The sequence below is a fragment of the Arachis hypogaea genome, chromosome 17 (genome assembly GCF_003086295.3).
Source record: "Arachis hypogaea cultivar Tifrunner chromosome 17, arahy.Tifrunner.gnm2.J5K5, whole genome shotgun sequence".
NCBI classification, from domain to species: domain Eukaryota; kingdom Viridiplantae; phylum Streptophyta; class Magnoliopsida; order Fabales; family Fabaceae; genus Arachis; species Arachis hypogaea.
Genome location: NC_092052.1, coordinates 127,049,770 through 127,120,937, shown reverse-complemented (window position 1 = coordinate 127,120,937; position 71,168 = coordinate 127,049,770). Strand labels below are relative to the sequence as shown.

General features: G+C 32.4%; 8 protein-coding genes across 12 annotated transcripts; 7 read left to right on the top strand and 1 right to left on the bottom strand.

The window, feature by feature from the left end:
- Positions 1-3,628: 3,628 nt before the first annotated feature.
- LOC112764751 (transmembrane emp24 domain-containing protein p24delta3) lies at positions 3,629-5,698 on the top strand. Its single transcript, XM_025810520.3, has 4 exons — positions 3,629-4,158; positions 4,237-4,446; positions 4,631-4,707; positions 5,226-5,698. The coding sequence occupies exons 1-4, from the start codon at positions 3,964-3,966 to the stop codon at positions 5,368-5,370; spliced, it is 627 nt and encodes a 208-aa protein (XP_025666305.1). The 5' UTR covers positions 3,629-3,963; the 3' UTR covers positions 5,371-5,698.
- A 147-nt stretch (positions 5,699-5,845) lies between these two features.
- Positions 5,846-8,338, top strand: LOC112764752 (uncharacterized). Its single transcript, XM_025810521.3, has 3 exons — positions 5,846-6,449; positions 6,537-6,626; positions 8,136-8,338. The coding sequence occupies exons 1-3, from the start codon at positions 6,186-6,188 to the stop codon at positions 8,211-8,213; spliced, it is 432 nt and encodes a 143-aa protein (XP_025666306.1). The 5' UTR covers positions 5,846-6,185; the 3' UTR covers positions 8,214-8,338.
- Positions 8,339-20,637: 12,299 nt separating this feature from the next.
- Positions 20,638-22,236, top strand: LOC112763911 (uncharacterized). The gene has a single exon (XM_025809455.1). The coding sequence runs from the start codon at positions 20,638-20,640 to the stop codon at positions 22,234-22,236; it is 1,599 nt and encodes a 532-aa protein (XP_025665240.1).
- A 15,990-nt stretch (positions 22,237-38,226) lies between these two features.
- Positions 38,227-42,257, top strand: LOC112767267 (WAT1-related protein At4g08290). Its single transcript, XM_025813145.3, has 7 exons — positions 38,227-38,515; positions 38,962-39,024; positions 39,268-39,384; positions 40,824-41,070; positions 41,263-41,421; positions 41,643-41,794; positions 41,892-42,257. Exons 1-7 carry the CDS (start codon positions 38,328-38,330, stop codon positions 42,064-42,066), a joined length of 1,101 nt encoding a protein of 366 aa, XP_025668930.1. The 5' UTR covers positions 38,227-38,327; the 3' UTR covers positions 42,067-42,257.
- LOC112767266 (WAT1-related protein At4g08290) lies at positions 41,778-46,475 on the top strand. The gene is made up of 7 exons (XM_029294345.2): positions 41,778-41,794; positions 43,709-43,826; positions 43,979-44,041; positions 44,771-44,887; positions 44,985-45,393; positions 45,581-45,732; positions 45,931-46,475. The coding sequence occupies exons 2-7, from the start codon at positions 43,747-43,749 to the stop codon at positions 46,097-46,099; spliced, it is 990 nt and encodes a 329-aa protein (XP_029150178.2). The 5' UTR covers positions 41,778-41,794; positions 43,709-43,746; the 3' UTR covers positions 46,100-46,475.
- A 437-nt stretch (positions 46,476-46,912) lies between these two features.
- LOC140181064 (kinesin-like protein KIN-14R) lies at positions 46,913-48,473 on the bottom strand. 4 transcript variants are annotated; one of them, XR_011875670.1, is made up of 6 exons: positions 48,389-48,473; positions 48,123-48,266; positions 47,872-48,036; positions 47,540-47,754; positions 47,197-47,390; positions 46,913-47,103 (listed from the first exon to the last, which is right to left on the bottom strand). XR_011875670.1 is itself a non-coding variant. In XM_072223567.1 (6 exons), the coding sequence occupies exons 4-6, from the start codon at positions 47,739-47,741 to the stop codon at positions 47,099-47,101; spliced, it is 363 nt and encodes a 120-aa protein (XP_072079668.1). In that variant the 5' UTR covers positions 47,742-47,754; positions 47,872-48,036; positions 48,123-48,266; positions 48,389-48,473; the 3' UTR covers positions 46,913-47,098. The 4 variants fall into 4 exon arrangements, 2 of the variants coding, with proteins under 2 accessions (XP_072079668.1, XP_072079669.1); XR_011875669.1 differs by having other exon boundaries at positions 47,197-47,356; XM_072223567.1 differs by having other exon boundaries at positions 47,197-47,356; positions 47,544-47,754.
- A 190-nt stretch (positions 48,474-48,663) lies between these two features.
- LOC140180868 (putative serine carboxypeptidase-like 52) lies at positions 48,664-53,266 on the top strand. Of its 2 annotated transcripts, XR_011874927.1 has the most exons (9): positions 48,664-48,984; positions 49,082-49,166; positions 49,264-49,323; positions 49,479-49,587; positions 49,685-50,158; positions 50,261-50,306; positions 50,387-50,436; positions 50,549-50,860; positions 52,775-53,266. XR_011874927.1 is itself a non-coding variant. In XM_072222325.1 (8 exons), the coding sequence occupies exons 5-8, from the start codon at positions 50,058-50,060 to the stop codon at positions 50,706-50,708; spliced, it is 357 nt and encodes a 118-aa protein (XP_072078426.1). In that variant the 5' UTR covers positions 48,664-48,984; positions 49,082-49,166; positions 49,264-49,323; positions 49,479-49,587; positions 49,685-50,057; the 3' UTR covers positions 50,709-51,124. The 2 variants fall into 2 exon arrangements, 1 of the variants encoding a protein (XP_072078426.1); XM_072222325.1 differs by lacking the exon at positions 52,775-53,266 and having other exon boundaries at positions 50,549-51,124.
- Positions 48,845-49,798, top strand: LOC140180753 (serine carboxypeptidase-like 9). Its single transcript, XM_072222045.1, has 5 exons — positions 48,845-48,988; positions 49,082-49,166; positions 49,264-49,298; positions 49,479-49,553; positions 49,685-49,798. Exons 1-5 carry the CDS (start codon positions 48,845-48,847, stop codon positions 49,796-49,798), a joined length of 453 nt encoding a protein of 150 aa, XP_072078146.1.
- Positions 53,267-71,168: the final 17,902 nt, after the last annotated feature.

Sequence of the window (71,168 nt, the reverse complement as noted above, 5' to 3'; positions counted from 1 at the left end):
TTATTGATTTTGATGATATATTCTCAGAAGTGAGGATCCTGTGTAATAACTTTCAAAGTTGCATTGAATAAATGGAAGAAAAAAAGTTCTCCTTTTTTGTGAATCACATATTATAAGTGGTGTATCATCAACCATTGACATAAGAGAAAAATGTAAACCTGTGAGAATTAAGTTCAAAACAAGCAATTCATAACCAAGCTAACTTATACAATATCCAACAACATCTTGTAAAATCAGAAGTCTTTGCTTCATTATAATCACAAAATAGACAGAGTAGTTACCATAATCATTCAGTTTTCATACAAGCCAGAAATACCTAATTAACAAGCAAAGTCACAATGTATATAACATAACATATCACATACTACTAGATTACAAAAAAGGTCCCAAGATTTATGCTGATAAACAAAATAGCCTTCCCCACTAAAAACAAAACATGCACATCAGTCTTCAATAAAGGTTTTATGTCTCTGTTGCAGACCCTTGCATGGTCCCACCTTCACTTGGGCCAACTTGATTAGTTGCTGCAGCTGGGCCATTGATTCTTCCAGGAACTTTTCTTGGAACTAGCTTTGATGGTCTTGGGCCCGGATTTGGTTGGTGCCTCAGAGTTGAAGTTGGCATAAACTGTTCAAACTTCTGTCTCATTGCTGGGCTTGTAGCATTCATGGTTTCAATGGAGACCATAGGTTTAGACTTGGGTCTTGGAGCAGTAGCAGCATCATTAGGGTTCTATTGTTGGGGTGTTGGTGGCTGTGCAGGGTTATTAGTAGCAGCAGCAGCTTCCTCTGCCTCCATAGCTGCAACCTCATCATTCATATCAGCATGCTTTTTTCACAACCCCTACTATTGTGGCCACTCTACAACATATAAACATGAGAAAGTGTAAATATAACAATATGGGTGATCTCTACAAATAACACATAAAACCTAGTATTCATACATCTCCACAGTATTTGCAAATGATTGTTCTATATCTCCTTTTAAGCTTATGTGGGTTGGAATTTGGCCTTGCCTCATTTTTCTCCTTTCGTCTCTTTTTTGTTGGTCTTCCAATGGGTGTCTTATAATGAGGGGACAGTGGAGGATAGCCTTCAGCTTTATCCCAAAATTCTTTGCTTAGAACAGGGTTGATGTTATGTTGATATGTTGAGTTATATGCAGCCATTCCCAGCCAGTTATGGATATGGTCTTTTGGCCTACGACCCCTCAGAGCAAGTGCTGCACAAGCGTGTCTGCAAGGCAAGCCTGTGAGCTGCCAAAATTGAAAGGTGCACTTCTGATTTTCCAAGTCAACAGTAACCTTAGTAGGATGCTTCTCAACCTCATATATTTCTCCATTGTCATTCCCTCTCCATGTGGGAGTCCATTTATTACTTTCTTCCTTCTCTCTCAAGCCTACTAAGTTGTCTTGGTGCAACAGAACCAACATAGCCACTTAGAGACTTTTTGTTCCTCGCCATAACCCTCATGATATGAACTCTGACTTCCTCTAACATTGTTATGATTGGCTTACCTCTGTATTTGAGAATCTTACCATTGAAAGTCTCACAGTTGTTGTTAGTGACATTGTCCACCTTAGGCCACTCACTGAAATGTGCCTTTGTCCAAGTTTTTGGGTCAAGTCGATCTAAGTATTCCCAGGCAGCATTGTTGATTCCCTTTAACCTCATCATTGCAGCATCAAATTCAGTAACAGTGGTGGCTATACAACATTCCCACACTACTCCTTTCAACTGTTTATCCTTCCATCTTTTAGTGAAGTTGGCCCAAATGTGCATTGCACAAAACCAATGATGCACTCCGGGCATAACCTGCTCTATGGCTGGTATCAGGCCCTGCGTTCACACAGACAACAACAATTAACAAGCTGAGAGATACAAATCAACCAGGAGACAACATTTAACAATTACCTTCTGCATCTACGTCAACCACCTCAACTTCAGTTGGAATGTCTACCGTATGCTCCCAATACACATGTACTACCCTATCATCATTTGTAATTGCATCCTCATACATATTCACCACATCCCTATCAAGCCTAAGTAGCTTAAGAGCAACACCACCTCTGGCATCAGACTTTTCCCAGGCAAAATCCTTCCACTAAATATAACCCAAATCCTTGAACAACCCCTCCATGAAAAATAGGTTCAACGTATCCACATTGACTCTAGGTATTAAGGACACTTGACCACCATTGTATATTGTAACCCCTTTTGAATTTCTCTCCAACCTCCCCCCATGGTGATACACAAGTATGATATGAGTTGACATCTACGAAGAAAAACAAAACCCTCATAACCACAACTAAACCCAGAAAACCCTAATTTTTTTCAGACAACTACAAACTAGTTATTAAACAAAGATCAAATAGCATGTTCGATCATAATAGGTACAATGGGAAGTTCAAAAGATGTTACCTTTAGATCGTCCCCGCCTCCAGTGCGTGATCGTCGCTGTGGTGGTGTGGGTTGCCTTCTTCGAGTACTCCTCCAACGATGAACTGCGTCACCACTTCAGAGCAATGCCATTGCCTCTCTGCTAGGGCTCTCTAACTCTCTCAACGTGTAAACTGTGTTACACCAACAAAACCTTGAAGTTCATAATTCGATAAAAGAGAACAAAGCGTTTCAAGGTTATTTTTGCCTAATTAATCATTAAAATAAAACATTTTTTCTTACTTGGCACTAAATGGCCAGCTCACTGACTCTGAACGTGCCAGCAAGGATAAAATAGGGCCACCTATCCACTCAAACTAACCACGCCACACGTTGATGGCCGGAATGGTCATTCTATCCGCCGGAGTGTATAATTACTGTGCACGCGTGACTCATTAAACGATTCAAGTGTATTACTGTCCAGCGTATGAACTTTCAGGTGTAATTTTGTCCCTTCTTCCTTTTTTTAATCAAGACTCAATTCTAAATATATATTAGATTTATTTTTTAGACCCTAACCTAGCCTTAGACTTGATAAAACCTAAACAATTTTGGGCCACAATTATACTGGTCTAAATCGGGTAAAAACTGAGCCTTTCAAGCTTTAACAATAATTTATAAAGAAACTTGTTATCGAGAAGTTGATATCCATATTTGAACTTGAATTTGTCCATAAATTTTAATTTAATGCTTCTTTGATCTATTTTCTAATTCAATAAGTGTGATTAAAAAAAACAATAAGTTTATAATTAATATAACATAATATTGGAATTAATTTAAAACATATATACTTTTTTTAGTTTCCTTAGGATACACATGAATTGAGTGAGATCAGATTTGTCTTGACCCGAATCCGACCCTAAATAATAATTGGGTCTATTTTTATGACTCGAACTCGACTCTAAACCTTATAAAATCACACCAAATTAATTCTTAAAATGTTCGAGTTTGGACCGGACCAGACCAGAACATATACACGCCTAAGGAACATCATGGAAGTGTAGATGCAGATCACTCTTTCAAAATTTTTTGTCAGAGATTATTGGAATTTTTGGACAAAATAACAGGCCTCTGAATATAGTAGAAGCCCAAATACATTATAGGCTTGTCCATAAAAAAAGTAAAATATCCAAGGAACATAAGAATAAAAAACCCCTTAAATGGTACAAAAAAACCACTAAATGTGTGATGTTTAAAATTAAGAGTTATCCAATCATTTAACAAAAAAAAAAAAAAAGAAGAAAACAAATAAAGTTGGATTGGTATCAGGAGTTTAAATCACACTTTGACTCCTTAATCAACAATAAATTTTTAAATAGAGTTATGATCCGTTGGATTAGTATTTTAACTTGCCAAATTGGAGATACCGTGGGAGAAAAAAAAAAAAAAAAAAACCAAAAACCATTAACGAATGGAAGAAAGAAGAAAGTAGAGGAGGCCATGTCCCAGAGAGGCGAATTAGTCAGCTTAGTTTCTAATTGACAAACACATAGATCTGAAGGAACAGTGAAAGTTAATTAATCAGATGAAGCTAAGATCTCCAATTACTCTCCTCTTCCTCTTCTTCATCGCTGAATCTCATGCCATCTGGCTAACCATCCCTACTTCCGGAACCAAGTGTGTCTCCGAAGATATCCAGTCCAACGTCGTCGTTTTAGCCGATTACTATGTTGTCGCTGATGAAGTTGACCATCACCAGATCCACACCGTCTCTCTCAAGGTACCTCTTCTCTTCTTTGACTTCAATTATGCCTCGCTCTTTCAATTTGTAACGAATCTTGCTTTTTGTTTTGTTTAGGTAACATCTCCTTATGGAAACAACCTTCACCAGAAAGAAAATGTTACCCATGGCCAGTTTGCATTTACAAGCGCCGAGAGTGGGACCTACTTGGCCTGCTTCTGGCTGCAAAACAACCATCAACAACCAACTGTAACTGTTAGCCTTGACTGGAGAACTGGCATTTCTGCCAAGGACTGGGAAACCGTTGCCAAAAAAGAAAAGATTCAGGTAATCCATACATTCATTTTTTTATTTTTTTTTATCAAAGATAGGAGACTGAACCCGCAACCTCTTAATTGAATATGGGGAGACTATGCCATTTGAGCTATAACTCATTCACTAATCCATACATTCCTTTATTCCTTTCAATATGAAATGTTTAATGTTCCTTTTTGACATTGCCATATACAAGGGTGTTGAACTTGAGCTAAGGAAACTTGAAGCAGCTGTGGAAGCCATCCGCGAAAATCTGATTTATTTGAAGAACAGGTAAATCTCGTGTTCGTTTCGGTATTTGGTTGATGGTGACTACTTCAATGATGATGTCTTCGTGTGAAGATGATATTGTGTACAGTTAGATGGTTTGATATGTTTGACTAAATATGTTTGACTGAACCATCTAACAGTTTACAACATCATCTTCATGTGAAGACGTCCTTGATGATGCTAATATCTGTTGTCAGGGTCTTATGGAGAAGTTAGTTAGGTTGTTTAATTTTAACTAATGGTGATGAGCAAAAAGGGAAATTAATCACGATTCATTCATTGGGATCAAGATCCTCTAAAGGGAGGAAGTTGGTAAGATAGTGAAGTGAGGAGTTAATCGCTCTTAAATTAAGATATTGAGGTACACATTTTTCATGGAAGTTATAAAGTCAATGCTGATTAACTCTTCACTTTATCACTTTAGAGGATCCAAATTCCATTCATTGAGCTTGGTTAATGGTTAGTTAATTCATTGCCATTTTGATTGGAACATCTTTTGTCTTGGACATTGCTCGTTGCAGGGAAGCTGATATGAGGGAGGTTAGCGAATCGACGAATGCTAAAGTGGCTTGGTTCAGTATCATGTCTCTTGGTCTCTGCATTATTGTTGCAGCCTTGCAGCTGTGGTATCTGAAGCGATATTTTAGGAAGAAGAAGCTCATATAAACATTTCTACCTTTAACACACTTGTGACACTTCACAACACCAGATTGTATAGTTTTTCCTCTTGTGGATCCTTTTCATGTACTATAATTGAAGGTTAAGTGGGTTGGTTACCCTTGAAGGGAGTTTTTGGTGGTCTTTATGCAGAAATTGAAGAGTTGTGCTTACATTGTTGGAGCTAAAAAAAAAAGGAATAATGGTGTTTGGTTTTGATAGTTGTCTAGTTGAGCAACTTTTGTATTTGTTGGATTCCTTCTTTTGTTTACTTGACTGAGAAATTTGGTTCATTCATAATTCAAAATGTTTGTGGGCAATTTCCCATGACTGGAAATTAACATGTATTATCTTAAAAAAAAAGGATAGACTAGAATTTAGGATGATGTCTTATGGTAAGAAAATAACAAGAAAGTGACAAACTACAACATTGACTTATGGATTGGATGTGCATCTTTGAAAAACTAAAAAGAAAAAAAAGGGAGGAAAGAAAGATTTATTTGTATAAGATCTTGTAACTTCTATACCGATTTTTAAAATTAAAACGGCTTTTATTTTTATGTGCTAGTTTAAATTAGTGCACTATATTATAAATAGATTTCAAAGCAATTTCAGTTGTATTAATCACTCCTACTCTACTCATCCTGAGTTGTATTAATCAGAATTTTATTGTAAATTTTTAAGAAAAATATAATTTTATATTTTAGAAATAATAAAATGACACATTTAAATTAAGTCCTAATTTATAAGTTATAACCGTGCGGTTGATTAATTAATAAAAGCACAATCCGTAGGCTAACGTTTTTATTTGTTGGCTCGGAAAAATGGCGGTTGCGAGTGTGGCGGCGGCATTCGCAGCGGTGAGACCCTCCCCAGCTTTGCTCCGAAGTGGACAAAGGCCCAGCGGGCTTTCGTTGAGGTGGGCTTTAGTATCTCGGTGCTCGTCATCATCTTCATCGGAACCTTGTGGAAGAAAATTGGTTCTATACTCAAAGCCCGGATGCTGTTTGTGTGAAGGTCTGAAAGAGAAGCTGCAAGCTGCGTTCTTGCTCTCTGGCCCTGATTCCCTTCACGATGTTCAGCTCCAGGTACCTCCTCCTCCTTCTTCTTCTTCTTCTTGTTATGATTATCTTTGTCTCATTCTGATTGTGTGTGTTTTGGGTTTTGTGAATTAGATAAGGGATATAACTACCAATCCCCAATGGGAAAGAGCTTATCAATACGAGATACCTGTCTTGGCTAAAGTACTCTCTGATGGCACCGAGGTATACTTCAATGCTCAATTCAACTATGGAGGCTCTATAATTATGTCATAATCAAAATGTTTAGGATTAGTTGGTGAAGGGTTACAACTTGGGCAATGCTTAAATTCTTTGTATTATGAATGTAGTAGAGAGAAAGGTAGCACCAAGGTGTGTAATGTAGCAAGTCTAACTTCTCCACACTTGGCAGCTTTTTTTCTTTTTGATGAAATTGGCACTGCCCTGTGTTTTTCTTGCCCTTTTCCTAGTCTAGGACCAGGAATTTTGCTGGTGATTAAGATAGCATCTGCCGATGGACGATCATCAAGGACTTGTGTTTCTGCACACAAGTGTATGACCATCTTTTCCTTATTCCATAGTTTTTGTGACCATCTTCAACAATTTTAGTTTGATGCTTGCAAAATATTAGTTTGATATTACTAGGAGACCTGGTATATGATGCTTACAAATTTTGTCATGACCTCATTCTTTTATGGGATCTGCATATGATTTGAGGCTTCTAGGCAAACCAGTAATTAGTAGTATGGGGTCAAGCCATTACACATTAGGATCACACAATTTTCACTGTTCTGCAGTATGAGTTGTACAAAATTCAACTGGGATGCTTGGTGTTGTATTTTAAGAAGAATGGTTCTACCCTTTTAATTTCTAGCCTTTCAGGGCATAGTCTCCCATAATCCTTAGGTGCTTATCATAAGATTTCTTAGGTTTCAGTTTTTTCAGTTGCATGCTACTTTGACATTTCAGCTAAATTTTGTTCCGTAGTTAAATTTGTCGTTCACTGCATATGGGGCTCTATTTCTCACAAGGACTCTTGGTAACAATTATCCGTTGTACAGGGAGATACTAGACTGTGGGCATATTGTATTAGAAAAACAATTCACAGTCAAAACAATCAAGAATAATGTTGTTGTTAATTGGACATAATACAGAACTCAATGTATGGAGTGCAAAACGTGACATTGAAATACTTAAATCCTCAATTCTCTATAAAGCTTTGATGATGTTCATTGACTTGTACTTAAGTTTCTCCTTGTAGTTAGAAAACATGTCTCCAAAACTTTACATGGCAACATCCTGGTGCAAAATACACAATATGAGTTGTCTGAGCAAGCCAGGAGTGTCATGTAGCTATGGAGTCTTCTGTTTCATTCTAGAACTTAGGCTTATGTAGCTATAGATTCAATTGTGCGAAATCACAGTTACCTTATGAAGTGAAAGAAAAAAAAAAGAGAGTAATTCCTGCTTTGTAGGTACTCCACATGTATTCATGGAAAGAAACCAGTTCTTGCGAAGTATCTCTACCTATTAGTTTGTCATAGTTTTAGGATCCAAGTTTGATTTGCTTGATTTTTTTCTTTTGAAGATACTTCCATCTTGTTTTAGCATTCCTCTCGTTATCTTGATAATCACTAGATATGATAAATGAAAATAAAATAAAAGAGACTCTAAAATTCAAATATAAAAGAGGAAAAAGGGGCTTATATCTTATAGTATTGCCATGTTTTGCAGGAAACGCTCCCGCGATTGTCTCCGCGTCTAGGAGTGGAACTTGTCCAGAAGAAGATAGCCGCTGCTATGAGAGAATGAGAGATTACCCTTGAGGTTGAGGTGTTCTCAATTAATATTAGTTTATTTATGACTTGCACTAATCTCTCAGTTAACACCAACTTATTTTTCTAAAATGACAAAAGAAATATATTTTCAGAGCTCAACTAATATTTGTGAAGTATTATACATCGATCCGAGTAAATCACATGAAAACCAACCACTTTTGATGATATGAAAAAGAATATCACACAATTATGGAAACCTTTTTTGGCGTGAGTTTGGAATGTAGGGTGAATAAAAGTCCTTATTATTGTGAAGGAAATTAAAACTAAGACAGTTTTGTGTTATTTTTTAAATTAGAAAAAAGAATTATGTAATCTTGACAAATCTAAGACAAAGTATGCTGAATTGCTGATATGTATCTTGCATGTAGCTTTTTATCCGTTATTTTCTTTGTATTTATTTTATTTATGGAATAATATCTGCATGCTTAAGTACTCGCATGCAACACGTTGGATTTTAATTTTGATTATGATTTCCATTTTCTTTTTCTTGTCAAATTTTGAGATCTAAAGAGAATAGAAGCTAGTCCACGCAAAATCCTATAATTTTATATAAAGTGTGACCTAATTTTGCTAGGACCAATGATAAAAGTTGAGCTGAAATAGCCATCACTTTCTTATTACACCATGGATTATTAGCCTTTACTTTAATATTTTGCCCGTGTTAAAATTATGAACTGATGAGTAAAATATACAAATAAAATAAAGGATGATTGTATATATGGTGAAGTTCTACACTTAAAAGTTTGTGACATAGTTCGACTAGATTTTCTGGCAAATTCAAACACTCAACTCCTCCCTATATTTATCTATCAACTTTGATCGTGCTTTTTCGCCCTACACTATGGCTCAAATGTTAAACGTGCTTCTCTCTATATCTAAATATTAATTAATTTAGTTTAATTAGTGTTCTTAAAATTGGAGCGGAATGGGGAGACATTAAGACAAAAGTGTTCTTTTGCTTGTCTTGATTAATATTTTGGCATCTTTGTAGTTTAAATTTACTTTGACACTTTACAGAACCAAAGCAATAATATTACCGTAAGAATAAGAGGAGGGATCCATTTAGCATTATTCTGTCTAGCGACGGATTTAAAAAATTTTGATAATAGGAGTAAAATATATATAACATAATAATAATTTTTATAATAAAAATATTATGTGTACATAAAAATTAACTATCAAATTATTTATTAATTTTTATATATTTGTGTGTAAATATATGTGTTATTTAATTTATTTTAATGTATATTTTATATTTTAATATGTATTTTATACAAGTGGTTATTTTTTATGTACATATAATATGATTATTGTTATAATTATATTTTGTTATTGTAAAATATGAATATATGATTAGTCTTCAAAATAACTAATTTACAAATTAAAACACTAAAATAGTAATTTAAATAATAACATATAATTTAGAATTCTATTAGGTTTTATATTTTGAAAAAATTGAATATTTTTTTAAATAATAAAATTGAAATATCTCTCTTTCTATATGTATCACTAAACAATTATTTATAAATTTACTTCTCATACAATTAGAAGCCAACTCTTACTAATATCCATAGTTGAAAAAGTTCTTTTAATTAATACAGTTACTATGGAAAAAACTAAAGCTAATTGATAATACTCTTTTGAGTCGATTTCTAAGAAAGAACACCAATCTCATTTAAATTGAGAATTAATAATTCTAGTAGACATCTAATATAAAATTCTTAAATTGACTATAAAATATCAAAAATTAAGTAAAAAATTATTGTGGGATTAAATTTAATAATTTAATAGGACACATAAATATTATTATCATATACTATTAAAAAAAAACTATCAAATTGTACCCCCACAACAATGTACATAGATCTGTCTCTGACTCTATGTAACACTAAAGTTTAATCCATTTTCCCTTTTATTTTATATTTGATAGTTTAGTTCGTTGCAAGTGATTTTCCCTGATTTATTTGTATAATATTTAAGTGTAATTTCATATCTTTTTGATGTAAATAATGTTTAGAATTTATTTTGATGTATTATTAATATGAGAAATTCTAAGCAACTAACATTTTTTCTTTATTTTTATTTTACATTTAAACTAATACTAGCAAACTCTCTTCTTTACACTAAAAGTATTGGTCTTCTAGCATTACCCTGTTCATATAAACATTTTCACCCTACCAAGTAAGTGTATAGTACCTTTTACAATGTGGTTACTGTGAGTGTAGTTGATAATTATATGTAGCACAACTCTTTTATGTTTGTATCAATAATACAGTAAAATTGATTTATATTATTTGTTGTGGTTATTATTTAATAATTTTTATCACACAAAAGTAACAAATTTGCAAATGAAATTGTTTGCTCTGTTTCTTTTTATATATCCTTGTTACATTCTGGTATGACTTTGGATTATGACATTATGTAGGTAGAATTTTAGATACAATAATCAGACAATTTGATTAAAGCATACATTAAAATAATTTAATTATTACTATGTATTGATAGTGTAAACAAATTTCACACCTTCATCTAATCAAATTTTTTGTTTGTATAATTATTCAAGATTTCGATCAAAACAAGTATAATAACTAATTTGGCGGAGTTTGATTGGACAAGAATGTTCTAAAAAAGTAAAAATGTTATATGCACATTAAAAATTAGTCACCGTGTATTTATATATAAATGTATATTTAGTTAAATTTATTTTTATTGTGTATTTTATACTTCAATGTATATTTTATATAATGTTTAATTTTAATGTACACTTAACATGGTTATTAAAAAATATTATTATATCAATACATTAAAAAAATCAAAGAATAAAATAAGAAAATAATCATTTTACTCCTATTTTGATAATGTTATTCTTTTTTTCTACAAATATTTTAAAATATAATACCAAAAATTAAATGAAAATTAAAAAAAAATAATATTATAAAAAATAAGAGGGACATTATGGTTAGTTATATATAGGGTGAATCACATAAACAATATAAATGTTACTCAATATTACACTAAAATTCTAACACTCAAAAAGTTACATGCATATTCTTTTTTAGAATCAGATCTATATAAATGGTAGCGGAAAAACTTGATCAATAAGTGTACAATACAAATCGAATTAGGTAAGATCGAATTACCCAATAAGCAAGTAAATCGAATGAGATAGACTCGATTTACTAAGACTATTAGTAAATCGAAATCACTTGGTCGATTTATAAGGAGTAGGGATGAATAAGTAATTCGAATCACCTTATTTCAATTTACTGTTTGAAATAACCAAAGTAAATCGAGTCAACTTAATTCGAATTACTATGATACTCAACAAGTGATATAAATCGAATTCGGCTAATTCAATTTACAAAGGATTGGTTCCTATATAACCATAATCAGAACGTTACGTATTCATTAGAGTTGAAGTCACAATGACTAGTGATGATAGTTTTTTAGTTCTGGTGCAGTATAGAGAGTCGATTGAGAAAAAAACACGTTCTGGAATTAAAATTACTGATAAGGATCCGTTTAGTATTTTTCTGAAACCTTCAACGAGTTTCTCGAGTTTTAGAATACTATAATCCAAAAATTGGGAATACAAGGCGTGAAACGGGTGGAGAAGTTATTCTATACAATTCCAATTTCCGTGTTGCAAGATGATATGAAGTACGATTCATTCGTCATAGGCAGTGACGAAGATTTGCAAGTTCTGTTCCATTGTCGTCGGCAGTTTCCCGAGGCGAGGACCCCTGAGCTGTTGGCCAAGCTTGTAGATGTGGTCTGCAGTACAGGAGGTTCGAACCGGAATCCTCAACCTTCAGCAATAGCTTCCTGCTCTAGTTCAACGTTTGTTGGTGCCTCTTCATCTGTGCTCGTGATTGTACCTGAGGCAGTTTTGGTTGCCCCCGTCCTTTGCAGCTGATCTAAACCGTAATCGTGACAAAGAAAGAGGTGACACTTGACCCTTCGATGTGCTTTCGATTGCGATGGCTGGTACTCCTGATGTGGTACCAGTTTTTGGACAGGGTGGAGCATCGAATGGTGTGGAAGATATACTGATGGATGATGACGATGATGATGATGTGGAGCCCGCCATAATTGCTGAAGATAGTGATGATGACATAGCGAGGAGTAATCCAGTTGGGGTTAGTGGAACGACTAGTTCAGGAACTCAGCAATACCCCTCACACTTTTCAACTTTGGATTTGGATGCCATGAGATAGTAGGGGATAGCTGGCGTACCTATTGGATTTGGGGCCATAGATATATAAGATACATGAGGACTAGCTGAGTTCCAAGTCGGTCAGTAGTTTCAAGATAAAGAGGAGGCCGTTTTAAGCGTGACGACTTATAGCATCCATCGTGGAGTTGAGTGCAAAGTGTTGGAATTCGATTATCACAAGTACTATGGGAAGTGTAAGGAATTTGGCTACATATGCACATGGTTGATTCGTATCAGTCTCCACCAGCGCAGAGGTATTTGGGAGGTAAAACGGTATAATGGACCTCATACTTGTCTGACCACGTCAATATCGAGTGATCACAGGATGCTTGATGACCATGTGATCTGGGCCTTCATCCTGCCTATAATTAAAGTTGATACTGTCGTATCAATCAAGGTACTGCTGAATGTGATAAAGGCACATTTCGGTTTTAGACTGACTTAAAGGAGGGTTTGGTTGGCTAAGCAGAAGGCCATGTCTCAGATTTATAGAAATTGGGAAGAGTCATATAATGAGTTGTCGCGATGGGTACTAGGTGTGCAGATGGTGATGCCGGGTAGTGTTGAGGATGAGTCTTGTGCGAGTGATTGGGAAAGTCGATGAGTCGCATGCTTATTTCCACCTTCAGACATTATAAGCTGTTGGTTAGTGTCGATGGGACTTACTTGTACGACAAATACAGGGGTACACTGCTTGTTGCGATTGCTCAGGATAGCAATTCCAATATCATCCTTGTCGCATTTGCACTTGTGGAGGGTGAGAATGCAGAGTCGTGGTCATTCTTCCTATCCCACCTTCGGCAGCATATAACGCCTCAACCGGGTATTCTAGTCATATCAGATAGGCACAATGGTATCAAGGCTGCGTTAGAGGCTCTTGATGGGGGTTGATGTCCACATATTGTATACCGGGTATTTTGTATCCGACACATGACACCGAATTTTGCCCTGAGTTTTAAGGGCAAGGATTCTAGGAGGTTTCTAGTGAATGTTGCTTATGCAAAGACTGAGGTCGAGTTTGGCTATTGGTTTGACATCCTCTGCTCTGAAGACCCTGCAATGTGTAACTGGACTAATCAAATTGACTATGCGCAGTGGACTCAGCATCGAGATGAAGGTCGGAGGTTCGGGCATATGACTACGAACATCTCCAAGTGTGTAAACTCGATACTGAAGGGTGTAAAGAATCTTCCAGTTTGTTCGTTGGCAAAGTCCACCTATGAAAGATTGGCAGAACTGTTTGTTCGCAAAGAAAGAGAGGCAGAGGTACAGTTAGGAACAGGGCAGCAGTTTAGTCAGCATCTGATATAGGCAATCGAGGCTAATCTGAAGGCCTCAAGGTGTTTCACTATGACTTTGTATAATAGGGATAATTCTAAGTTCACTACAGCGGAGACCACGCCAACAAAGAGCTTCTTACTTGGATCTTACAGAGTGTCCCTCAGGGACCACACCTGTGATTGCGGGTGTTTCCAGGAACTTCATTATTCATGTTGCTATGCCTTAGCGTGTTGTGCATACTCACATCTTGATTGGACAATTTATGTCCATCAGGTGTATCGCCTTAGCTCGGTGTTCAATGCCTATCGGATGGGGTTCACCCCTCCAATCCTAGAGGAGTTTTGGCCACTATATGACGGTCCAAAAGTCATCCCTAATCCCGCCAATAGACGTGCGTCTGAAGGGCGGCCCAGGACTACTAGCACAATGGATGAGGCTGACACGAACAGACCCAAGAAGTGCGGCCTTTGCGGACAGCCTGGCCACACACGTATGAGGTGTCCATAGGGAGGAGTTAGTTTTGGTTCTGCTTCCGCCAGTAATGTCTAGGGCTGGCAATTCATACCCTACCCGCGGGTACCCAATTCGGTCCAACCCGCTCGGGTAGGGTAGGCTACCCGATCCGCTGCGGGTAGGGTAGGGTACAGTCCGGGTATGCCTGCGGGTAGGGTAGGGTACGGGTTTAGGGTGTACCCTACCCTACCCTACTCGCACCTCATATATAACACATATTTTATTAAAAAATAGGTATATAGTAAAGGAAGTGAGAGTTGAACCCACAACCTCCCTTATATAATGACTTACAATAAGTGATCAACCACTAAATTAGTTAGTTAATTTAGTAATTTAGAGCATTAATTTTTTATTTTTTATGTTATTAATATGTATAAAATTTGATATTTCTGCGAGTAAGGTAGGGTAAGGTAGGGTTTAGAACTTTAGGGTGCGGATAGGGTTAGGGTTGAGAGATTCTCAACCCACGGGTAGGGTAGGGTTAGGGTAGAGTCCAAACCCTAACCTACCCTACCCATTGCCAGCCCTATGTCTAGGGTTGGGCTTATTTAGTTTAATGTTAGTAACCATGAAATGTCTTATTGTTGTTTAGTCGTCTTGTTCAGTGTAATGTAACTGTCTTGTTGATGCTAGTATTGTTGTTGTTTAGCCTTGATGTTTAGCCTTGATGTTTAGTGTAATGTTTAGTCGTTGTTGCTTTATGTCTTATTATTGTTGCGTGTTATTGACTCGTGTTATGATACCATGTTATTATAATTCATTATGTAAATATCATACAACATACATGTGCTTTGTAAACATACTGACATACATGTGCTTCTCAATATTCTTATTTGCGCACCCAAGAAATGTAAATAACATGTAACACAAGTAACTCTAATTGAAACATGAACACACATGTAATACTAACAATTTGAAAACTATATATACTAAACAATAAAATCTAATAACATGTTCCAAGACGAATGACCTAACATGAAGCAGTCAACAGAGATGCGATCATATGAAGCAACGGCGGGGGCGCCTGATTTGCCGTAGACTCTGCGCTAGAGGTACCTCATCCTCGCCTCTGTCGCCGTCATGCTCCATCTCATCTGGTATGCACTCATGTGACGTTGACACACCGAGATGCCTTGGTGTATGTGTAGCGAATGCAGAGGGCGGGGTCCCACCCAACGAAAATGTGTCATCGATAGGCCCAGTAGGAGGTTCATTGAGATCCACATCTAGAGGTGTCTGGGATCCACCTATCTGAGGTTTGCGTCGTGCCAAATCATCCTCCTGCATGATGACACTAATCTCCTCAAAGAAGCGTGACCCTCAGAACTCCGCGTCAAGGTCTTCACTACCAAGCAAGTCGGATAGCATCTCACTTGGGATAATGTACGTCTTACTATCATGCATTGCCGTGTTATTGCTAGGACACCCAACAAAATAATCACCAAACCCTCCACCGGGATCTCTGCCACCTCCATCACCACATAATCTACCACCACTGTAACTATCATATCCACCGCAACCATAACCACCATCACCAACTCCACCACCGCCACCCAACTACCATCACGTCCACCACTACCATTTCCCACTCTACTACCACCACCCATACCACCATCGTGTCCACCACCATGGCCTCCGTACCCTCCTCCATGTTCACTCCCATCACCTTTGTCATAACCTCTACCACCACCTCTATCACCTCCACCATCACCACCGTTTAACTACGACAGAGCGGCGGATCTCCAGCTATAACTATCCATGTCCTCCAACTATAACTATCGAAGAGCTGCGTCAATAATAGCATCATGATGTACGCTCTCGTGTACCTCCTAACTATCTCCTCGTTTGTATCCTCAGGAAGATAACTGAATGTCTCCTGCATCTTAGTGCACTTCACAGTAAACTCGTCGATGCAGTCCGCCCGCGGCAACACACCCAATAGCTCATCGAACCATGCTAATGCTGGATGACCGCCGTCGATGTACCGCTCGAAGTCCGTCAAACATCCACTAACGTACTGTCCATAGATCTGGAGCCCTAGCTGATACGTTACATCCTGTAATATAATCGTGCACTCCCCCGGACGGCAGGTGGAATGTATGCATCTCCGGACACTATCTCTCAACAAATGCACTCACTGATGGCTCATCCAACATAAACCAGTGGTTGTTGAGCCTCGCGAGATGAGTCAGGCCAGCTATCTGCAGGTACGGCATGATCCTATCGTCTAAGGGCATAGCATGTTACCTCCTCATGCTCGTGATACAACAGTGGGTTGCATGACAATGCAATAATTCTCTTAGAACCATAACACTTTACAAAAAAAAAAAATCACCTAAACTGGATAATTCTAATAAAAAAATAATTTAACCAAAATTGAATTAAATTCTATCGGAACATAATTAATCTAGTATTTATGACGGAAAACTAAACCCTTTAGTTTTTAACAAAAGTTGTAGTGCCTCGTTAATCTAACATTTGATAATTCAATTTTTTAAATAAATTAAATCATTCTAAATTCTTGCTAATATTCTACTGCCTGGTTAATCTAATACTTGATAACCAAATTAATTTAAATTAAATTTTAACAAAATTTCTAACCTCGTTAAACTTCTAACGATAAAAATTCACAAACCCTAACCGTACCTGTTAAATCTACTCGTCAACATACTTAGAAACCCCTTATCCAACATGCATTTCTAACTACTATTTGAAGTTTAAAGATCTTAATAATTCTAATAATCAAGTTCCAAGCGATTTTATATCACTAACAATTTTTTATTTCTTAAAGAAAATAAAAAAATTTAAATTTTATTTACTAACCTCTTTGTGCACGCTACCAGTAATATGAGTGATTTCATCCAACCAATAGATTCAATTTGGGTTGTCTTCCATTTTTGCAGTGTCACTCTTCTACTATAGATTGCCTTAGTTCCTCTGGATTTTTCGTTGTGAAGGGGTGGTGTAATGTAATTTGAAACAAGTAAATTCAAATTCTATATATAGAGGTTTGCACGTAAATCCAATTAAAGTGTGTAGATTTACATTGAAAGGACATATATATATAAATCGAATTAGAGTGTGTTGATTTACTATGTGCCAAAACTATGGACTAAATCAATAAAGGTTATATCGATTTACAATGGGTTATCTCAAAACAATGTGCGTCCCATAATAAATCGAAGCTACTACTCTACTAAGTCGATATATGCTAATTCAATTTACTACTATAATTTATAATTCGACTTTAGCTAATTCGATTTATATAATAATATGTATAAAGACATTTACGTAATATTTTCTGTTGAGTGATTTATGTAATATTAAGTTGTCTTTGGTTTCACTACAGCAGAGGTGGAGCCTAGCGGCGGAGAAACAGCGGCCCTAGCCAAAAATGCTGCTAGTTGAGAAGATCCCGGCAGAGGTCAGCGGCGGTCTGGCAGGTACCGCAAAACGCCCCTAGATAGTGGCCGTGCAGTCCGAACCACTGCGAATTTGGTGTATATATCTTCAACCCTCCTTATTTTACCTAACCTCTTGGCGCGAACGAAAGCACGAGCAGAGGCGCGAAGAGCACCCAACCTAAATCTGGCGCAACCTACCCGCGAGTACACCCAGAAACGCCGCTAGGTGAGTTTCAATTCCTTAATTCAATTCCCCCTTTTACCTTACTGCCATTAATTGAAATCCCCTCCCCCCAATTTTGCAGAAACCCGTCACTTGATTTTGGTAGCGCGCCAAACACGAGCGGGAGCAGAGCGGCGTACCATCTGCTCCACCCGGCGCTTCCGTCTTGGCTGTCGAATCGCGCAGCGGCCAACCGTGGTTCTATCACCGGCGACGAAGTTGAGCATCTCATCGGTAGTGCGTGAAACTGCGACACCATCCTCCACCGTGAGCAAATCCTAGCTATCGCTGCCTCCCCCTTTCACTGGTTTGTTCTTCCACATTGAGCTTTTCTTCTGGTTTTCATTATTGGTTCAGAGTTCTGAACATGTATTTGTCTATATGTTCTATAAATTTTGGTTAATTGAAGCTGTTTCGAGTTAGGGATTTCATTCAGTACGATTAATTAGCAGGTTGCAAGTTTATCTTCCAAAAGATCACAAATATTAGAGTATAATACATCTGTCCATGATCATCAAGGATGAATTGCTCTGTTAATTTTTATATTCAGTATTGAGACTTGATTGGTTCACGTTAATATCGTCTATCTCTCACCCTTGAGTGAATCTCTTATTGTGTAGACAGATAGAGTACTTTTCGCTTTGTGTGATGAGTGTGGAGCTGAGAAACAAGGTTGGGTGGTTTGAGTGAACAAAAAAGCATGTTGATACCATTGGATTGATTTAATTTTACAAATTCTTTAATGCTCAATCGATTGTTCATTGTTGCTTTTTTCCTCCCCTTTTTCTTACGATGGATCATCAAATTTATATAGTTAGTTGAACTTGAAGGGTAATCGTGTGAGTTGGATTGAATCAAGCAATAGTTTGGATGAGAGAAAAGAAAATCCCATTAGCCTTTGAGCCATCACTGAACCCCCTCCCTGTGTATGTTGCTTTTAAAGTGTGAAATTAAAATAGACTAATCTAGTTACAAGGTTCTGGACTAATCCTGCTATATAGATGCAAAGTGGTTGTCATCATTCCTTTTAGGTGCGTGTACAGAACTATGCGACATACAAACGCTACATTTTTCATAATGATCTCCATTGTGCTCTTTGCATTCTATCCTGCATCTATGGTCTGCCTCTAAGCTTAAAAATTTGAATTCACTATGATAAATTTGATTTATTAATATTGCATCCATTCATCTTTTGCATATGTGAGTAGTGGAATTGATCATTCTCCTAGTTAGGAAAAGGGTTATAATAACAAGGATTTGAGCCTGATGTAGCCATAATATTGTAAATGTGTTATAACCAATACTTACCTGCATTGACAACTTCTCACCACTGCATCTTTTGCTTATTATTAGTAATATTAAAGTGAAATAAGCAATATTATGTGAGTTTTGGATATTGTTGGATAATTGATAATATAGTATATTTGGTGACATTTTCTAATTTCTAAAAACTTTGACTAATGAATGAAATGTTGAAGTCAAGAGGAGTTACTAAGTTCTAACAAACATATAGATACATGAGTCTCTATTCCATTTTTAGTTTGACTGATTGGTACCTATTACGTTCAACAAATTGCAACAGAATATAGAGGTTTCCTTTGTATTATTATTTATGTGAAACTTGAAAGTAGTGCTTAACTAGTTTCCGCAGCTAGCTAGCTTGGCTGGTTTATATACTAATTATTGATAGAGAACTTGGTTTACATAAGATAGGATTTTGGGTATTTTTCCAGGTATGAAAAATAATGAAAATATTATGGACTCTGCGTGTTTACTTATAAAGTTTCATTTTTTTTATTGACTTCAATTTATTTCGCTTGACCATAGTATCCTCTTTCTACTTCCTGCTTGGGTAATACAGTTTTCTATTACAGGGCAAATGAAGCCAAAATATCAAATGAACTCAACTATATTCTTTATTATTATTACTACAATTATTAATGTTATAGCATCTCCCTTACCATGGCTCAAAACCAAATTTTCTTGTTTGCCCTTTTTTTTTCCAAGTAAAGGAACAATATTGATTTCTCAAAACCTGCTACAAGTGATTTTTTCGATATATTAAAATTGAGTTGAGGGGTTAATAATTTATTCTTTTTCACTGAAACTCATTTATTCTATTTACACGGTCGAAGACAATTATGGCAGGGGAACTATAATAAGACCTTCTTATAAGCATACAAGGAGTAATATATCCTTAAATTTTATGAATCTATCCTCCATCTGTTATTGTTGTTATTTTAACCCTTTTTTATTAACTTTCTTTTAATTCTAACTTTTAATACTGTTTTGTCTTCCATTTTTGAGATATTTTAAAGATTCTATTCACTGTACATGATCATTGTTTAGTTATGTTTGTTGACCTATTTATTTTTTAATTTTAACAGTTATTCTTGGTTTCTTTTTCAATTTTTAAGGTAGCTTTTCTTTATCTTTTCATTTTTTGGACTTGGAACCAACAATTCTTTCTACCAGTATTCTTTTAAGAAAGCACAGAATTTTAAACATGAGTAAGCTTCCTTCCCAATACCTTTCATGTTCTTCATGTTATCTGGGATGCACTCAACTTTGTTTCTGTTTCCGTTTAGAGTTATTGCGTTGCTCCCTACATGGTTTTACTTGTAATATATTGTCGAGTTTATTACGTATGGTATTCTCCCATATCATAATTGTGATAGACTGTTATTGGTTCACCTGACACACCCCATTTTTTATTTGTTTTTTTTAGTTCTATGTATTTTTTTAGTAATTATCTAGTTGTATGTGCTATTTCATTTACTTAGACATTGATAAGAGCTGGATTACAAAGCCACGAGGTAGTGTAGAATATAGGGATGGACTGAATATATTCCTAGACTTCGCATTTTCCAATGCATCATCCGATGGGATGATACATTGTCCATGCCCTATGTGTGGGTTCCCGTTTTTCCAGACTAGAGAAGATGCATACGATCATCTTTTGATGAAACCATTTCCCTCTAACTATACCTTTTGGTTACATCACGGTGAGAGGATCGTAGACGAGAGGCCCAGCGATAGGGAAGAACTAGATCCCACTATAAATTCAGGAGATCAAATGCATGACATGATCCACGACGCATTCAATTTGCCGGGACTGCAGAGTGAGGATGAAGATCCCATGGATGGGCATGCTGGAGACGTTGCTGATGGGTTGCCGTACTTATCTGATGAACCTAGTCACGAGGCTCGTGCCTTTCAAGACTTGCTTAAGGACGGTGAGCAGGAATTATATCCGGGATGTTCAAGATTCTCGAAGATGTCTTTCCTGGTGAGGCTGTACCATATAAAGTGCATGTGTGGAGTGAGAAACAAGGCTTTTGGATTGATTCTAGAGCTATTGGGGGATGCCTTTGAGCATGAACAGATTCCGAAGACCTTGCACGATGCCAAGAGGATCATAAGGAAGCTAGGTATTGAGTACAAGAAGATAGATGCATGTCCGAATGACTGCATGCTATACCAGGGTTCCGACCACGACCTGTCTAGATGCAAACGGTGTGAAGCATCTAGGTGGAAGCAGAAGACCAGGAAGAATTCTGTAGTAAGGATCAACGCCGTTGTCAAGAAGAATGGTAAACCTCAGGCGGCGAAAGTTCTTCATTATTTTCCTCTGATTCCACAGTTGCAGCGGTTATTCATGTCCAGCAAGACAGCTGTGGACATGTTGTGGCACAAGAGAGGCACCAACTCTGACGGTTTCTTGAGGCATCCCAGAGATGGCGAGGATTGGAAAGCATTTGACATGAGATATACTGACTTTTCTGGTGATCCGCGTAGTGTTCGCTTAGGCTTGGCCAGTGATGGCTTCAATACTTATGGAAACCTCAGTTCAAAGTACTCAATATGGCCAGTGATTCTTATTCCATACAACTTACCCCCATGGATTTGCATGAAACAAACCAACTTTATATTCTCTATGATTATTCCCGGTCCTAAAATGCCTGGCAATGACATAGATGTATACCTACAGCCCCTGATCGATGAGTTGAAGCAGTTGTGGGCCGGTGTTGATACCTACGACGCCAGTGAGAAGAAAACATTCAAGATGCGTGCTGCGTTGATGTGGACTATCAGCGATTTTTCTGGCTTGGGTAATTTATCTGGTTGGAATACGTACGGCGGGAGAGCCTGCCCCATGTGTAATTTGGACGCCGAGACTATGCGACTTACCTTCAGTCAGAAATGGTGTTATATGGGTCATCGGTGCTTCTTGAATCGTGATCACAGATATAGACAAGACCGGATTAGATTTAATGGTAAAGTAGAGGATAGATCCCCACCTACCAAATTGACTGGCAGGGATATCCTGAGACAATTGGAGGGTGTGCCCGTCTCATAGGGCAAGGTGCAAGCGGTGGGCAGTAAAAGAAGACGTGGCCAGCAGATCGTGATGCAAGACGAGTCACCCTGGAAGAAGAGGAGTGTATTCTTTGATCTACCATACTAGGAGAACAACGAATTACGTCACAACCTTGACGTCATGTACATAGAGAAGAATGTGTGCGATAACATTGTATTCACCATGTTGAACGAGAGCGGTAAATCCAAAGACCACCTGAAAGCTCGTAAAGATCTCTAGTTGATGGGAATCAGGCATGATATGTGGCCACTTGAAGGTGGAAAGTATCCCGCTGCAGTCTTTACCCTGTCGAACTCACAGAAGGATGTCTTTCTTAGGACCATCAAGAATGTGGTCTTTCCAGACGGGTACTCTAGCAACATCTCTCGCTGTGTTGACTTAAAACAACGCAAGTTATTTGGTTTGAAGAGTCATGACTGCCATGTTCTAATGGAACATCTATTGCCAATTGCGTCAAAACACGTATTGCCCACCCCAGTGTCCGCCGTCTTGGCTGATTTATCAGCCTTTTTCCGACTAATATGCAGTAAATTCATAGATCATCAACACCTCTCCTTCAGGATCGTGTGGTCCATACTCTGTGCCACATGGAGATGATATTTCCACTTTCATTCTTCACAGTCATGGTTCATCTAATGGTGCATTTGGTCGAGGAGGTACGTCTCGGTGGCCCAGTGCACTACCGGTGGATGTACCCAATCGAGAGGTAACGATCTTCTTAAGCTTTCTCAGCCTATTTTATTAGGATAGCTGTCACCTAGTAATTTATATGTTACATTCTCAAAGGTACCTATATCATCTCAAGCAGTACGTGCGTAACAGGGCACAACCGGAAGGATCGATAGCAGAGGGCTACCTATCCGAGGAGATCCTCACATTCTGTTCAAGATACTTAGATAACGTCGAGACTAGGATCAACCGACCGACGTGCGTTGACGACCGGCCGAGCGATGCTCCGCCGAGTGAGATTGCCAACATGTTCCTAGAGGTTGGAAAGGCGGTCGGGGCAGCTTCATTTTTCACACTAACACCAACCGAAAAGCTTCAAGCACATTGTCATGTACTGGTCAATTGCATTGCTGTAGAGAAATTATTGGAGTACGTACAGAGCCTGAGTTCCAAAATTATACCGTGAGCCAATTCGGTATTGATAGTACTGAACTTGAAGTATCTTTTTGTGTGCACAGTGAGTACAGAGCCATCACAAAGAGAAAATTGTGAAGTAAAACAAGGTCCCAGTCTCACATAGATAATGTTGTGCACAGAGAATTTTCGAACTGACTCAGGCATATAGTAATCTTAATATCCCAGGATCCTACTACCCTTTGATGCTTTCTTGCCTCTAATGGTTCAATGCCAGGTCACATTTGGAAGCACCAATCATTCGAACGAGTTGCAGTGGCTTGCCTGCGGTCCGATTGCTCAGGCCAAACGCTATCAGGTGTACAATGTCAACGGATTTAAATTTAGGACCATGTCGAGGGAGGAAGGAATGAAAACACAGAATAGCATGGTTTATGTCACTTCGGATACTAGAAGTTATGCAAGTAAATGGGATGCCAATGTTGATGTTGGCGGTGTCTCGTATTACAGGAGATTAGTAGACATCATCGAGCTAAATTACAGTGGTCAATTCAATGTAGTCTTGTTCAAGTGTCTTTGGGCGGATACCACGTCGAGGAGAGGCATCCGACAGGATATTTTCGGCCACACTTGTGTCAATTTTGCCACACCGATTCACACCGGTGATCGAGAAGACGATGAGCCGTACATTTTGGCATCTGAGGAGTGTCTTGTGTTCTACGTGGAGGATGAGGTGGAGAGCGGATAGAGTGTAGTAGTCCATGTGAAACCAAGAGATTTGTTTGACATAGGGGAAGACTATGAACATTGCGAGGTCGACCTTCATCCACAGTCCTGTATGACTAGCTTGCCTGAATTTGATGTCGAAGGCCTGCGGTTGACAAGAGACAGCGATTTAGAGGAGTCCATTACCGACGGGGTTGAAGATTGTGATGAGGCAACCGATTCCTAAAAGAGTGGGTTGTATTTAGTGGATTGTATGTTAGTCATATCGTTAGACAATAGGTCGAATTGATTGAGACTTCTTAGATTTTTTAAACTTATCCTCTCATATAAACCTCTGTTATTTAACTGGGTCTTCACAATACTGTAACCTCTCCTTCAAGTCATCCTACAATCACATTTTTATACTGTCCTTGGACATTCTTTCTATCTCTGTTGACTTTCAGGGAAATTAGAGAGCAGAGACTTCTTTCTCATTTCCAGAAGCCGTTGGTTCGCAGAGAAGATGATAGATGCGTCTCCTTTTTCTTCGTTGGAGGTCGCAACCTCATTTGCAAGGCAATTGTGGTTCAAAGAGTCCCGTATACAATCATGGTTGGATGCCTTCTCTGGACACAGTCGCTTCTTTCGAGCCATTCATTATGCCCCGGCTTCAATGATGAGGGTTTGTTTGCTGCTGCCCAATTTAATTTTGTAAATCCTTTTCTTATTTGTTAATGAAACCCATATTCACATGGTTATGTTTAAATGCTAGGAATTGCTTCATTGGGACCGAAAGTACCGGGTCAAATTTTGGTTTGAGTTTATAACAAGTACGAAAATGTGGGAGTCACAGAAAATACTTGACGAGGTGAAGGTAAAATAGTGGTGTTTTTCCTTGCTATTTATCAACGTATATAATAGTTCTCTATCTAGATATCTAAACCATATTATTTGCTTTCTAAAATTATAATTAAATTTGGTTCATTAAGCCGAATCACTATTGAGGCTGGGGAGTTTAATTGTAATTTGTATAGCAAGATAAACTTGATGAGATATGTGGACTAGAAGAAACTTAATAGCATATAATATAGACCCTGTTGTCGTACTCAAGCATATAATATTGACCCTTTTGTGGTTTCAAAATGCCCAGTTATAGTAGAAGCTATGTTTAGCTAGATGGTTATGATATTATATTCTCTTAAGTCTTTCTTCTTAAGAAATTGTCAAATTGCACCCAAAAACCTTTTCTAATCTATGCGGGTGTAATAAATGAAAGGAAATTCTGAAACTATCTGAAGATAAAGTCATGATGAAAACTATTATATATATATAATGGAAAATTCTCAACCCTGTTATGAAGCTGGATTCTGGGATTATTTAGGCTTATTATCCTTATTCTATTTAATAGTAATTTCTCTTATAAAGTACAAATGGTTGAGTCTTCTAGAAGGGCTCGAATGCATGCGATTAACCTTTGCTTCTTTATATATATATATATATATCATTAACGGATATTGCTGAAGGTGGTATATCTTTTAATTTTACTTCGTAAACTGAACTGTGTGCATGAGGTAAATTTTTTAATTCTGACTTGAGTAGGAGCGAACCCAAAGATTCCAAATTTTGCTACTGTTACTTGTGTACTCTTTCTTTAATGCCATATCCTTTTTGCGATCTAATCTGTTTACTATATAAAAAAAATGTATAGTAATAAACTGACGAGTCACCAGTATGATAATTTTTAGGTTCGGAATGATGTGAATAATTATATATATCATATATTGTAAGGGATTACATTGTCCCAGGTTTTTACAAAAAATGTTTCTACATTATTTGGGTGGTGTGTTGTGCAGGTACGCTATGAAAATACTCTTGTTGTTGAACTGGATATTGCAGCACGAAAGGAATTCAAACTCATAGAACATGGACTTGAACGACTATGGGAACGTAAGATTATCAACTTTTTGGTTGTTGAATTAATATAATTATGTTCATACACTAATTCCTAATATTCTACACCTATATTTGGCTATGATGTACCTGTCAGGGTTATCTCGAACCCAGATTCAGGAGGCATCCGAAGAAACGGGGGAGGTGGTACCAGATTCAGTGGAGAAAGAGGCCGTTGTCTCTTCCGAAAGCTCTGAAGAGGCTGATCCTGCTGAACAAAAGGCCTCGATGCTGTCATATGACCTCAATAAAATGCCGGACGAGAATGAATATCCATATAGTAGAATGTCTCCTGATAAGAAGAATGCGTGGCACCAAACTATGCGGGCGACACGATACCTGAACCTTTGAAGATATTGCAATAGTATAATTAAATAATTTGGTTTTGGATTTATAGGATGCCCAAGACTTGTGTGTTGAAGTTGTCGTGACTTTATAACTCTTTATATTGCTTCTAGGGATTGTTAGTATGCTGCATTGAATGCCCTTGGTCTACTGTTTTACCTATTTTGGCAATTTTTTATCTTGACTATTTCAAGATGCTGATTAATATAAATTTTTTGGGACAATCAGTGACCTATTTTGCTATGATTCCTGCTCTGTTTTGCATAGAATATACAACCCTGTTAAATGCTACAAATGCTACAGTCTGAGCAAATAGACGGAATGACAAATCCTTTGCAAAACAATAAAATAAGAACCAGCTTTACCATGAAATGGACAATAGGATGGGAAGAAATTTGGATCAAGAACCTGGACAATAGATAGATCCTGAAATGGACAATGCTACCATACCAAAATGCTGAATGTAACAGATTACCTGTAAAATGTGGGAGGAAAAAGATAAGGCACAAAAGTATACAATGAAGTCTTCAAAAGACATGCAAATATAAAATATTTGCATACCTTTTACAAAAATCCGTTGCTTTGAAGCATCAACAGAATTTGCACTTAATAATAAAAATTGCAAGCCTCTAACATAAATTATCAACAGCGGAAAGGCAAGAGTCGAATTTAAATTTATTTGTTTACCATGTTTGACGAAGTTCTTAAAGGCCCTGTTGAAACCAGAAGCAATTTTGGTTTGTTTTACCCCAACAAAAATCCAAAGTATCAAGTAATCTTATATTAGGATATGTAGCTTCTCATTTGTGATGTCAATTGCCAAATATTGTATAATAGATTAACTATAATATGATATATATAAGATATATATGAACTTTAATATGATAATATGTTTCAGTTTTGAATGAAAAGTGTCCGATGTGCTTACTGTTATTATTGTTTCTTTTACCCTATTATTATTATTATTATTATTATTATTATTATTATTATTATTATCATCAGAGACGAATTTAGGAAGGGACCAGCATGGCCATGGCCCTCCTAAATTTTCAAAACTTAAAATATTATCAATATAATGTCTAAAATTTTTATAATATACTTTTTAATTCAATGGTTAAAGGAAGACATTTTATACTTCAAAGTATGGGTTCAAAGTTCAAACCCCATTTCATTCATTTTAAATTTATTTGCTTTTGTTCTTTCAATTTTTTTTTTTGTAATTCTTCTATTTATTATTATATAAAAATACTTTAGTTTTTATAATAATTTCTAAATGAATGTAAGAAAATATATACATAATATATTAGATTAAATTTTATTTTTTATAATATTAAAATCAAAATATATTAAGTGAATTATTTATTAATATAAATATATCTTATATATTATATTTATTAATTTATTTTAAATACATATATTAAAAGTCTTAGAGAAACAAATTTATATTATTTACGTTATATGACTTATATCTTTTATAATTTGGATAAAAATTAGAATTTTATGAAAAAAATTTTGATAGAAATAATTTTTTTAAAATTAATTTTAGTTTAAAATAATATTAAAAAAAGTATTTTTTTTAACTTTGAATTTCAATATGATACTTTCAATTTTATGTTTTTGGTCCCTTCTTTATAAGATTTCTGAATCTGCCACTGATTATTATTATTATTATTATTATTATTATTGTTGTTGTTGTTGTTGTTGTTGTTCAAAATTAAAGAATCAGTAATAAATTTATGTTCTATTCAATTTTTAATATTTTAGTTTCCTCCCACTATAATCATTCCCGTGTCTCAATTTCTTTTTTTTTCGGCAATAGTTACTCATTATAACAAATTTTGGATCTGTTTCAACCCAATTTCAAAATTCCCAACTGCTGCGCCCTACCTCTTCTCCTCACTCCTTAAACACTTTATAACCCACGCAGCCTTAGCTCACTAATCTGGCCTGTCTTTGTTGTCGCCGAGGAGAACTGCTCATCTGTATCCTTGATTTTCAGCTTCCAGAACCTGCCGGTCACGTCACTCTCTCTATTATTTTGGTAGTCGTGGGTTTGGGATTGCTGGTAGGCCCGCCCTCTCTGTTCTGGTAACCACCCCTATTTCCTCCAATAACATTTGTGATGTTCTAATGTGATTGCAGTAGGTGTTCTAGAGGGCATTGAATGAATTTGATTCTCATGAGTGTATTTTAAATCTTAAAGCTTTTTATATTGCTGATGTTTTCATGAGTAGTGCTAGAGTTTAGGAGTTCTTCATATCATTATTCCATCTATGTGTTGATATTGAGATGGCTTTTCCTTACTGTATCAATATGCTCTTAGGGTACGCTTGGAAGTTTAATCTAATTGGAAAGAAAGGATGAAGGGTAGGGATTTGGAGGATTAAGAACACACAGTTATAGTTCGAAATTTTGTTATTAACCAATTATTATATACACAAAATAAAAATCAAATTCTAATATTTTTTTAGATAAATGAATGAACTAATTATTAATCTAACCAAACTTAATTTCTTATAGCAATGAAATTATCATAACTTCATAAGGAAAAATGCTAAAACAAGGTTCTTCGTTATTACATAAAGAGAAACAGCACTCACGAAGCACCAACGGCTGTGATCCTTCCATGTGCATTTGATATATTCATATCATGGTATATACATAGTTACTTAGTTAGCATAGTAGGCGTGTTATGTGTTGTAACTTCCCTCCTGTGAACACGTTACTTCATTTGTTTATTTTGGTTTCATTTGGTGTTATAACTTATTTTTGGCCTTAAAGGTTCATGATTTGCTTTTGTAATGATGAATCTCGCTTATAAATAACAAGTAGAGTATTTTAGTTTATAACCATGTCTTGTGCTGAGTAACTCCTCGCATTGTATACAAGTTAATTTTTTGGGTTCTAGTATATATAAACAAAATTTACCCGCATTATATGTTGCTGGAGTTAATGTGATGATTTTTGGCCTGCATCATGTTATTATGAATTTAAGATGGCTAGAAAAGGCCGGTTTACCAAAAAGGCTAAATCAGGACCAGCATGCCAGTGGTCTCAAAAGGCACCGGCTCCGGCTCTGTCTCCGACTTCGGCTCTCCACCAAGATGACTCTGAAATTTCCCAAGCAAGCTGTGGTAGTGTCCATACAACCGTACGCCCATTCCGTCCACCGCGTAGTGAACCAAGGCCTGCTCCACAGACGCGCACTTATAGCAGTCAGAACTCGGAGCCGGGACACGTACACTTGGACGCCAATGCTCATGAAGTGGATTCTATTGATCAAGATGTTGACGACCGCTTTGTTGCTTCTAGAGCTCAGAGTTGCAAAGGACGGAAGACCACAGAGTATTGGACGGTTAAGACCATCGGTAACTTTCTATTGGATTTACCCTCTTCAATTTATGCTATAGTATGTGTTATTTAATTTTCTTCGTGCAAACGATCTACAACGGAGACATATATAAAGGTTTATAATTGGAGTGTAAATTCCAATGGCACAATCAAGCCGGCTAAACTGAGTGTGAGGGAGGCTATGAAACAGCCCAATGGTAGAAGGATCATGCTTAGGTTCAACAATGAAAAGCAGCCAGTTGGAGACGAAGCTGGCCTGTTGAGTGGCGTTCTTGGTATGCTTGGATCTGACTACGGTAAATTTCCTATCTGCGAGGAAAGTTGGCATCACGTTACCACTAAAGACAAAGTTTATTTCGAATGTATCAAGGTAAGAGTTTATATCCGATCTAAGTTACATCTACTTATTCATGATTAGAATTGATTATTTTAGGAATAGTAATTTATTCTTAAATTAAAAATAACTTAAATATAACACAAAGTGTTTGTATATAAAGTGTTCATGAATGCACCGATTTTATTCACAAACTTCTGTGTACTCTTAAGATATGAGTTGGCATTTTTTCTTTTTAATTTGTTGGCTTATGGATTGCTGTTAATGACATTATACAATTTTCAATTCTTTGTGTATTTTTTTAATCAGTATTATATTTGAGTCAATAGACATCTTTTACTCCATTTTTTTAGGTTCACGTCGGTTGGTGCAGCTTCTTCGATTTATTCTTTATTGCTAAAAGATGTTTTTGTAATGGATGGCTACCTTTGACCTGCTCCTTGACCAGGGAGTATTCCAGCAAATATTTTTAACAAATCGTGTCATTTATGCAGCAAATCTTTGAGTTTGATGAAGATAGTGACGGAGTTATAAAAAAATATTTTGAAAAGTATGGGGAAGTCCTGGAAAGATACAAGGCTGAGGTTGTATGATGATTACTACGAGCCAACATTGTCGACTGAAGAAAATATCGAGAACCGTCCGCCGGGAATTGATCGAGATCACTGGAGATGGTACCTTGATTATCGCGTCAAACCTGAGATGAAGGTAAAAATAGTATTTATATTAGTATAATATAGTACAATCACTTTTGCATTGTGTCTTTTTTAAAACAGTTTCTAATCCTCGTTTATCTCTGATGGACCAATAAGAGAAGTACAGGAAAAATATGATAAATCGATCAAAACAGCTGTATATCCACACTGGTGGTTCGAAAAGCCTGGCTCGGTGGAGGGAAGAAGAGGTAGTGTACTTTTTTATTCACTTTTCGGTTTTGTACTGCTCTGCAAAATTCAATCCTTGGACTATCTCTGTGTCTACATTCTCCCTGATTTGTCGATTTCGGTGATGGATTAAACTTTATTATTTCAGTCAGAACAAGAAGGAAGGATAGTCGGTAGAGGGGAGTTATGGATCAAGGTTCATAAAAGAAGGGATGACTCTTATATTAATGATGAGGCAAGAGAAATTGGTGTAAGTACAACATAATATGATTAATCATCAAAATTATGATATCTAATGCATACATAGTTCATTGCTGCTTTTTAGTTGCCCATTCCTTGTCTGCTGAGTTGAAAATAAGTTGTGGGTTTCTTTTCATTCAATGTCTACAAATAAGTTTTTGGTTCCAACGCTTATACTATGATATAAAGTTGTTACATGTGAAGGATTCAATTAATTTACAAAATATCTGTATGACCGAAAAGGTTCTTTATTTGGGCAGAAATTTTGTTAATTGCTTTATGAATAATGATGTTTTAACAACTCTAATTATTTGTCTCAAAATATATATGTAACACATGATTAGGAGCAATTAGTCAAAATTACTAGAATACTAGTATTGACTTATTTCTTTGCCCATTTTATTTATTTATTTATGTATTTATACATTTACTTAAATGAGCAATATTCAGAGAGCATGTAATAGGTATTAAGTTTAGTAATAGAGCGAGAACAGTAGAAGTTTGGAATCCAAGTTTAGTAATAGAGGAAGAACAGTATAAGTCTTGGAATCCAAGGAGTTCTGAATGATGAAAACTATAGCGTACTTGGGTGTCTTGTGGTTGCTCAAATTGATTTTGTGACAGAACTGGAATCCAATCCATTCAAAAGTATTCTCTACTCTCACTTCAGATGTATATCCCTATGCATGCTTATGCTCATCGTGTGCCTCAAATATAAACTCAGTTTAAGTTTTAATTAAGTTGAATGTTCTTGAATCGGATCCATATTGTTGTTTTATGTCTGTAGAAAATACTTCTAGAGATTGAGCAATAGGATGAGTCATCTAGAGTGTTGTCCCAAAATGATTGCTCAGGTTTTCGGAAGAGAGAAACCGGGTAGAGTGCGTGGAGTGGGTTTTGGACCGACTCCTAGTCAACTATTTGGTACAAATTTGCAACCGTCAGTAAACAGAGTACAAGTAGAGGAGACGCAAAGGAAGCTGAATGAACTACAGACAGAACTGGAAGCCGAGAAGTTGAAAAGGAAGGTGATGGAAGATGAAGCAGCAGCAGACAAGAAAAGGATAAAGGTAATAGAGAGTGCTTTAATTTGATTTATCTTTTTCAACGGCAGGGTGAGGAGCTGCCACCAGAGATTGCTGCAGGGATGTGTTCAATGGAATGATATAGTAGAAAATAGTACTTTAGGATTGAAATTATTTTAGATTAATGCATACTTTTTTTTTTTAAGTAGACTATGCAACTCTTAGCAAGAGATCTATTTTGTTGATATTTTGATAAATACATTGTGCTTTGTGGATATTTTTCTGGTTTTGTCACAAGTTTAGATTCTATCCGTGAATACAATCACTCCTAAAATAATTAGAAATCCAAGGAACAAAACTTGATGATATTATTTTTAAATTTTATGTGATTTCATAAATAAAAACCCAAATTTTGCGTCTCTTTTTTTTTTTCTGAACTTGGCGGCGGTTCTAAACCGCCAAAAAGACTAAAAAAATAGGACAGCTGTATCGGGGATTGCGGCGGTTTGAAACCGCCTATAAAGATATACACAAACCAGTCCTTAACTGCGGCGGTTGTAACATAGCCGCAAAATTCATTCAAACTTGCAAAAACTTAATTGATTGGCGGCAGTTTTAAAACCACTAGTAACCAAGAAGCCAATTGTAGAATTCAAATTTTACAGCGGTTTTTTTAACGCATGCTGCGAAATGCATATTTAGCGGCGATTATACCAGCGGTTGCTGGTAACCGCCGTTGAACTCACTCCCAGCGCTCATAACGAGGGCGGTCACTATAGCCGCCGACAACATATTTTGCGGCGGTTTAAAACTGCCGCTAAAGAGAGAAAAAAGCGCCGCTAAACTCCGCCTCTACTGTAGTGTTTATACAAGTGTTTTATCCTTATATATATATAACAAGTTGAAAGATATGATTATTAACTAGGCGATTGCCATTCTTCTTATTTATCTAATTTTGCAATGTTTCCTTATGTCAAGTTTGTATTTGGTGATAGATATGTGAGTGGTAGATCTTCCCCCAAAATCAATATATGCTAATTAAAGTAGATTTCTTGTACACCTAGGTTCTAATTTCTTGTCCCACAAGATCAATTTATTAATCTTCGAATTTCAAAAAAGCAAACCACATCATCAATTAGCAAAAATTAAAGGTGTTAATTAGTTTTGGCCTTTTTCTTAATTTTGCCAAGGTATCTAGATTTTGTATTGGTCATTCTTGCACGTCCCATTATTGACAGAAGAAGAATTTGAATTTTCTAAATTTTAAATTTTTACTTGAGAGAATAAAATATAATTTCTCACTCATAAATATTTTTTTTTTATGTTTTTTTTATCTTACTTATAAAATAAATGATAAAAAATTACACTTTACCTTCTCAAATGAAATCCAAAATTTAAAGTATCCAAATAAAAAAAATAGAATATAGTAATCTGAACGCTCCTTATAAAATTACTTATTTTATTATCTCAAAAATTTAAGTTAATAAAAAATATATAAATAATTATATTTTTAATATATTATTTAATTTTATACAAGAATTTATTTTAGATTTATGTAAATTTTTATATAAGTTTTTTTTTGTCCTAATATCAAAATTATTTTCTTTTAAAATAATTAATATTAAATTCTAAATATTTATCATAAAATATTAAATTAATAAAATATATATATATATATAAATAATTATACCTCCAACACGGTTTACTCTTCCTTTGTTTGTCCAAAAATAAATTTTGTGACGAATATTTTCAGTTCCTTTTTCTATCTAAACTCATTGTCCATTATGATAGTTGAGCTGTACCACTCTCTTTTTTTTAATTTCGTCATCACAGTTAATATTAAACGACTTTTTTTTTCTTTCTATTTTTTAGTACCAAGTGCAAAGTATTCAAACACACGTCGTTTCCATAACTTAAGGCGAAATTTTTTTTCCACTTACATCTACTAATTAAACCCTAGGCTATTATCTAGCATGTTATTTTTGTAGTACGACCTCGCACTTTGGATAGATAAATAGATGGATATATATAATTAATTAATTAAAGTAAGGAAAAAGAAATTAAAGATAATAAGAAGAAAATGAAAGGCACTCCATCATTGTTCTCTTCTGGACCCGTCCTCATCAAGCATGCAAATAAATTCATATATATACATGCATGCTGAACTGGAAACAACAATCATCAAATGCTAAGTTGCTAAGTACTGTATATGATGATATATGATTATATTTACTAAATAATGCATAAATATGTAATTAACCAACTAATATTATTAGTGGCCTTTAGAGGGAAAAAAGGACAGCCAACTAATAATAACAAATAAATAAATTAACTTCTTGTAATAATAATAACAGTTTAATTTTAATGTATTAATAGTGTAAAATATTTTATACAATCGTACAATTATATATATCCATTCTTTTAAATAATTATTTATACCGTTAATATGAAAAATAATTATTTTTGTGTATGTAACATTATATAATTAAATACACGTATTAAACTATTTTACAGTGCATTAAAATTAAATTTATAATAATAAATAAAACTTTGACGAATATATGTGTCTCCTACGTACGTGGCGCTCAATTTTACCGGCTTATCCCCAACAATTGTTAATGAAATATTTATATTTGATGACCATGGTTTAGTGACATGGAAAAAGTATATAATACTTCTACATAATCTTTTGTTTACTATATTGTATCACTAGCAAAGATTCGTTTATATATATATAATTTACTTTATAAATCCCATTTAATATTAAATTTAGATCTTAGCTTGTTAAATAAATGATGAAGAGTGAATCAACATATTTCTATCTCATATTATAAACAAAACTTATTAAATATTTTAATTAGATCAGTCTTTATTTTATGATACCATATTCTTTTTTTCAGTATTGTTATTGACATAAAACTACTCAGCTCAAAAATTTATTTTCATAACCTACTCACACTCATTTCATGAGTTTAATAGTAAGTTTTGTAAATATATGATTTGAGAGTGTGTTAGAGTTGGTCTCTTGAGTTTATTGGATTTCAATCGAGGGTTTAGTTGAAATTTAATTATTCGTGAATTTGTTAGAAGATTTTGTAGAGTTTGATTTGTGTGTTTATTAGTATTTGATAGAAATTTTGTTGGGTTTGATCAATAATGTGAATCATGAGTTTGATAGTAGATCTTTTGGATTTTGATTTGTGAATTTATTAGCGTTTGATTTCTGAATTTATTAGATTTTAATAGGAGATTTAATTGAGAGTTGATTAGAAAATTTTGTACAAAATTTTATAAGGTTTATTTTTGTACAAATTATGGATTTGATGATAGTTTTTGGGAATTTGATTTGTGAGTTTGTTAGATTTAATTTCTAGATTTATTGTGTTCTCATAATGTTTGATTGAAATTCAATTTTTAATTTTGAACTTTTTAAATTTTGATTTTGATTTGATTTAAAAAATGAGAGTGATTCCTATGCCAAAAAAAAAAAAAAAAGAATTTGTTTTTTCATGAATATTATTATGATGGATTCTACATATTTTTATAATAGTGTTAGAATGGTGTCAATTAAAAAGGTATGCACCTAGCAAAATTATTTGATTTATATTCTTCAAAAACTACTCTATTTCTTAGTTTTCAAATATTCTAAACAATAATAATAAAAAAAACTGGCTACTCACAATTTTTCTCTAGTCTTAATAATCCTACATCTTTCCACTTATTAAATATAATCCATAATGTATCATGCATACATAAATTATAATTCCATTAATTTTCACAATTTTTGACATAAAAATAATCCATGGATATAAACAATCCATGCAGTGATCTCTGCTCAAGAGAAGCAACTCTTTTCGATAATTTTGATCTTCTTTAAAAATAATGTGATATCCACTACTCCACTTACATAAAAAGAAACTAGATAAACAAAAAAAAAAAAAAGTTGGTACACTTTTAGCTCGCTACCTAACTTGAACTTTTCTTTTGAAATCTCGTTATCATTTTCTTCATATATAACTAATAAATTTCCTTTGTTCGATCGTGGCTCATTTTAATTTATTATCGATTATATCTCTCTAATTTAATTCATTTTCAATATTTTTACATAGTTATCATTTACTTATTTTTCCAGGTTGCAAATAATGTGTTCAATTTCAATCAAAACATTTATTTCAAAGTGACATGTAATGTAAAACTAATGGGCAATTTAAATTATTTATTCATATATTTTTCTATTTATATTTATATATTTTTAAATATATATAAAAAATTAACCATCAAAACAGTTATCAATATAAAATATAAAATATACTTTTTATATATTAAAAATATATTTTAATATATTTTATATATTAAAATATAAAATATGCATTAAGAATGAACTAAATAATATATATATATACTTTTTTTTTGTGCTCATATAGCAGTTTTGGTTTGTAATATATATTTCCTTTTGCGTGCCTTCCAAAATAATGGGACAATGAAAAAAACAATAACAAGTCAAAAAGGGCACAAAACAAAATATTATGAAATCCTTTATTTACTTTCAAGCTAGCCCTATTTATAAAGCTTTTTTTTATTATATATACATATAATTATTATCTATAATTTTTAGGTCATTTTTGTTACATCCATTCCACTTTTTATTATTATTATTATTATTATTATTATTATTATTATTATTATTATTAAATAGCTCAAAGATATTATTTATATATTAAAATTAATTATTAATATATTTATATATAAATATTTATATAATGTAATTTATTTTTAATATATATTTATATTTTAATATATATTTTATATTATTAACTAATTTTAGTGTACACGTAATATAATTATAAATCGTTTCTAGTTCTAAAAAAAAGGAGAAGAAGAAGAAAGAAACAGATTATAAGTCTTAAAGACGATTTTTATAGCAACTTTGTGATGATCATGCGTTTTGGAATTCATGTTAGCGGTTAACCAGATTTAGTTCCACACTCAACCAGTGAGAGAAATGAGAATTCTAAGATCTTATGTAATCTCTCATTTTATTTTTTATTTTATTATTATTTTTTTTTGAAAAATTAAAGAAGTTATTTCCAGATCAAAAGTTGATTTTTTAAGTCATAGCTGTGACCCACTTTTGGTCCAAGTTCATCCTAAACTAGGTTTGATGTCATGTAAGTAGTGATTTTTGTGATGATAATTATTGATACCTAAAATTAACATTGTGATGCCCACAAATGTGTGTATACGATTGAACGGAGAGATCAATATTATAAAAAGGGTTTTGAAATTGAAGAACCCATGCTTTTTGCTAGCTTTGCCAATAAAATTGTTACAGAACTATTTACTTTTGTCTTATTATATACTAAGTTAATAATACACAATCTTTTTTAATTAGATAACGGATATATAACAGATTCATATTTTATATATTTTAAAAAAATTTATGTATACACAAAAAATTAATAATTAAATTAATTATTATATATTTATATATAAATATATATAATGTTTAATTCATTTTTAATCTATATACTTAATATGCATGATGTATATTTTATATTCAATTTATCATATATGAAGCAAAATGAATGCAAGCACATTCATAACATTTGTGATAAAAGTAACTTACAAACACTAGAAAACAAAGATTATATATTTGTAGGTATTTAGATATATTTTTTAATAAAATAGTTAATTACTAAAAAAAATAAAAAATTATTCGTATATATATAATTATGCTAGATGTATTATGTATATTAAAATTGATTATTAAAATTAATTATTATATTTGTATAAATATATATTAAAATATAAAATACACAAATATATGACAACTATGAATTTAGTGATTAATTTTAATACACTCATAATATTATATATATATAATATGTGTATGTACGGATAATTAAAAGGTTATTCATTTTTAATATCTACATAGTATTTTTTTGTTTATTTTTTAAATGAGAGATATTTGTGAGTGAAAGTATGTTACTATTATTATAGAGGCTTTGCTTTTTGGTTATATAAAAGGAAGACGAACGTAACCATCATGATCATGAAGATGGTCACACAAACTATGCGTTTGTAACAAACCATATAGCTAGCTAGCATTATTAATCTCTGGTTTCCATAACCTTGTCTCGCTCAAAGTAAAGGATGAGTTGTGTAATGATGAGTAAGGCAAAGCCATACCTATTAATGATAGGCTTGCAATTTGGTATGGCCGGAAATTACATCTTCGGCAAAGACATTCTTAATCATGGAATGAACCGTTTTGTGTTCATTGTGTATCGTAATGCCATGGCTGCTGCTGCACTTTCCCCTTTGGCCTTCATTTTTGAAAGGTCTCATTGCATATCATCATATATGCATGTGTCCCTCACTAAGCTTCTATATTATACTTTATTCGTTCCTTTAACATTAGTATCTAACTAGTCTTTTTTATTAAAAAAAGAAGTAAGTTCAATTCCACCATGTATCTTTATAATCCATCATGGCCACCTGTACTACAATAGTTTTTAAATTTTTAATTACACTAATTATATTTCTGAGATCTATAAAAATATACGTATATCATATTAATTCTTTAATTTTTTCATTAAGTAACTCATCACACTAATGAAGAACTTGATGTATTTTACTAATCTCAGGAATATAATTGGTGCAATTAAAATTATAAAGATGATTCTAATACTCACAACTGATTTTAAGAGATACTTTAGAATTTAATTAAGTCAATCTCACGTTGACTTTCTTATAACTTTTTTTTTCTTTTTTATTGTTTTTGTAGGAAAAGCAGGCCCAAGATGACACTTGCAATCTTTCTTCGGATTATGGTCCTTGGATTTCTTGAGTAATAAATCGAAAACCTTACTCATATAAACACTCAGATATCACATATATACATATGCATGCATGCATAATAATTATAGGAATACTAGCACATATATTATATTCCTTAATAAGTCTATGCCTATTTGAGGAATAATAACTTAATAACAGTTAAGGCAGTTAGATTTCTCTTTCTCTTTCTCTGCATTCTCTGTTTCTTTTCAATAGATTTTACATGGTAACCTACCTTGTTAATTTTGAACAGGCCAGTTTTCAATCAAAGCTTCAATTACTTAGGAATGAAATATACTTCGGCTTCATTCACTTCTGCAATTATGAATGCCGTCCCATCCATTACCTTTCTTCTTGCACTTCTTACTCGGTAAATTTATTTTTAAACATCACATTTCAATTTTGGAAAAGAAAAAGTACAAGAACCAACTAGGTCGCCAACTCTCTCCTAACTCAATTTAAAAAAAAAGTAAAAAAAAAACCGCTAAAAGTGTTATATTCTGTTCGTGTTCACACATATTTAGAGTACTTTGTATAATCAATGATCAATTAGAGTTTGCGTGGTTATTATTTTTACTGTGTATTATTAATAGGATTAAAGTGAAATTAGGTTAATTTTTCGGGTGAATTTTTTTTATTTTTTATGTTGGGCCGAATTTGTACCTAGTTGGTTACACCCTTAATTGATTCTTTAGAGTAACTTCAATGGCCAAAATATGAGGCCACAAAAATAGAAGCCAACCATTGAAGAAGAAAAAAAATGGGTTACAGCGTGATTTTTAAAAGAAGAGAGTCCCTCTAAACAGGGACTTTCATAATATGAGGCCCTATTTTTTGACAAAAGTATAGGCCAACCATTGAAGAAGAAAAAAAAGGAATTCCAGCGTGATTTTTAAGAGAAGAGAGTCCCTCTGAACAGGACTTTCATCATTCAATAATAACTTGTCAGGTGGCAAGTTATTATAAAAATAAATAATTATATAAATTCATAATTACATTAAATAATTAAATTTTATTTAATTTATTAATAATTATAATAATTAATTATATTAAATAATTATATATTTATTCAATTAATAATTTATAGTAATTACCTCAGTTAAGAGAGGAAGATTTCGGAATATGCGGTAGCATCGACCGATGAAAGAAGACTTAACCAAACACATATGACAATTTTACGATACTTGGCATTAACTATCTAGTTCCACTATATTTTTTTTATATTGCGTATTTTACAAATTAGTTTAATCTCGAATTATATATAGTGTACTATTGTTATATATGAAGTTATTAATTTTTTTTAATATTAATATTTTTAATAGTAAATTATTTTTAAATTTATAAATTTTAATAATATTATTACAAAAAATAGTAACTATATTAATTTTAATTAATTAATTAAGTGGGATCACAATGAAACTAAAGTTAATTCTTCTTAATGGAGAAGAAAAAAATACTGAGTTTCTATTTACTGTTTATTACATAAAAACTGATGTGGAGTTACTTTTTATGATAAGTAGGGCATAAATAGAAATTGAAATGAGTTCCTACTGGAGATGGTCTTCGTGGAGTTAGAAAAAAAAAATACTGAAATCAACTTTTAGTTAGCTAGCATTAACTAATTTTTTTAGGTAAATATTAACCAACTTTTTAAAATGATTTTATTTGTATTAAATTTTAGATTCTAAAACATAAATCTTTAACTCTAAATCTTAAATAATAAACCTAATCTTTAACTCTACTTTTTGTTACCAGAAAGTAAGAGTTACATTCAAAATAATTATCTAATTAGCTTTGTATTTGGGACAGGATGGAGCATGTAAAATTAAAAGAGGTTAGAAGTCAAGCCAAAGTGATTGGAACCTTAGTAACATTTGGAGGTGCTGTGTTAATGGGAATTTACAAAGGTCCTGGATTCAACCTTTTTCATTCTAGAACACAACAACATCATGGTGGTGGTGGAGACCCTTCCTCATCACACAACCACCACCAAATCGCCGGAGCTCTTTACATTTTCATGGGTTGTGTCGCCTTATCTTCTTTCTACATATTACAGGTCAATTTCTTAATTAATAATAAAAAAAGTATAGGTAACCAACAATATTTTTGAATAATGTGTAAACAATATGAATTAATAAAGTTAAAAGAATAAATTAATCTTAAATTTAATTAGTAGCATTAAATTAGGATGTAGTGTATTTTTATTAAAAGAAAATGATTCTGATATATGATAAGTAGCTACTCGCAGTCGATCACCCTGAAGAAGTACCCGGCGGAGCTCTCATTGGCGACCTTAATATGTTTGGCGGGAACAGGGCAAGCTACGGTGGTTGCACTTGTAGCTGAGCATCACTCTCAAGCTTGGGCTCTTGGTTGGGACTACAGGCTCTATGCTCCTCTTTATACGGTTTGTAAACATTAACTTATATTTGTGTCAATCAATATACATTAATTACAATTCAGTTTGAGTTAATCGAGTAGTCAGCTTCCTCATCCGATCACACAAGTGTTAAAGAATCGAATTTCGTCTTATATATGTAGTAATTTATTGAGCAGGAATGAAAATGAATCTTTTTCTTAGAATTTTTCTTATTAGTATTGTGTTAATTTGTGATATGATGTTATTAGGGATTGGTTAGCTCAGCAATTGCATACTATGTTCAAGGAATGGTTATGAAAATGAGAGGCCCTGTATTTACAACAGCTTTCAATCCTCTTTGTATGATTATTGTTGCTGCTTTGGGTTCCCTCTTTTTAGGAGAAAGACTTTATCTTGGAAGGTACATTACTATATGTTACTATATCTAATTTATTTAGTTTTTCTTGGTCTACACTACTATATACTCTGTTTTCATTTTATATTTTTTATTATTACAGTATTATTGGAAGCATCATTATTACAATGGGCCTTTACTTGGTTGTGTGGGGCAAAGCCAAGGACCATAGAGAGGAAACAATAAATTTAAAATCACTTCCAATTACAGTAACCAATGATTCAAAAATTGATATTATTGGAAACGAGCACAAATTAGACGAGTCCAACATAAAATAATAATGTAGGAAAATACATTATGACGATTATAGCGAGTGAATCATGGGGAAATTTGCGTGTGTAATCAAATCTCAATGTGAAAAGAATGTGTATGTGTGTGTGAGCATGCATTGATGCATATATATATCCATGTATGTCTTCCTTGTAATTTTGTACACTATGTATGATGTATAAAAAGTGCCTTCTTATAATTTTGACTAGAATCTTGTGCACATGGTTAGGGGTGTTCATGGATCGGATGGTATCCGCAGATTCGCGGTAAATATCTGCGATTCAAAAATTGCGTATACGATCCGATCCGCAAATTAATCGGATCAGATTGCGGATATCTGCTCGTATCGGATCCGCACAATAATAATTAAAAATAAATAAATATATATGTTTGGTATTATATTTACTTGTTTGTATGTTTTAGTTAGTAATTATTATTCATATATTGTATTATTTTATTTTTGTCATTTAGAAAGAGGCTAATTTTTTTTATATTGGTTAAATATATGTGTAATACATTGTTATTAGAAAATTAGGTGTTTTTTTATATGGTGTTTTATTCAAATCGGACGGTCCGATTTGTTTGATAAAAAAAAATAAACTACAAATCGAAGGGTCTGATTTGCTTGAAGAAGAAAATAAACACCAAATCGGAGGGTCCGATATGTATTTTTTATTTTTTTTAATTTGTTAAAATGAAAATCGGACGGTCCGATTTCAACATTAAAATTTTTTTATTTTCGAAATTACAAATCGGACCGTCCGATTAGTTTTGTTTTTTTTTTTTCCTTTTTAAATCAAAACGGACCATCCGATTAGAATTTTTAACTTTTTTTATTTTTTTTTCAAACTCAAAACGGAGGGTCCGTTTTCTGCTAACACCATATATATATATATAAAACATCTCTCTTTTCCACATTGTTGTATTGCTACATTCTCTTTTCCATATAAAAAATCAAAAGCGTTAGAAAGAGTTTGATTAAAAATATTTTAGGAATAAATAAGTTGAAAAGTATAAAAGAAATATTTTTATTGAATTTTTTTATATAAAAATATGATTAAAAAGAGAAGGTTTAATTATGCGGATCTATCCGATATCCGATATCCGATCCGCATATTTGCGGATCGGATCGGATCGGATCTGGCACTAAAAAGCGCAGATATCATATCCGATCCGATCCGCGGACACCCCTACACATGGAAATCTTTTTTAGTGTGAGGGTTGTTAACAAAAGAAAAATAAAGAAAGTTTACCCTTTTTTTCTCACGTCAAAAATTGATCTCAGTAATAGCTATTTCCGATCTTCTTGAATACCAATTTGTGGTTGAAAGTGGAAATTTTTTTTTTTTTTTGCCCAACTTCAATCTGTACTATGTTACATGGAATAACTAGATTAAATAAAAAAAAGTGTGAGCTAAAAGCAGTGAAAAGATGTGACAGTGGCATTAATTGCTATTATAACGTTTACACTTTTGTTTATGCATATAAAAAGGAAGGAAATACAAGAAAACGAAACCTCTTCAAACAATCACTGATCACTGAGCATAATTATTGTTATGAGTTCTGAAAATGAGTGCGGCAAATTAGGGCTCATTTGGAGAAAAACAAAGCCATATCTATTAATGATTGGCTTGCAATTTGGTATGGCAGGAAATTACATCTTCGGCAAAGACGTGCTTAATCATGGGATGAGTCGTTTTGTGTTCATTTTCTATCGCAATGCCATGGCTACACTTGTGCTTGCTCCCTTTGCATTAATCATTGAAAGGTGCTCTCCTTTTATTTCACATTCATTCTTTCTATAATAATAATAATAACATAACTATCTAATTCAAAATCATTAATTCTCAATTTTCACATTGCATTTCCTAATTAAATAATTCTACTTTCTTTCTTTCTTTCTTCTTTAATTTTTTTCAGGAAACGTAGGCCCAAAATGACACTCCCAGTTTTTCTGCAAATAATGATCTTGGGACTTCTTGAGTAATGATAGATCTCAAACCTTACCTGCTATATATATATGTATGACAAGTAATATCAAGCATATATATATTTACAATGATAAGTCTGATTTTAAAGTTAAATTCATCTATTGAAAAATTAACTCAAATTAATGTGAACATAATTTATATAATAATATCACATACAGTGATACACATCCTCCAATACATCACTTTTTATTTAAGTTTAGCATGCATATATTATAAAATTATTTATTCTAACGACTTAAACGAATTAAAAAAGTTAGTTAAATTTAGTATGTCTTCTTTCAATTTTTATTTGCACCAATTTTTTTTTTTTGAGATCAATAAATATCAAGTTTTAAAATTTTTTATCATAAAAATTTTAATATGATATCATAAAATCATTAATTCCTTAAAAGATTAAGTTAATAAAAAGAGATACATAATAATTATATCAAGTATGTATATTAAAAATAAATTAAATAACATATATTTATACACATATAGGATTGATTTTGTATATATAAAACTTTTTTTAACTAATTTTTTTGCTTATGGCATTCATGCACATCATGGAGAAAGAATACTAAAGTATTAGAAACATTTTAAGTGCACTGATATTCTTCGGTGTACTAGTTATTTTAACCGTTGATTTCAATTAAATAACTGGACACCGTACTCCCAGTGCATTTGAAATGTTTCCTAAAGTATTAACCTTCTAATTTTGATAAGTGTTTAATTTGAATAGGCCAGTTCTCAACCAGAGCTTCGCATATTTGGGAATGAAGTACACTTCTGCTTCATTCACATCTGCTATTACCAATGCAGCACCCTCCATCACCTTTGTACTTGCAGTTCTTACAGGGTAAATATATAATATCTGATTTTAGTGTGCACGTAGCATTTTTGTTTTGTGTAACTGCAGATGAATTATACTAATTTAATTATATATATATGAGAAGGTTGGAGCGTGTAAAAATAAGAGATGTAAGGAGTCAAGCAAAAGTGATTGGAACGTTAGTAACATTTGGAGGAGCAGTGGCAATGGCACTTTACAAAGGTCCTGGATTCAACATTTTTCATTCTGCAGCAGCAACAACGCAGAACAATGGAGATGCAGGACTCGCTTCACACAAACACCAAACTGTTGGAGCTCTTTACATTCTCATCGGTTGTGTGGCGTTGTCTTCTTTCTACATATTGCAGAGCATAACGGTAGCAAAGTACAGAGCAGAGTTATCATTGGCCACATGGATATGCATGGCAGGAACACTGCAAACTACAATAGTCGCACTTGTAGCAGAGCGTCACTCTGGTTCTAAGCCTTGGGCCATTGGTTGGGACATGAGGCTCTTTGCTCCTCTTTACACGGTTTCTTCACTTTTCAACTTCATCATTTATCAATAACTAATAAATTGATTGACTCTGTTATGTTGTGGATACAATAATCTCATCTTGTACGTGTACGAATATATGTATTATTTAATTTATTTTTAATGTGTATTTTTATTCCACCATATATAGGAATCACTGATGCTAATGTTGTTTGTTTATTTAGGGAGTGGTTAGTTCAGGAATTGCATACTACATACAAGGATTGGTTATGAAAATGAGAGGTCCAGTGTTCACAACAGCTTTCAATCCTCTTTGCATGGTGATTGTTGCTGCTTTGGGTTCCTTCTTCTTACGAGAACGAGTCTATCTTGGAAGGTAGTTATATATACATCTATCACAACTACTCTAATAAAAATGTTAAAAAGTATAACTTATTTATTTTGCCACACTTTAAACAAAGATAATACTTTTATAGCATGTGAAAATCAAATTCTAAAATTTATCATCAAATCGACAATTATAAAATCTTCATTGGATTGCTTGACGAAATGAAATTGTATGTGTGGATTACAGTATTATTGGAAGCATCATCATCACATTAGGACTTTACTCAGTTGTGTGGGGCAAAGCTAAGGATCACAAACACGAAGAAGCTGATGAGGACACAAATAAGTCATTGCCAATAACAACTACGGCTGCTGCAAATGATGATTCTTCAACGACTAACAAACCATCAAGTTAGCACAAATTAGACGCGTCATAATCGTCTATTGTTCTTGATTCCATGCCGATCAGCTACAATGTGATACGTACTCTAGAGTAGAAGTAGTTAGTAGTTGATCTCGAACCAGCTTTTGCGATCTGAGCTTGCAGCTCTGTGAATTGATGAACATCCATGGATCCATGCTGTGAATCAAGAATTCGCTTCAATCGAAGGAAGAAAGTGAAGAGCAGAGAGAATGTGAAAGGTTGAGATTGATAAAATGTAGCAAATTACAGTTAGTTAGTTACCAAAATGTTATATAGAAGAATTTCACCTGTGCACTGGCACACTGGTGTATATTAAATCCGTTAAAATGTTAATTTAAAAATATGGATGGATGAGATTTTTTATGTAACATGTATTTATAACGAAGAGCATCATGAGGTGTGTACCAAATTTTGCGTTCCACGAGATATGATTGTATGAAGAATTGAAGATTACATCCTGCTATCCCTTGGCACAATTCCCTTGGTGGCTTGGTCGCTGGTTCCTTGGATGGCTTACCTTTAGTTTTTGTTTTTTTGTCATAACCTTTTGTTTTGGTTTGATTGCTTCTCTTATTGCACGACTAATGGACCTTTTTGATGCATAATTTTTCTTGTATTAATTTTAGGGTAATGAATGATTTTTGGGTGCATCATTTTTGTATGATTTTTTACCATCATTATTTTATGGGATTACAAACTGTGGAACTAAATTATTAAATTTGACATCCTTTTTTATTAGTTTTTGGTTCATGCTTTGGGCTGAGAAACTTGACCCGCAGACAATAAATGAAACTAAGCTTTACATATCTATTAACATAAAATAGTAAAGAACCTTGCTACACTCTCCTTTTTTCATAAAGTAGTATTTTGGTCTTTTGTATTTGGGATAAATCTTAATTTGGTCTCTTCTTTTATTTTCAATTTTTCCGACAACTGAAAAATTTGTTTTTCTGACTGGTTTTGCATGGATGTCTTCAACTCAATCTGGTCTTCAAGCTATACCAAAGTGTAAAAGCAAGAAAGAAAACATTATTTGCATATAACCGTGAAATAATAAATTATTTTTGATGTATTACACCAGCAACTTACATTGCTTTTGTCTTTTGAAGTTCACTTGTGTCAACTTGCATCGTAACGGAACCAACACAACACCCCTGACTCTAGTTGCGAAATTAAGTGAGCTAAGAGTTTCATCCAAGTCCTTGTCCGATGGACTGATTTGCACGAACATCAGTTTTAGCGTCACCCCCTACATGTTAGGGAAGAGCATTATCAATACATGCCTGCAGAAGTTGGGTGTTCTCATGTAAAAAACAAAATGAAAAGAAGTAGACATACTTAAAGAGTCTTAAATAAATGTGTCAATTTTGAGTTCTTGAAAATCCCAAAAGAAAATATCACTAAATATTTATTAAGAATAATGATGTTATACCTACAGGAATGTAACTACTCTTGGCTGCTAAAGCAGATATAACAATGCCAAGAGCCGAAAGAAATCGGTTGATATTTTGTGCTTCCTTAAGCCGCTCCCTTTGCACATTAGTCCTTGTAAGTCTCTCACTACCTGCCAAATCCACAAGCCAAAGCTTGCTCTTGGTACACTCACCATTTAGCAAATTTTTAGCCATTACCATTATACAAAGTATGCTGGAAAAGGAAGTAAGAAACAAGCAATCATTAAAGTATTCAAAGAAGAAATTTCATTTTGATGAAGAGAAGACATATATACTAGAGAGCTTCTTATAGAATGCAAAAGCTTGGTACCAATGAGATCTACTACTATGCTGATTAATATTATTACTTCCCACTGCTCTAGCTTTGCTTCCAGCTTGCAGTACATCCCAGGCCTCTTTAACGTTTTCAACTTTAGCTTCTACGACACCACCAAGAATGTGATGAGATCCTTTAGAGGCTTATTTTATCTCCAACCTGAACACCAATTCAGGAGAAACAGTTTTCAATGTTATGGCAGTTTATCATACTTGCAAAGCATTATTATAGAGCAGTTAATTTACCTTTTTGATGTTGATCCTGTAGCCAATAAGCCTCTGCTTTGTTCATTATAAACCTCAAGTACACTAACAGATAAAAATTACCTGTTGACGAAGCAAAGCTGAGCTCTGTTCCTGCTCTTTTACTTTTCTCTCGAGCTCCTTGATCTGAATAATGAACATAAGAATCCCGTTACATACCCGGGAAAGAGAATGCTGAGTAATCATAAGTGACAATAAATTCCAGTGTAGCATATATTCAATACAAACTAAATTCGTAGGAAAAATACCTTTTCTTCCTTTTCGGTGATTTAATTGATTAAGAAAAAAGATAAACTTTGTGAATCATTCAAATTATGTGACCTTCCACATGCAAGATGCAAGTTGCAACCCAAGACTAATATGATATGATATATAGAGCACACCATTTTTCGATTAGGCAAATCACATCTATAAAACGTGCTTATTATATTAATTAATTACTAGTGTTTTTTTAATTGCAACCATTAGTCTAGTATAATTATTCAATACAATTCCGGACGGGTATCACGAGTACTTGGATTTGGAAGCTCCAATTAGAGTGACACTGACGTACTCAAACAGCAAAGAGAGACCATTAAGCCAAGTGACTTCATATGATTCCATTCTTCTATTACTGTTATTAGGTCAGTGGTTAAAGAAATCATAAGGAGTATAAGAAGATCCAACCAAAAGGCATAGCAGATACAGTGGAGAGGCCATTGAAAATGGCAAGGTTTACTTATTCAAGTTGTCACATTTGCCATGGGATGCTACTTCACATTCTTTTATTATCAGTACAGTTTTCAGCTCAACATGCAAACTGTGGCAACATAGTGAAGTACCTTCCTTTTGTGCTTGAAACTGGGTCAGTAACATATTCTATGGCCTATGGCCTATGCTTTCTTACTTTTGTGCCATTTTGCATTCATGCATGATAATGATATTATCATATGTTTTGATAGGTACATAGAGTAGGGGAAAATGATGATGTACAGAGTTTCTACTATTTCATTGAGTCAGAGAACAATCCAAGAGAGGATGAAATAGGTTAGTGGCAATTTAGCATCATTGCTCAATATCAGAAAGTACAAATAAGAACCATTCTTTTAATCCTTAAGATAGTCTATCTTATGATGCATTGCAGGACCACTTGCATTTCAAGTTGATGAATATGATGGGGTATAGGCCATACTCATGGACTAAGGTGGAGACAATTATCTACATTTTTGTTGGTTTAAATGTATAATTATAGCTTTGATTTTATTCATTTCATCAGATCCTTTTAGATTCCTTTAGCTTTAGGGTTAATAGTTAGTTTCTTGTGTTTCTAAAGGTTATTTGTTGCAATTTTTGTGGCAGGAAAGTAGCATTATATTTGTAGATTTGCCTGTTAATACTGGCTTTTCATATGCTAGAACAGAATATGCTTCACTTGTCAGTCAATCAAGCCTATGAATTTTTTAGGAAGGTATACTCAACTTTACATTCATGAATTGGCTCCTTTGTTTGCAGTTATTTTGATCAATCCGTTAAAATGTTAATATTATGTATAAATATCTTTGTAGTGGTTAATGGATCATCCAGCATTTCTCAAAAACAAAGTTTACATTGGTGGTGATTCATACTCTGGTATTCTTATTCCTATAATTGCTCACGAAATTTTAAAAGGTATTGGATAGCAAAGATTCATACTCTGGTGTTGTAAGAGTGTCTATGCATGAGTGTTGTAAGAAATATTTTGTGTTCAAGATATCTAGAGTCCTATTATGAGGTATGCAAATCAATTTTCGTTTTATTGCCCCTATTATCTTCTTTTAATTTTTCATTAGCTTGATTTATAGCCTGAAAACCGTATCTGCAGATCACATCAGATATCAATATGGCCCACATTTTAATGGAAAATAAATTTGTTGTATTGATAACAGTGGGGATCATGACATGGTTGTTCCTTTCTTGGCAACTCAAGCATGGATAAGATCGTTAAACTACTCCATTGTCGACGATTGGAGGCCATGGTATACTAATGGCCAAGTTGCAGGGTATTCATTCCTTTAACTCTAGAAAGCTATATTATGCAGTTGATGCTTTTTCTTTTCTCTTTTACATTTATTGTTTATTTAAATCTTTTCCCACTTAAGCAGATACACAAGGACTTACTCCAATGCAATGACATTTGCAACTGTCAAGGCAAGATCTATATCTCTCTTTTTGGACACAAATGGTGATAAGATGAGTTACTTGTTTTATAATGACGGATATGGTTGCAGGGTGGAGGACACACAGCACCAGAATACAAGCTTGAAGAATGCCTTCACATGTATCAATTAATCTCTTTATCGCTTTACCAACTTAGGCACTTTTGAGAAGTCAAATCCGTACTCATTCTTTGTCCTATGATTTAAATGTTAATTATATTTTGAGTGTTTCAGGTCCAATTACATTGAGGAATTCAATGGAAGCCTGCCAAATTTGGTCTTGAGGCCACACTCATGGACAAAAGTGCAGATCATACCTATATATCTTGGCATATTCTTTTTCCATTTCACCAAATCCTTTGAAAGCTTTCCTAGTTATTTGCTACTCTATTAAACTTGAAAGTATCATGTGTAATTTAAACCTATGCTTGCAGATGAATCAATTTCTTAGAGGTGGTATCCTTGACTCTTCAGGATCATTGCCACTTGGACTGCACAATCATATAGAACTCCGTTCAAACAAAAGTTCTTATTACAAACACACATGTAATGCTTTCTTGACTTTTTCTTCTGGTTGAGTAGGTTTTGTAAGGCATATTATACTTTAATTTCATATAGGCATTTGATTTGTTATAGGTGATGCCTTGATGCTATTATGATCAATGATTGATTCAGCTTAGCTATTGATTTTTCAAAAAGAATTTGCTGGCAAATTTCTTTGTCGAGCTATTGATTTAGTTCTTGGCTATTGATTTTTTTTGTTGGATCTCAACAACAAAAGGTTCAATTTGAGTTAAACCCCAAAGTAGTCCCTGAAATTCACGAAATGTACCGATTTGATCCCTGACTTTCCAATTGCACTATTTATGTCCTCGAGATTGGAAAAAATGCACCTATTTAGTCCCTTCCCGTTTTTCCGTCCAGACTGCTTCCCGGCGGCAGTGATGTGGCAATAAATTGCCATGCTAGAGTGTCAATTGAAAGTGTTTAACCCAATGTGGTCCCTAAACCCCTTTTTAACCCTAACCGCAGAACTTTTTCTTCTTCTTCTTCTCTGTTTGTTTTCTTCCCTGTTCGTTTTCACTCACTGCATGGGTACAAAAATCATTTGGTTCGACCTTGTTTCTCTTCTGGTTCATCACCAATCTTTGGTTACCTACCAAAAACAAATTTCAATTTTCAAGTCCTCGTGAATTATGAGCCATCTGGGTATTCTTACTTCCCTGAAAAAGCTTAGGTAATCTTTTTTCTTCTTTTTTGTTGTTTCAATCTCAAATTCTTCAATGGCACAAGTTGTTGAGGAAAGAGAAAATAGCAGAACTCGCATGAGTGATTTCCCAAGAGATCTGCTAAAAAGGTTCATGTCCGTGAACCATCATCACCATATGAGCTACAACAACAACAACATCACCATGATGATGGAGATGCAGAACAAGAGATTGAGCTGAGCCTTGGTCTTTCAATGAATGGTCGTTTTGATGTGGACCCAACAGCGAAGAAGATCAAGAGAACAACATCAATACCCAAATTCTCATTCTCAAAGCCCCCTCATCAGAGATGAAGATAATAACAACAGCAATAATAATAATTAAGATATTGGGGGTTACTCTAATAACATACCAATGCCTTGCACAACAAATCTGATAAGAACATGTTCCCTTCCAACGGAGACAGGAGGAGGAGTGGAGGAAGAGGAAGGAGTTGCAGACGATGAGGAGGTTGGAAACAAGAAGAAAGCACTCTGAAAATCAGCAGAGGAACATGAAGGCCATGAGAAAAAAGAGTAACCGTTCTTCTTCTTCTTTCTTTGAAGATATTGCTGCTTTTGTTGATGGAAACAATGCAATCTGGTGGAGGCTGCTTTGAATGAATTTAGTAGTTTGAAAAGAACGGCGTCATTGAGTACTAGCGTGGTAATCCATTGTCACATATCACTGCCGTCGGGGAGCAGTTTGGACGGAAAAACGGAAAGGGACCAAATAGGTGCATTTTTTCCAATCTCGAGGACATAAATAGTGCAATTGGAAAGTCAGGGATCAAATCAGTGCATTTCGTAAATCTCAGGGACTACTTTGGGATTTAACTTGTTCAATTTTGACATTGACGTACATGGCCAAACAAATTTTCCATCATTTGCAACTCATCGTGATGTTCATCCACCACCACCATCTATTCATTTGTTTCAAGGTGTTCTTTCCAAGGACACTATGCTAACTTACAACCAAGTCATGAAAGTAAGTTGCAAGAAATTTCAGAAGGTCAATATTCTTAACTCTTTGGTTCCGTTTAGTAACTGTATCAATCTTTTTTAGGAATAAAGCAAATAATTAAACAAATGATCCTCGCATAAGATAAAATTTGTACATTTTCTATCTATCCAAAGGTTTAGAATAATAAGGACAATTTTTCTTAATTATAGTTTGCATATCTAACTATACATTTGATTTCGAAACTTTATAGGATACTACCGAGGACTCAAACCATCGTTCAGGATCAAATGCATCAGACAATAAGCCTTTCTATAACTTCTTAGAAGTTAAGGATCCAGAAGTGGGGCAAGGATACACCTGGATCACATCACGTGCGACGCGAAGCAAGATGCCACGGCCTTTGATCTTAGCTTGAAGCTTTGATTCTAGCAGGAAACCATGAAGCAGTAACAATGGCTATAATGAGTATGCATTTATAATGATTTTTTGCTTGAAATCCAACAATGTTAACAAGTTAAGAAAAAGTGAATAGTTTCCTAATCTTGGTTGAGGCCAAGATAACTCAGAATTAAAGATAGAAGGGACTTGTTACATTAGAGACCATGCCTTTGGATTCAAGAAAACTGGAAATCAAAGATAAGAAGAAATCTTGCATGAGGATTTCATTTGACCTATCGTAATTTCGATAGTTATGGTTTTATTTTATTTGAGACTTTTAATTTGGTTACATTACATGTGTAATTCTATAATTGCTCTATAGTCTTAGTAATGAAATTTTAAATTTGATGACACTCCAAGTTTTGGTTCCTACAAGGGATTTTGTAACACGAAAATGCATAACTTTTATTTAAGAATCAAGAAGAATCTTATTTGGGACGAAATTATTTTAGAAATTTTGTTTACTCTTCAAAATTTTTACTAAATTTGTTATTTCCTCAAAACAGGGGGTTTAAGTACTGCTTTATCATTTTCTTTCCTTTGCCGTTCTTCACATTTCACAAAGAATAATTAAACTTGGAATGAAATTAAATATGCCTTGTATTTGGTGTAATGTTCTCAAAATATATAATTCCAATATGAAATGAAACTAAATGTTTTGGATATACGTGTAATACATATGTGCAAAATGATCGAAATACAATCAGACTATAATGTTGAAAAATATAAAATAATGTATGGTGAAGAGAGAAACTTCATCTAATTATCTCTATATATCACTTTAAATGGCACTTTCTAAAAAATGAGCAGGAACGAATCTTCCTCGTTATTCTTGAATACAATTTACAAAATCTATAAGCGATAATGGTTAAAATCGCAACCTGGCTAATTAGGACGGGGGAGCTTGACGGATTAACAATAAACCTTAAAATGACATTCAAAGAGATTTTTACCTTTACTTAGGGGTGGGCACGGGTCACTTTGGTTCGGGTTTATAGTAAAATTAGAACCGAACCGATCAAAATGTAATTGATTTGGTTTGGTTCGAATAAATGTTTTTTTGTATATGTATCCGAACCAAATCAAGCCGATTAAGAACGGATTGGTTTGGTTTGGGTAATTGGATACCCGATGACTTTGAAATTCATAAAAAAAAAAAATTCAACAAGTACAATAAACATGTAACATCAATAGAAATAATCCAAACATGTTAAATATCAAATACATTAAAAACTAAACTCATTAAAATCTAAACATACTAATAGTGAATAATTTTTGTCTAATGAAAATGTCATATATATTTTTTATTTTTTTATTTAATTAATATATGATCGGGTTCGCGAGTTAGTTCGGGTTCCGCATCCCCAAAACCGATACCTGAACCAATCACTAACAAAGATCATCAGTTTAGTTCGGGTTAGACCCACTTACCCGTTGGTTCCATTTCCAAAACCAATTTAATTGGTTTGGTTCGAGTTCGAACGGGTAATTGAGTACCCGCTACCCGTACTCACCTCTACCTTTACTCACTAGTTAACCTGTCCTACTTGAACCAGAGACTTGATAAAAAAATTACTACTTACATAAAACTATAGAAGCTCTACTTTTCCAATCATTTATTCAAAACAGAAAAAACCTTTCATGATAACTGCAACATTGAAATTTTGTATTGTAGAACTAACAATACCAATAATCGAAAAGGATGGGAGTTTATCATAAAATTTATCATAATGTTTTAATTAAAAGCCTTGTACCACTTGAAAAATTTATCATAACATTTTAAAATCATAGAACAAAAGAAAGATATTTAGAAGCAAACCTCTTATAAGTTTTTTTTTTTTTCATGAGTTCAAAACATCAAGCCATGAACCCAAAATAAGTAAAAGCAATCTCTAGTAATTAGTACAGAACAATAAAATGGCCTTCTAAAGAATCGTTTTCATCTTAGTTCGCCAACCATACAAGAAACTGAAGAAACCGAGACATCACTTCTTGTTTCAGAGTCAATACAGATTATGACACCACTCTCTTCTATTAATTAATTAATCAATCCAGCAAGCTAGGCTAGTCCACCAACAACTAAAAAACCAGCACCAATTTGTGTTCCTTCCACCAACAATCCGAATTGCAACCACAGGGTCAATTGCTCTTCTAAGCACATAAATACTTATTAAAATATGACAAAAGGTAAGCATCCATGAACCCAAAAAGTTCACTATATTACAGATTTTTGGCAAAAGAGAGGAGATGGTGAGCAGCTCTGACAAAAGAGAGGAAGCAGAAGAGCCCGGCGTCGCCGTCTTTATCAAATCCAACAGAAACAGTGATGATTGGAGCTCGAAAAAAAAAAGTTTAGGGTTAGAGGGCTTCTTTTTCTTCTTCTCCTTTAGCAGAGAGAAGAAAGAGGAGGGAAGAGACAAAGAACACGAACCTAGATGAACTTCTTTTTTTATCTTTTTCATATGTTTTTGTTTTGTTTTTATAAATTATTTAAAATTTAAAAATATAAATTAAAGTTAATTGAATTTTAAATTTTAATTAATTTAAAGATAGCTCATGTCCAATATAAAAAGAAGGGTATTTAAATTTTTTTGTATAATTATATAAATTTTTTTTTATTTTTTTTAAATTATAAGGATGTTTTAATAAAAATAATGATATGGTATATATTTTTTTAAAAAAATTTAAATGATGACATAATTTATTTATATTTTTATCGTATCGATACGTATAAATTTATTATCATACCTAAACAAACACCTTATTTTTTTGGATGGGGGTGGAGAGAATAAATCAAAATTTCCTATTAAATATTCAATTTATAAATAATATATACTAATCTTCCACTAAAGTTTGAATCATAGTTATAAAAATCGAACCGGACCGGTTGATTTGCCAAAAAAAATCGGTGAACGGATTCTAATTTGGTTGGATTTATTCTTTGGATTGTTTAAGAAAAATCGGTGTGGATCGGTAAGAACCGGATCAAACCGACAAGAACTGGTACAAATCGGTCTAATCGAATCGATCTGTTTAAAATTTTTTTAAAATGTCTCTACCAGGTCTTGAAAAAACCGGTGACCGGATCCTAATTTAGTTCGATTTATTCTTTGGACCGTTCAAAAAAATCGGTGTGGACCGGTAAGAATCGGATCAAACCGACAAGAACCGGTGCAAATCGATCTGCTTGAAAAATCTTTTAAAATGTCTCCACCAAGAACCTCTGAACAAAAGCAACCACTCCTTGCCACTTGGTCATTGCTATTCTTACCACTATGTGTGACAATTATTAATTATATAGTGTACATAAATATTTAATTTAAATTAATTTTTGTTTTTTCTCTTTTTCAAATTAATTATATTTTAATTATAATAACCACCCTAGCCCCGCAACCACGCTTCGTTGTCATCACCGAACTCTTCCCGGCTGGGTATAGGCGTCGCGTGTGGAAGCTCCATCGCGTTGGAAGCTCCGTCGCGGGTGGAAGCTCCGTCGGTAAGCACTGTTCTGCGGTATTCGAGCTATCTCTCTGTGTGGAAGCTTCGTTCTCCTCTGTTCGAGCTGGCTTTCTCTGTGTTTGCCGGTGTCGCCGTCTCCTCTGTCGTCGCCGTCTCTTCTGTCATCGCCGTCACTTCCCTTCCTCTTCGCCGCCGGTAAACACTGTGACCTGAAATTATTTTTGCTGGTTTTACTGTTGTTAATAATTGAGTTGCTGATTAGCTCGATATTGAAATAGTATAATACTGTGTAGTTTTGTTAATAATAATACTGAATTTAGTGGTTTATTGAATATCTGAGTTGTGAGTTGCTGAATGATTCTGTTCAATATTTTTTCCTGAGTTAATTTTGTCCATAATTTTTTTTTGTTGTATGTTAAAGATGGAACAATCACAAAGTGGTCAACAGCCACAAGATGATTATTGATAATTGATAACTTACACTTACATAATGCACTGAAGGTGTTTGAACTTTTGTTCATTTGAATGATACATATCTTTTGTGCACTTGATTATGCCATTGATTCTTGTTAGTGGAAAAAATCTTTTCTCCTCCTAGTAGGAAAACACAGCCTATTGCCCACCAGAATAAGAGGCCAGTTTTCCATTCTGTCGAAATCTAAGGAAGAATCAACTTGGTGGTGCCATATTTGGTTGCAAGAACAGTACATTGAAAGAATGCTAATCTAAACAATTCTTTGGTTAATCTTTTTTACAACTGTTTGATTTTTATTATATTCTTTGTAATAGATACTAATAACAATTGAGATGTGATATTTATACTCACCTTTGTATACTAATAACCTGTTATTTGTGAAAGAGGAAGAAGAAGCCCTTTTCTAGTGGAGCTTCCACTGCACCTGCCAAATTTTTTGATGCTTTCACATAATTCAATTGCAATACCGTATCTAATGCATTTATTTGTTGTGTTTCAGATATTTCTAGGAATTCTTTGCACAAGAAGCGCACCACTGGTGGAAAGAAGAAGGTTTGAGGTTTGGAGGAAGAAGAGAAGGTATGCTTTCACTCTCTTTTTCAATTCTCTGTTTTTCTTAATTTTTTTTCCGAAATGCCTTAATTTCTCTTAGTTTCAAAACCAAATCCTTCCAAATTTCAACTCTCGTCTGAATTTCAACACAAATCCTCTATAAAAATACATATTTAGTAATTTATAATTTTTTTTATTATGCTATTGTAAAAAATTGATTAGTTACTTATTACAAATTTGAATATTCTTCTATATTATATGATAAATTTAATTATTTTATTGACTAATTATTTAATTAAAAACTATAAATTTATATTTATAAATATATATAAATATATAATAGTGGATTTTTAATATACATATAATTTTTTTTTTGTTTTGCACATTCGGACGCTAACTTTGTATGTAAATATAAAACTAAGCCATTAAACAGTTTATGTAAATATGAAAACTAGAATGGGTGCTAAGTATAATTTACGTAATGTCAATGGAGAAGCTAAGTGAGTGTAACTAAACTTAAACAAGTTGTGGAGGTTTGCTAATTAGCTTGTCTAAAGCCGTCGCACGTTGGTATATACGTAAATAAAAATGCTATTTTTATATTGAAATCAACTACTGAAATCGGTTATGAATTTATGATGTATTTACATATAAATATACCTATAATTTAATCTATTTTTAATATGTATTTTATATTAATGTTTGATTTTAAGTGTTTACTTCAGTACGATAATAAATTTATATGTACCGATATATTTAAAATATAAACAAATAATAACTAATTATGTGAAATTTATTTTCCACATCAGCATTTAATTTTTTTTAATAATATATATTATATCACTTTTTTTATTATAATACCTTTTTAATTAAATAAAAATAAAAAATATTTTTTATTTAATTTTATAAAAAGACTTATATCTTTTTTTATATTGGACAAAATGTATCTCTTTAAATTAATCAAATTTTAAAATTGAGCTAACTTATATTTATAAATTTAAATAATTTTAAAATAAAAGAATATCTGATTGATCATTCATGTACAATTAATCATGTTTATACTCCTCTATAAACCGAGATAAGTCTTAATGTAGTCTCTGAAGTTGTACTCGAGCCTCATAGTAGTCCCTGAACTTAAAAGTTCCTCAAAGTCATCCCCGAACTTGCACTCTGGGACTCAAAGTTGTCCTTCCGACAATTTCTGGACACCTGACGCAACTGGAAACTGAGCTGGCAGCCTTCGTGACACGTGGGCTTTACAACGGCTAGCTGATGTGGCAAAGAAAACTCTCCCGCATCAATTTGGTCTCTCAGTTGAAGTTAAAATCCTAATCCCCAAATTTGAAGGCCATAATGCTCACTTTGTTCTCTTCTCCTCAGTTCTGTGTTCTTGTCTTCTCCATCTTCAAAGCCCGACGATTATGACAACCACGAGCTATGGCATAAGTACATAGATATCACACAATTGTGGCATAGGATTTACCCAATTGTTATGAAACTAGGCAGTGTATATTGGATAGAAATAGTGCCACGATACAAAAATTATGTAATTATGTAGCAGAGGAACTTCGATGAACAAAGCTGAAAACCACTCGAGCAATTTATTTATTTTTTCACTGTAACTCTTAAAAGGGTGCCTAATGATGTTAGTATATGGCATTGCGTTAAACATAGATCTTGAGGAAACCATGTTTTTCACAGAATATAGAATATAAAGCCTTTCAACGGAGCAAAGTTAGCTTTTGTATCTTCAATAGCTATCTGCCTACATATCTTCATTTCCAGAATGAAGAAGTGCCATTTAATCTCCCAATTTTTGACATACTTCCTCTGAATGCAAGATCGACAACTTCCTTTCCTAATCCATAGATTTCAAAAATCTGTGCACCGCAGTAACTGCATACATGGAAGTAATTAACAAATTGACTTGTCAAAAAAAGCATAAGCATGACATCCTTAAAGAAGGAAAAGAATAAAAACACAAGAAAATACTATTTTCTTTTGACCCTTCAGCTCTTTAACATAAATCACATACCTTGAAAGCAATGAGATCCCCATTTTGGAAAGGATTTTAAGAAGACCCGCTTTTACAGCCTAAAATTCATACAAATGCAAGATAATTTGCTATCAGAGATCACATTCTTTTATTAAGAACTAATTAACAGAAAGAAGGAAATGTCACCATGAAGCAGAAGAAAATTTCTTCTCTTAAACATCAAGGTTAGAATTTTGATATTCTTGTTTTTTGAGACTCATTATGTTAGCAGCCTTGACTGGCTAATGGCAGTTGGTACTATACTTGACCTAGATTATTGGTATATATAAGTGTATTAGGACAATATTGTATCAACCCACATCATATCTTAAGTAGTCTTTCAGTTTGAAGATGATCAATAACTTTGGTGTAATTATTCTGGGCCTGCTCAATTGAGACAGTAGGCATCTTTCCATTCCTCATCAGGTCTACAGTTTTGTTACTCAAACGCCACTGTCGACATGTCTCCAATGCCAAGTATGGACAGACAGCACTAAAAAATGAAATTAGAAACATCATGAAGTGCTCAATAAGATAGAGGCAAGCGAAATGGTTCACAGTTTCCACTGCTGCCAACAACTCACGCAAAGTGGATCTATCTATAGTCACACCTGCAAACAGTGGTTCATGGGAAAACCAAAAACTCAGTTTTGTTCCAGTTTAAATGAGAATTGGCTTCTTGACAAGGGTGAGAATACAACTGTGTTATAATTGGCAAACTAATAAGCTAAGACAAAAAATGAAAAATAGATAATAGAACACTAGTCCAATTTAAGATAAAAAAAAAAAAACAATATGAAAACAGGAGACTTAATCATATCTGCTTACATATCTTCATTTCCAGAATGAAGAAGTGCCATTTACAACTATATGTAATCATATCTAGTCAGAGCCGTCCAACAAGACCCAATGCTAATGTACTCAGTTGTTTCTAATTGGTATTAGAAACTGATGAATGTCTGTGGAAGTGAATATCAGCTACATGAATGAAACCCTCTGCTTTAGAACAAACAGTAGCTCAAAGAGAGAATAGTATAATCTTATGATGACCAAAACAAAAAGCATCAGATACAATGCATCACCTTAGATATTCAGTTACACACAGTTACTCCACATTTATACACTATTCAACAGTAACTGTAACTGTCCTATGATAGTTACTCAGATCAACTCCGGTCTCGCTGGAAAATGGTAACAGCAAATTTATACCTTTTTTGCACCACTTTTTTATTATTATTATTATTATTATTATTATTATTATTATTATTATTATTATTATGCTTTGCTTATTAACATTATTACTTTCCACTGCTCTCTAGCTTTGCTCCCAGCTTGCAGTACATCCCAGGCCTCCTTAACGTTTTCAACTTTAGCTTTTGACACCACCACGAATGATAATTAATTTTTTATATAGTATATAAACCTAATAATAATAATAATAATAACTAAATTTGTAAATTTAGTTATTATTATTATTATTATTATTATTATTATTTATTTTAGTTTATGATAATAATAATAAAAAAAATTTACGATTTATAAATTTAATTTAGTAAAATAGTTATAATTTTAGTTTATACATTTTATTTTTATAATTTTTTAATAAAAAATACATAATATTTTTTATTTTTATATATTTTTCATGTATTCTTTACGTACTCTTTTAATTTTATTATTGTATGATAATTGAATTCTTAAAAAATTTTCATTTTTTCGCCGCTAATTCTTTAATGCAACATTTTCTCTTACGTATTATTTGGTTATTTAACAACAGTAAACATAAATATTATATAATGACAATGATTAAATTTTTTTATATAGTATATAAACTTAATAATAATAATTAGCAATCTGTAAATGCATCTTTTGTTATCAGTTATTTGATAACAGTAGAATATATAATTATGATGGTTAATTTTTATATATAGTATATGAACTTACTAATAATAATTTATTTAACAAGCTACGATCATCTGTGGTTTTCAAACTATAGAAGTGACGTGTTGATTTAATTTCTTGCACTTTCAATATTCTTTTCGTTTTATTTTTAGTTCAACAGAATCCATAAGTTTGGTTCAATAAAATACACAAATTTAATTATAATTTAAATCTATATATTTAAACTTTTTTTTTATAATTTTTTAATTAAAAATGCATAATAATATTTTTTATTTTTGTATATTTTTATGTACTCTTCTAATTTTATTACTATGTAATCGTTAAATTCTTAAATTCGCTAATTCTTCAATACACCTTTTCTCACGTAATATTTGATTATTTGACAACAATAAAAATAAGCATTATATAATGATGAGGATGATTAATTTTTTTATATAGTATATGAACTTTAATAATAATAATAATAATAATAATAATAATAATAACCAAATATTATGGTTTTAGAGGTGCGGAATCCGAACTAACCTATAGATCCGATCATTTATTAATTAAACAAAAATAAATTTAAAATATATATGTCTTTTAATGATTTTGAGTTTCTCTCTATTGCACTTTTGTATTTAGCTTTTAATGTGTTTATTATTTAATATGTTTGGATTTTAATGTGTTTAATTTTTAATGTGTTTGGTGTTTAATATGTTTAGATTATTTTTATTAATTTTACGTTTATTGTACTTACAGAATTTTTACCTCGTTTTTTTTGTATGAATTTTTGTTTCATCGGGTACCCAATTACCCGAATCGAACTAATTCGTTTTTAATCGATTTGGTTTAGTTCGGATACATACACCAAAAAATGTAAATTCAAACTAAACCGAACCAATTACAATTCAATTGGTTCGGTTCTAATTTCACCCTAAACCTGAATCAATTCAATTCGTGCTCACCCCTAGTATTATAGTAAAAGTGGTGATATAATATATATTTAAAAAAAATAAATGCTAATGTTAAAAATAAATTTTATATGATTAATTATTATTTGTCTATATTTTAAATATATCGATACGTATAAATTTATCAAACATACCGAAACAAACACCTTAATAATAATTTTTGGTTTGGTCTATAGAATTACTTTAACTCAAACACCATATTTAGACTTTCTATATTCGATCTATAATATCATATATTATTAGCAAATTGTATTATTAGCTAGTTGCATGCTAGGTCCATGTCTAAATATCCCAAATTTTCAATTGTCTTGTAACTTGTGTTGAATGCCTTCTTTTAGGAAAATATCAAGTATTACGAGTAAAATATCGTTTTTGTTCTCAACGTTTGAGGTAAGTTTTAAAGTTGTTTCTAACATTTGAATCGTTCTATTTAAGTCCTTACGTTTCAAAATTGACTCAATGTTGTCCTGCCGTTAAGAATCTGTTAACGAAATTAACGACAGGACAAAATTGAGACGATTTTGAAACGTTTGGGACTTAAATAGAATGAACACATTGGGGACAAAAACGCTACATAGAAATAAATTTAAATTTTATCCTTCAATAATATTAATTTTTTACGATACATAATTATTCAATTATTTTTTAATCACATATAAGTAAATTATACTTAATCACATTAATGTTATTCTAAATAAATTTATTTTCTTATAATTTTATTATTAAAAATTTTTACTCATCATAAAATATTTGTAGAATGACTAGTACATAAACTTGTGGAGAAAAAAATGATAAATATACAATAAAGTAATGTGATTCTAGTTATTTTATAAACATTTCATGATGTGTAAAAATCTTTAAGAATAAAATTATAAAAAAAATAAATTTATTTAGAATCAAAATAATGTGATTAAGTGTAATTTATTTAAATGAGATTAAAAATAATTGAATAACTATGTACCATAAAAGATTAATGTTAGTGAAAGATAACATTAAAATTTATTTTTATGTATCATTTTTGTCCCCAACTTTTTGTTCTATTTAAGTCTCTAAATCGTCTCAATTTTGTCTTGCCGTCAATTCTGTTAATAGATTCCTAACGGCAGGACAACATTGAATTAATTTTAAAACATTAAGGACTTAAATAGGACGATTCAAATATTAGGGACAAAAACGATACTTTACTCGAAGAATTATAAACCCTTTTCTTCTGTTATGCATGGTTCATGAATAGGATGATAAACCAATTTGTAAACGTTAGGTTTTTCTTAAGTTTCTCCATTGTCTCATTCTTTTTTTTTTTTTGGGGGGGAAATTTTGTTGTGTATCATTTTCATTTGCTTTTGTTTTTGGGTCAGATGTCAGACAAAGAGAAAGGGCTAGGCCCATATGAAAGAATCTCACGAGAACAAAAGAGACTTCCTTCTTAAATACTATTTTTAATAACGTTACTAAGTCATATCTTTTTGACTTTTTTTATATATTAAAAAAATATAGTTAAAATATTTTTATAACATTTTTTTTCATTTTTTTGTACTTAAATCCTAAAAATCAATCATGAACGCTTCAAAGATCAAAAGAAAAATTTTTATTTAGTGATCGATATTATTTACATACTAAAATCGAATGTTATTAGCTATTCAATATGCGAATTGCTTATATCAAATTTAATTGTGGTACAACATTAAACCTACTTAAATATTTTTTGGGATTGAAATAGGAGATTTAATTTTTTTTTTTTTTGGATTGAAGTATGACATTTGAAATGTTAGGATCAAATTAGAATTTGGCCAAAACATTGAAAACCAAAGTAATATTCGATCCCATTAAATAAAATAATTAGGGTTCTCTTGGAGAAAATAATACTCAAGGTGGCAGGGACGAACTTAGAAGGGGACGAATAGTGGCTTCGAGCCTTCGACTCCCTTCCCACCCCCAAATCTTAAAGAACTATATTTATGCATAAGATATGTGCTCAAAGAAATAAAAAAATATTGTATAATTTAGTAGTTTTATATGTATTATTTTTCATTATTTGATAGATTTATATGTCAGTTGTTGAAGTCACTAATATTTTTCATTTAACTAATTTAATATCATACCCTTAAATCTAATTTAGATTTATTAGGAAATCATATAAATATGTATAAATCGAACCAGACTGTTTCGATCTACAATATGTAATTTGAGAAAAATAATTAAAATACTATATCAACAAAATTATCATTTAATTTATGAAATTAAGTATAAAAATGATTTCTTTAAAATATCGATACACTATACAAAGACATACATTAGGATTTTTTAAATAAATATTTTATTTACGAATATAGATAATTTGTAACATATTTACCAATTTTTTTTTTTTTTACATATTCCGTTTACCGTGTAAACATATTAAAATTACTTATATCTTGTTTACATGGTAAACAAGATAAGATACTATTTTATTTGGCATTATCTCGTTTGCAAACGAGATAATAAAATTTAAAAAAAAAATACACATAACGAGATATATAAAGTTATAAATATAAAAATATAATTTTTATAAAAATAAAAATAATTTTTGAAAATAATAAAATAATATTAATAATTTAATTTAGACCAATTTAAAAAAATTGATATATTTTGTTACTAAATCGACTTTAATTAAATTATATCTCATCTATATTTAAAATTTTAAATTAATAACTTTTTTATGTTTGTTTGTACTGAACTATTTAAAATAGATAGTTTCAAATAACAGTAGAGATAGATGATTAGTTTTAAATTACTAGCGTACACGTAAAAAATCACTAATTTTTAGAAAAATATATAAATTTACGTAAAAGTAGCAATTTAAAATTATCCATTTAAAACCAGCTCATTATATTTCTATAAACCAACACATTTGAATTTTTAATTATATATGTTCAAATAAAATTTATCAAAATTTTTAATTTTTTTATAAGTTTTTATTCTTTTTGAATACTAATTTTTTTGTTTGAATACTAATTTAAATGTGTTGGTTTTTATAAAAATAATGTGTTAGTTTCAAATAAACAATTTTAAATCACATCATTTTTTTTTAGAAATTAGTAATTTTTCGTTCGTATACACTACTAATCTATAATAATGTTTAAAATTTTAAATTTAACTAAAACGAAAAAAAATGAATACGAGAATTTAGTGCCACCATAAATATGGAGAATTGAAGTAGGTAGAAATCGTATGTGAGTAGTGTATAGTTATTGATAATTATTTAAATTATCAAATGAATAAAAAATTATGGTTATTAAAAAACGTTGCATCGATCTCCCCAATCACTTCTCTATGTAAATCGAATGAGTCAAACCAGATTTAGCTCTCTATGTAAATCTAATCACCCTATTTCGATTTATGTATGTATGCATGTTGTCCTTGTAAATCTAATTACTCTATTTAGATTTACTAAAATAGCATGCATGCATAAATTGAAACAGCCTGATTAGATTTATTAATACAACATGCAAATATGTATAAATTGAACCAGATTTTTTCGATTTATATAGAAAGCAAAATCTAATCTGGCATATTCGATTTGTATAGAGATGTGATTGGGGTGATTCACAATACGTTTTTTATTTTAGATGATTCGCGTAAAATTAGATGAATGTTGATTTATTAATGTGTATTATCCTTTATTTTATTTTGTTATTTTAGTTATATTATGGACGAGCAAAATGATTCCACACACAACAAATGGACCTGATTCCAGAACTTAATATTAGAGGGACCAAATTTTTAATCTGTAATTAGTAATTGCTATTAATTTTTTCAAAAATTTACAGTATTTTTATTTTAACTTTAGTGTATGGTTTTATTATTCTGTTTGTTGTTATATTTTTATTAAATGTTTAATTAAATTTTTATAATTTAAAAATTTATAATTGAATTTTTATATTAGATAAAAAGATAAAATACTAAATTGGTCTCTTACATTTGGGTCTAATTCTGTTTTGGTCCCTAAAATTTAAAGTGTCCTATTTGAATCCCAAAAAATTTCATTTAGCTTCAATGTCCTACTGCGAAGTTAATGTTAAATAATTAACCTCACCGTTCTACCAAACCTTAATTTCTTCTTTCGTGAAGAAGAGGTACAAACTTGAGAGGCATAGGATCAGAATAAGATATATCACTACGAGCCACTAGTCTTGGGTCAAGCACATGGAGAATATTGTCGAGAACTCGCTTTTCGCGGGGAATAAGAACAAGGCTATTATCACCTCTACCGCAGGGAACCCCTCAAAAAATTTGGTTATATAAGTTTTCATATTTGAAATCTAATGTTTCATTAATTATTTAACATTAACTTTATGGTAGGACTAAATTGAAGTTAAATGAAACTTTTTTGTATTCAAATAGGACCCTTTAAACTTTATATATTAAAACATGATTAGGTCCAAACATAGAGGACTAATTTATTACTTTACCTTAGATAAAAATTATAAATTAAGTTTCTTCAAGCTATTTTTTATTAAAAAATACAAATATTTTAAAAATTTTATTTTTGTATTTGATGTAAAACTTATTATAAAATATTCTATAGGGTAAATTTTTTAATATTTTGTATTTTGCTAAAAAAATAACTAGTACAAATTTAATTACAAATTTTTTATTTACCATAAAAATCCAACCATAAATTTTTAAACTAATAAAAATGCTAGGATAGTTAATTTTGTTTCTTCACTAGTTATTTAAAATATTACCCCTTTTTAATGTCAAAATTAAACAATAATTTATAAATATGATCTTTTTTATTTTTTCACGTCTTTCAACAAACCAAGAATGCAAATTTTTTTTCAACCGGATTAAAAGATCCAACAACTAACCGGACTGCATGCTAAAAGGGTCATCAAGTGAACTTTTTGAGTCCAATAAACAATCACACGCTTACCAAAATGGCTCAATTCTGGACCAAAAAAAAAAAAAGATATCTCACCAGAATAATACCAATAAAATAAATAGTACACTTAAAAGTTTTCCTGTTATATATATACGTGCATGAGCTAAGTGTTCACTCTCAACCAACTTAACAGCTTTCTAAAAATATCTACAACTATCTTTAGCTAATTTGACTTATCAGCTAACTAATGAAATCTTTTATATATTTGTCTAAAAATTAAATCTTTTATATATTTTATAGGAGAATGCGAGGAGTCAATATTTTTAACATAAAATAATAGAGAATGATTAGTGTTGCTTCAAATACAAAGTAAAAATTAATAAATAAATTAATCATTTAACATTTTTCTATTCTCTATATATATATATGTGTGTGTGTGTGTGTGATTGTCCTTGAGTTTAATAAAAAAAATTGAAATTTGTGTGTGCTTGTATGTTATTAAGTGGTAAGAATTTTTTTATTTTTTTTTAATTTAGTGTATTTAGTAAATTTTTTAAGTAAAAATAAAAATATCTTTTGAAAAATATACAACTCTAATTTTTTTAAAAAGATTTTTTTAGAGAAATAATATTTTAATATAATAATTATATTCAAATATAATTAATAAATAAAAAATATTTTTATATAAAAGATCCAAACATCACATTACTTTTATTTTTTTAAAAAATCTTTTAAAATACAATCATTAAAAAATATAATGATTTGTCTTTTTATTAAAAAAATGTTAACAATTGCACTATCAGAATAGAAATATTTTCTTAAAAATAATAGTTTTATAATTTTAGTATTATTCATAACTTAAAAAATACTTTTAAAACCCTCTATTTATATCAAAGTTATTCTTTTTTTGGTTTTCCTTTAGAGTAAATATCTACTTTTATCCTTTTATCATATTATAAAAAATATAGCATAACAATACTATAATAATATATATAAGTTTCTCTAAGATATACACACATACCCACTTTAATAAATTTGCTTAATATCTTATTATTTTAAAATGAATAAATTTTAAAATAATTTAGTTTTTATGTATTCTTGATAGAAATCATTTTTTAAAATCCAATTAGGTGTTATTATAACAACTAAAGTATTTTTTTATATGATCATACGTATATAAAATAAAAGAGAAAAAAAGTAAAACAGAAAAAGAAAAAGAAAAAAGAAAACATTAAAAAGACATAAGTCAAATAACATTGAATACATACTATGGTTGGGCCCTTACAAACTCTGGTTTGACCATCTTGTATTGGACAAAAGTTCTATCCCAATAAAAAGAAAGAAGCCAGACAAATATATTATTGAAGATGTAGAAAATTTGGATTTGAAGCCCGATTTCATGGGCTTGCAAGATTGCCGATTCTCTACCAAGAGAAAACAAATATAAGAAACAAAAAGATCATATTTTTATAAATTACCAATAACTTTTGTATTTAATAGGGGCACACATGGACCGCCCGACCCGAAGATCCGACCCGGCTCCGAACACTTTAGGAGTTAATTTGGTATGATTTTACCGGGTTTACGGTCGGGAAAGGGTCTTAAAAATAGACCCGGTCATTATTTTGGGTCGGGTTCGGGCCATAGCTCGGATCACCCGAACTCGGCCCGGTGGTCCGGTTATTATATACAATTAATATTTTGTGTTATTAGTGATGGATCATGGCTATTCTTATGTGGAATTTAAATATTGTAAACTTTAATATTTTGTGTTATTAGTCATTATAAGACTATAAGTTAATGTTTTATGTTTAGAATGCATAAGACTTTAGACTAATGCATAATATTTTGTTATTTGTATTGATTTAAATATTTAGTGTTATTAGAATATATTAATATTGATTGTGGTTATGCTTTAATATTGATTGTGGTTATGCTTTAATTTTAAAGAAGGGTTGGTTCTTGTTATATTTTTCTAAGTGAATTTTACCATGTCAAATAATGGTTGGAGTCTTGGAAATTTAGATATTTTTACATGCTAGCTTACAAGAAGGTATCAATGTAATGTAATGTTAACGACCCGATTTTCACCAGGTATAATTGTGGCCCGAAAGTGTATTGGTTTCATCGGGTTTAGGGTCGGATTTGGGTCTAATAAATAGAACTGGTGTATATTTCGGGTCGAGTTTGGGTCACATCAAACTCGACTTCACCCGACTCATGTGCACCCCTAGTATTTAAGAAACAACTTATGCATTTGTTCTAGGGAAAAGGGAGTCCTATTAAACATCCACACCTGTGGATATTATGTGTACACCTTGTTCGATGAACACGTTTTTGTTGTCCATGCTCACAGGTTCAGCTGATGGAAAAGCAGGGAGTAGTAGTGGTTTTGCAGATGTACTGCACAATGTAAAAAAAATTAATAAGTGTAATGAGATGCTAATTATTTTTTGGCAAGTTGGGACTAATGAACAAGTTGTATTTTTTTTTTGTACGTAACCATAACTGAATTTTGGGTTTGAGCCACCATTTTTATGCAACTCTGCAGAAATAAGTTTTCTTGTGGTTAAAAACAAGTCAAAGATAGTATTAAAAAAGAAATGAGCTAATGTATTTTTGGATTTGTTTGGGTAATCTGGTTTTTTAATTTTCAGAGAATGTGGCTAAGCTTCCAGAAAAAAAAATGTATATTCGAAGAAGAGGGGAGGAAGCAACACTGATACCACTAATATCTTCTCTCACATCTGACCCTAATTCATTATAAAGCCATTTTATATACCATCCCTGTAAGATACATCTCCACATTCGCACGAATTGCACCCACATCTCATGTGAATGTCCACTTCTGTACACAATAATATAGTAATTGTAAATATTAAAAATATTAATAAAAATAAGAACAATAACATACAAAATAATATACAAACTAATATCTTTATTCAGATGAATAAAAATATAAATAAAAAAAGTGTTAAATATCTTTATTTATTTTTTTAACGTCTTTCATAAATATTATAATAAATTTCGTACTCATAAAGATTTGATTTACATTATTAATATGACATATCTAATGTTTAAAAAGAATTTTCTACTTTTATAGTTCACTGAAATTAGGAAAATTTAACCTATATAAATAACTACCAATAACAATATAATAACGGATAACATTAAAAAAATAATAAAAATATTTTTTTTGTCTTAAATATTATTTTTCTGTCTTATTAGTAACATACATCACATATTTATTTATTTATTTATGTTAAATATCAAAATAATGCACTGCATCCTTTTATTTTCTTTATTCATTTAACAATATACAATTCCTTTCATTATATGAAAACACCATGACAAAAAAAAAGTTAGAGAAGCTTAGCCACATTTTCTAAAAATTAAAAAATCAGATTACCCAAACAAATCCAAAAACATATTAGCCCATTTCCTTTTTAATGCTATCTTTGACTTGTTTTTAACCACAAGAAAACTTATTTCTGCACAGTTGCATAAAAATGGTGACCCAAGTCCAAAATTCAGTCATAGCCACATACCAAAAAAAAAAAAAAAATACAACTTGCCCATTAGCCCCAACTTATCAAAAAATAATTAGCATCTCATTACACTTATTAATTTTTCTACATTGTGTAGTACATCTGCAAAACCACTGCTACTCCCCGACATGCTTTTCCATGAGCCGAACCTGTGAGCATGAACAACCAAAACGTGTTCATCGAATAAGGTGTCCACATAATATCCACATGTGTGGATGTTTAATCCCATTCACATCATAGAACTCCCCTTTATTCTAAGAAATTGTCGATGATAGGCAAAAGTAAAAGTTGGACCTTTAAGGTCCAAAGTAAAAGATGCTATATAAGTGGATGAGAAGCAAGCCGTACATATATAGAATTATTTTAAATTTATTTTCCAACAATTGTTAAAAATTGCGCTGGGCATGATTTTTTTTTTTAC

What these genes read in the sequence shown, in the direction of transcription:
- LOC112764751 (XM_025810520.3), top strand. Translation starts at nt 3,964, where the DNA reads ATGAAGCTAAGATCTCCAATTACTCTCCTCTTCCTCTTCTTCATCGCT. An exon ending in CCAAAAAAGAAAAGATTCAG is followed by an intron (nt 4,447 to 4,630) that starts GTAATCCATACA and finishes GCCATATACAAG; the next exon opens with GGTGTTGAACTTGAGCTAAG. An exon ending in CTGATTTATTTGAAGAACAG is followed by an intron (nt 4,708 to 5,225) that starts GTAAATCTCGTG and finishes TGCTCGTTGCAG; the next exon opens with GGAAGCTGATATGAGGGAGG.
- LOC112764752 (XM_025810521.3), top strand. Translation starts at nt 6,186, where the DNA reads ATGGCGGTTGCGAGTGTGGCGGCGGCATTCGCAGCGGTGAGACCCTCC. An exon ending in TTCACGATGTTCAGCTCCAG is followed by an intron (nt 6,450 to 6,536) that starts GTACCTCCTCCT and finishes TTTGTGAATTAG; the next exon opens with ATAAGGGATATAACTACCAA. An exon ending in TACTCTCTGATGGCACCGAG is followed by an intron (nt 6,627 to 8,135) that starts GTATACTTCAAT and finishes CATGTTTTGCAG; the next exon opens with GAAACGCTCCCGCGATTGTC.
- LOC112763911 (XM_025809455.1), top strand. Translation starts at nt 20,638, where the DNA reads ATGTGCTATTTCATTTACTTAGACATTGATAAGAGCTGGATTACAAAG.
- LOC112767267 (XM_025813145.3), top strand. Translation starts at nt 38,328, where the DNA reads ATGAGTTGTGTAATGATGAGTAAGGCAAAGCCATACCTATTAATGATA. An exon ending in CTTCTTGCACTTCTTACTCG is followed by an intron (nt 39,385 to 40,823) that starts GTAAATTTATTT and finishes TATTTGGGACAG; the next exon opens with GATGGAGCATGTAAAATTAA. An exon ending in TCTATGCTCCTCTTTATACG is followed by an intron (nt 41,422 to 41,642) that starts GTTTGTAAACAT and finishes TGATGTTATTAG; the next exon opens with GGATTGGTTAGCTCAGCAAT.
- LOC112767266 (XM_029294345.2), top strand. Translation starts at nt 43,747, where the DNA reads ATGAGTCGTTTTGTGTTCATTTTCTATCGCAATGCCATGGCTACACTT. An exon ending in TTTGCATTAATCATTGAAAG is followed by an intron (nt 43,827 to 43,978) that starts GTGCTCTCCTTT and finishes AATTTTTTTCAG; the next exon opens with GAAACGTAGGCCCAAAATGA. An exon ending in TCTTTGCTCCTCTTTACACG is followed by an intron (nt 45,394 to 45,580) that starts GTTTCTTCACTT and finishes TTGTTTATTTAG; the next exon opens with GGAGTGGTTAGTTCAGGAAT.
- LOC140181064 (XM_072223567.1), bottom strand. Translation starts at nt 47,741, where the DNA reads ATGGTAATGGCTAAAAATTTGCTAAATGGTGAGTGTACCAAGAGCAAG. An exon ending in CCAAGAGTAGTTACATTCCT is followed by an intron (nt 47,357 to 47,543) that starts GTAGGTATAACA and finishes CCTAACATGTAG; the next exon opens with GGGGTGACGCTAAAACTGAT.
- LOC140180753 (XM_072222045.1), top strand. Translation starts at nt 48,845, where the DNA reads ATGGCAAGGTTTACTTATTCAAGTTGTCACATTTGCCATGGGATGCTA. An exon ending in TTGTGCTTGAAACTGGGTCA is followed by an intron (nt 48,989 to 49,081) that starts GTAACATATTCT and finishes ATGTTTTGATAG; the next exon opens with GTACATAGAGTAGGGGAAAA. An exon ending in TCCAAGAGAGGATGAAATAG is followed by an intron (nt 49,167 to 49,263) that starts GTTAGTGGCAAT and finishes GATGCATTGCAG; the next exon opens with GACCACTTGCATTTCAAGTT.
- LOC140180868 (XM_072222325.1), top strand. Translation starts at nt 50,058, where the DNA reads ATGGTTGTTCCTTTCTTGGCAACTCAAGCATGGATAAGATCGTTAAAC. An exon ending in ACTAATGGCCAAGTTGCAGG is followed by an intron (nt 50,159 to 50,260) that starts GTATTCATTCCT and finishes CCACTTAAGCAG; the next exon opens with ATACACAAGGACTTACTCCA. An exon ending in CTTGAAGAATGCCTTCACAT is followed by an intron (nt 50,437 to 50,548) that starts GTATCAATTAAT and finishes TGAGTGTTTCAG; the next exon opens with GTCCAATTACATTGAGGAAT.